The 60,948-nt window shown below is 46.9% G+C and overlaps 2 protein-coding genes and 1 non-coding gene across 3 annotated transcripts in view; 2 read left to right on the top strand and 1 right to left on the bottom strand.

Annotated features, from left to right (window-relative positions):
* The first annotated feature begins 14,114 nt into the window (after window positions 1–14,114).
* On the top strand, window positions 14,115–36,534 carry Gas41 (YEATS domain-containing protein 4 Gas41). Its single transcript, XM_075685529.1, has 8 exons — window positions 14,115–14,200; window positions 15,013–15,151; window positions 18,090–18,209; window positions 19,950–20,016; window positions 29,607–29,701; window positions 31,121–31,213; window positions 34,776–34,863; window positions 35,403–36,534. The coding sequence occupies exons 2-8, from the start codon at window positions 15,089–15,091 to the stop codon at window positions 35,597–35,599; spliced, it is 723 nt and encodes a 240-aa protein (XP_075541644.1). The 5' UTR covers window positions 14,115–14,200; window positions 15,013–15,088; the 3' UTR covers window positions 35,600–36,534.
* A 3,460-nt stretch (window positions 36,535–39,994) lies between these two features.
* TRNAD-GUC (transfer RNA aspartic acid (anticodon GUC)) lies at window positions 39,995–40,066 on the bottom strand. The gene has a single exon. It is a non-coding gene; the product is annotated as a tRNA-Asp (tRNA).
* A 7,212-nt stretch (window positions 40,067–47,278) lies between these two features.
* LOC142574554 (ATP-binding cassette sub-family A member 2-like) overlaps window positions 47,279–60,948 on the top strand; it is a 44,614-nt gene continuing 30,944 nt past the window's right edge. Inside the window, exons 1-7 of the mRNA XM_075683608.1 lie at window positions 47,279–47,404; window positions 48,228–48,263; window positions 48,995–49,302; window positions 54,720–54,840; window positions 56,607–56,800; window positions 58,050–58,129; window positions 60,905–60,948. The exon at window positions 60,905–60,948 is cut by the window's right edge and continues 106 nt beyond it. Of these exons, the coding sequence (XP_075539723.1) occupies window positions 48,253–48,263; window positions 48,995–49,302; window positions 54,720–54,840; window positions 56,607–56,800; window positions 58,050–58,129; window positions 60,905–60,948 (758 nt within the window). The 5' untranslated portion in view covers window positions 47,279–47,404; window positions 48,228–48,252. The remainder of the gene's footprint in view (window positions 47,405–48,227; window positions 48,264–48,994; window positions 49,303–54,719; window positions 54,841–56,606; window positions 56,801–58,049; window positions 58,130–60,904) is intronic.

Below are 60,948 nucleotides of genomic sequence, written 5' to 3'. Positions count from 1 at the left end.
CGCTTCCATGGTGTCACCTAGACCCTATCCTGATCGAATGCGGTTCTACTTCTGCATGCCCTGCCTAAGTTGTCCGCTTGACATATTTGCATGGTGTTTATTTTTTAATATAGCAGAAATGTGGCGTACCGTGCTTTAAACTTAAATTTATCCCGCTTCCCCGCAACCACTATCGTGTGTATAGAAGTAGCGCTTCTTTGCCTTCTCACGTCACCTTTTCCTATACCCCTCCCCCCCCTCCCACTTGTATGAGCACTGCGAGCGAAGAGTTTTGCCCGAAGAGTCTGTCCCCTCTCCCCCTCCTCTCTACCATTCTGTCTAGCTTCCCTCTGGACTTTCACATTGGTAGAAAGCTATGCGCTGCAATTTCTGCAATGCTTTTCCCGGGGGTCACGGATATTACAGCTGTCAAGAGGCTAATGAGGGGACGCCCAAGGAGCTCCAGAGGGAATTGTGCACATTCGGCGGCGTGCAAAAGTCCAAACGAGTTTCTCGCGTCTCCTTTGCTCTCTGCCACTCTCCTTCCATCTGTATACACGCTCAGAACCACCCCTAACTCGGCGTGCAAGACAGTCACAGCAGCAGCAGTGGGAAAGTCGAAGGAAAAGGCAAGGAAAGGTTCGCTTTAGAATATATGTTGTCCCCTCTGGCGTATTGCATAACATAACCGTCCTATAGAGTTGCGTTTGATACAACCCGTAAACACTTCGATATTTCACATCGTTATTTGCCAAACATTGACACAAACGCGCGCGCCAAGGTGTCTCTTCGTTATTTTTTGTTCATGTATCATTCTGTAGTGCCAATCTTTCAAAACTCGCGTTCCATGGATGCTTTCTTATTTTAACCAAGAACTGAAGCGCTTAGGCGACCCTGAGAGAAAGTGCAAGACGTGCTGGAAGGAAATATACGTGTTTACCGACTCAGCCCGCAGGCTTTCCCGGCGAAATGCGAGTAATACGTTCGGAAGAAAGACGTGTTTGCCGACTTTTTCTCGCGTTCGAGGACCGGACGAAAGCGTCCAGAAGCAAACGCGCACGAGCCTCGGGAAGCGATAAAGAAAGATCGAGGGCAAGGCTTCTCGTTTCGCTTACCAGGCAGCAGCATGCACTCCTCGTCGCAATAGTAGTTCATCGTCGCGTCCTCTATCCTCTCAGCAAATCTGTCGACGCCTGGCAAACATCACCGGAAACCCACCGCGGGGTCACCACTGCGATAGCACTCACTGCGCGTGGTTTCGGCGGGTCGCTCGATCCGACCGAGCAAGCGATGTGCCCCGCGCCTCTGGGTCATCCCATCCGCATCCCTTGTTTTCCCTGGCCGCCGTCCCGCAACGGGACGAACTCTTGGGTGAGAAAGGGGGCGGGGGGGGGGAGCGCCCACGGCCGTCGGCGGACACAAAAGTTGGCAAGAAAAGTTGCGGCTGCAGCGGCCGCGGCGGGATCGATGAGGCGAGGCGCCCCCGCGTCTCGGCGTCACAAACACACACACACACACACACACGAGCGCGCACCCGCCCGCCGCTCTCGGCGGATCCCCCTTCTTTTGCGCGACCCGCTGGGAATGGAGAGAGAGAGGGTGGAGACGACTAAATTGGGCGGGTGCCCGAGCGACGCCATTTTGGTTCCTTCTGCGAAGAATTGGGCTACGGCCAAACGATCGGACCCATTTTGGTTCCTTTCTGTGAAAAGAGCAGAGGGCCGTCGGTGCACCAGAATGCCTTCCTCATTATTCTGCTCGAGGTTGCCTTGAGGCAAGGGCAGCTAGAGGCAACGAGGACACCTGGCATTATGTTCCCAAAGAGCGGCGATATGAACCTGTCGGCTCCTAGTTATATCTCGGCTTTAATTGGAAATGTAAAGGTTCGTTCGATCTGTCCTGCACTTCCTGAAGTAGTTCACGGCAGGTTATTGCCACCTACGTGCTCTTGCAGGACGAACCTAAAAAGGATACGGCGCGAAGCTTGCAGTACTCCGCGAGCGCAGGGTCTTCGCCGTGTCAAACAGGTGGCGTCGCTAGATGTTGTGATCACTTGAAGTACGATCTTGAAAAATTTGTTCGCTTATAGGTTAACTGCTTATAGGTTAACTGAATTAAAAGACGCCCATTGAAAACAAAATTTGTATGAATACTTTCAACTCGAGCACTTTGTTTCATGAATTAAAGAAATATTTATGCAAAAGCAGTGCAATTTGCTAGAGAAAACTATGGCGTTTATGTTGGATGACATGCAAGTCAAACAGCGGCCGTCCATTAGCTATTTAGTACTTTTTTGCATCGAGGCCAGTGCACTCCGCTGCAGAGCGTGAGCGGTGATACTGTAATTCGGTCGTAAACTTTGATATGTGCTTTTTCTGCTAAGGGGCGTTCAACGCAGCTAAACAGTTGGTCTATAAATGTACCTATAATAACCGACAAACGTACTCAACATGTCAGTTTTTACAAAATTAGTAGGTCATAAGTGGTGCCCGAAGCCCGACATCTGCATGACGTGTTTCCGGCTCCCGAAATCACTTCTGCCGCATTCAACCAGCAAAAGCATAGTCTTTGAGACCCGAACGTTAAATCTAGAGGCCACGACCTATATATGAGCCGTGGATTTGGACACGACCTATTAACGTGATAGCGTTAGAAGCCCCGTGTCGCAGAAAATCCGGCGTGCAGCGTGGGACGTCGCTTCGCCAAAAATCATTCCGAAACCATGCAAACCGACCCACGCATACCAAACCGCGCAGACACTCCGTGTAGCGCAAGGAAGTTAGTGAAGTAACTGAATTTCTCAAATTAAAATGTATCAGAAAACTTGTAAAGTGCGACTTACACAGAGCCTAGAGACATGACATAGCGTCGGGTTGTAATTCGAATATACAAGAAAACATAATTCTGTTACGCTGAAACTCAAACAGAAACTCCTCTTAACGCGATAGCGTTTTCCAGCTGCCATTTGAAGTCTGCCTTAGCAGGAGCGGCGCGGCCCCCTCGGTTCCTTGCACACCATAAAAGAAGAAGAGCCACCACAAAGCTCGCCTTCCTGCATAGCTTTCGCCGCCAGCGTTTCCCGATAAACATTACGGTTACACAAGCTGTAGTTGCCAGGATGCGTGGGAAGCATTCAGGGATCTTTTAATGCTCTTGCGTTCCACTCCTAAAGGCAAAGCTTAAGCTTTCTCCAAATTTTACAGCGAAGCTGTGTATGGCTAGGGTTCCATGCATTTTTATTCTCCGTGAACAAAAACTATCATCATCAATGGCTCATACCCTCTTAAGCATTCACGCTCCCGTAAGCAAGCAAAAAATGCAATTGCTCATTGCCCCGTAAGGCAGAGGCTACAAGCACTCAGAAAAGTGAAGCGAACCGTGCTTAAATTTTTTCTAACCACGCATACAACATACATAACAGCATGGCGAAAACTGTCATCATCAATGGCTCATACTCCCGTAAGCAAGCAATGTAATGACTCAAAGTCCCGTAAGGTTCGTGGCTACTCACTTTGCGTGAATTAGCTGCAACGACACTACCCCTCTTGTGGGTGTCGGTGATTTCGATGTGGATGCGTCGCTACCGAAAATGGAGCGGTTCGCGCGTTCCGTGTTGCAGACATAAACCTGGCGATGCCACACCTATCCTGTCCAAACGACCAACCAGCGGCGTACGTGCATCGATTTGACATTATCAAAGAATGTGATTGCAGTTGCGAGTGAAATAATGACCACCTATCAAGACAATGAATGAGTGTGCGTACCTTTCGTCACGATGACGGCCCATCAAGACTATAAAATGAGTTCGTACCTCAGTGTCGTATAAACAGCTTCGCTGGTCAACCGCCTTCACAGAGTGGAATGGCTCATGATTTTGTTTCTATTGTACTTTTGTTAATAAAGTCTGCGATTATAACGTGAACAAACGTTATGACACTTCACTAGTGTGTTCTGTATGGTGCATAAGCAGCAGCCCATTGGTATCGATCGAACTCCGGGCAACTTATCGATTCAAATTGTACGCCGGTAATATTCGCGAACGGGGTGGTCGTTTCCTATGAGCAGCATCGCGCAGGTTTGTTTTACAGCGAAGCTGTGTATCTCTACCGTCTAAGGAAATTTTCGTGCCGTTGTTGGCGTGGTAAGCAAAAAGCTCCCCCTACGTGGGCCCATCCCGAAGATAGTACAATGCCGGGACGACCGGCGGCGAAGTAGAAGCAGGCGTTAAGCACTTCCCATACGCGGGTCTATCCCGAAGCTGGTGCAATGCCGGACCGACCCGCGGCGGAAGTAAAGCAGTCGTTAAGCACTCCCCATACGCGGGCCGATACCGAAGATAGCGCATTACCGGCCCGACCCGCGGTGGAGGTGAAGCAGGCTATAAGCACTCCCCACACGTGGACCAATCCCGAAGGTAGTGCAATACTGGCCAGACCCGCGGCGGAGGTGAAGCAGGCTTTAAGAGGAAGCTTTAGCTCGAGTGCTCCTATCTAAATACATGTAAAAGGAGAATTCGTTTTTCTCGGCAACCACTGCACCAAATTTGACGAGGTTTGTTGCATTTAAAAGACAAACTTAAAATCTAGTGACTGTTGGTTTCGAATTTTTGAGTTAGATTGTCAATTTTTTACTAAAAATTGGCAAAAATCGAAAATTTTCAAAAAACGAAACTATCAAGTTTACAACTCTGTAACTTAACCACTAAAAATGACAATACAATTCTGTGAATTGCATCTAATAGTACATCTAAAGCGGACAAAATTGATATGTTACACATGAATATAAAAAAATTTAATAATAGAGAAATACAACTTTTGCAAAACCGTTGTAACCAACGTAACAAATTCACGTAAGATGTAAAATGACATATTGAATTTGTCCGCTTTGAATGATCTAATGGATGCCGTTTACAGAACCGCGATATCGGTTCTTGATGCAGAGCTATGAATTTATAAACTTCGTGCTTCTATTTTTTTCAAACGGTCAAATATTTGAAAATCGTTTTAAGAAAATTCAAGCCCTAAATCGAAATTCCGCTTCCAACAGTCACTAGAATTTAACTTTCTCTTTCAAATGCGACAAATTTCATCAAAATCGGTCCAGGGGTTATCTCTAAAAAACGTTTTTGCGTTTTACATGTATTTGAATAGGCCGCGTCGGAGTTGGGCCCAAGCTTTAGCTCGGGCCCAACTCCGACGCGGCCTATTCAAATACATGTAAAAACGCAAAAACGTTTTTCTGAGATAACCCCTGGACCGATTTTGATGAAATTTGTTGCATTTGAGAGAGTAAGATAAATTCTAGTGACTGTTGGAAGCAGAATTTTGATTTAGGGCTTGAAGTTTGCTAACGAAAGATTTTGGAGGTCCCAAGCACATCGTTATAATATCGTTGGACTATGTTGAACGATCCCGACTAAAACACCATTTTTCTGCGAAATTTCAGCAATGACAAAGCAGCGGTAAGGACGAAATCGTTTCAACACGGAAAGTGTTTTATGCCGGCTCCACCGAAAATCTGCCTCGTTCTCATGTACGTACACTCGGCCACAAATTATTACGGCCCTGAAATCTGACAAAAAGCTGAATATCTGCGCAACCCTACAACGCAGCCTGGTACTTGCATTTCGGGCCTCGACTAGAATATGCTAACAACATCGTCGTGCATAGTTTTACTGGCTACTGCGACAGGCTGCTCGGGAACTGAACGTTCTCTGAGATTCCGTAGTCCGTAAATTTTTGTTGCCGAGAGTACGTCATGCGATCTTCATAAGGCGAATCCGCGGATGGCATTACCGCAGCCTGGACAGATGCTAGTGCTTGGAAGTGTCTTGTGGTCAAACTCAGTCGGAGCATACGGGCGACGACGTTTACTGAGCGTTCCCGAGGCTTTTTTTAAAGTCATCCTATGCATCTATGCTATCTATGCATAGTCATCAGATATGCATATGCGGGTGAGGAGAAAGAAGTGCCCAGAGCACACTGGTGCTCTGGGCCTCTCGCTGTTATGCATTTTTTTACGTTCTTGCCATTTTCGTGAGAATCATTGCATCAAGGATGAGTAAGAACATGTTCCCACGACCACCTGAACGAGGTCAGTCATCTACTTCATCGCTCATTTTTGGACGACGTGCCTTTGGAAGCTCGGACCAGCTCGATTCCTGGGAGAGCTCAACGCCAGAAGCCATGGACTCTGACAGCGAGTACACCGTAGTCATGGGCCGCCGTATGAAGAAGATGCGCCGTATGTCTACTGAGGCGACTTCATCGCATCAGAGTGAGCGAGAATCCTTCATGGTTTCTCACGTGCCGCTCTCGACGTCACACAGCATGAACTCCTTCAGCACGCAGTTTCTAACCGAATATATTGAAAGTGTGGCCCCTGGGCAAATTAACGAGATCAGGATCAACGCTCGCAAGAACATCCTGACAATAGATGTAAAAAATTCTGTAATACTTGAGAAGTTAAAGACCATTCCACAGTTAAGCGCAATCCCCGTCCGCTAGTTTATTGCTTACGGGAAGGAGACAACAACTGGAGTGATTTCCGACGTGGAGCTTGAAATCAAGCATGCCGACCTCAAGAGTCTTTTGAGGTCATCGGTGCGCATTCTTGAGATTCACCGCTTGGGACACTGCCGATGTATCACGTTAACGTTTGCTTCTTCGACATTACCAGTGTCTGTCAAAGTGGGCTACGTTATACACCGAGCACGACCATTCGTTCCGAGGCCTATTCAGTGCCGGAAATGTCACAAGATAGGACACGTGAGCGCTGTTTGTAGAAGCAAAGCCACCTGCTCGCGTTGCGGCGGAGAGCATGATACCACCGACTGTGAGGCGTCCTCATATAAATGTCCCAACTGTACTGGCTTACACGAAGTGACTTCGAAGGAATGCCCGAAGATGAAACAAGAGGTTCGTATTCTTCGAAAAATGGCCAGAGACCAATCTTCACGTAAAGAGGCTGCTCAATCTGTTCGCCAAAGTGACCAACGCTCGCGACAGAAGCATCACAAAACCATTTCAGGAGAACTACCTAGCGTGGCACAAGTACTACGACCACCTCTTCCTGAGCGTGCATCGAAGACGGTAACGGCGCCTACTGATAATTCAAGGTCCACGAGAGCACGCGGCAAACATTCATCTCCGCCGGCTGATACAGACACGGAATGGCCTTTGCTGCCCTCCAGGCCCACGGCCATGCCAGCGGGCACTAGCGGTCCTCTGCGCCATAAAGCCAAGAATTATAGGGCCAATGAAACCGGTGACACTACGAGCAAGCAAGGAGATGAACACAATGAGAAGGAGAATGTACAAAAAATGCTGAAGCACCTGTGGAATCAATGCGCGTGATTCTCGGCGGTCTCGAGACTCCGGCCGCTAAAAGTGCCCAACAAGTGCTCGCCGTGCTAGAGCCGCTTATTGCAGGTCTTTATATGCTATGAAGATTTTGTTTGGCGCTTGTGCTGTTCACGCAGGGGAGGCCCACACACCAGCTTCGTCCGGTGTGCCTCTATTTTTAAGTTCACTCGAATTGGTGACTACAGACTTGATGCGAAACCTGATTGTGGCTTCATGGATGACATTTGTGAATGTTTATCATCAGAGTGCTCAACTTGCTTTCACCTTTGCGCATCCTTCTTGCTATGTCATCATCATCCCTCATCACATCTTTATGTCCCCGTTCCCCCTCCCCCTGTGTAGAGTAGCAGGCTAGAGCACCTTAGCTCAGGCCGACCTCTCTGCCTTCTTTCAATTAAATTATCTCTCTCTCTATATCCTCTACAACCGTAACCGCTCTGTGGCGCCACCGCGGCTCACTTCTTTCCAGCTGATCAGCAGTCGAGATAAGTTTAGCGTACTGATGGAGAGAAAGAAAAACAAGGAAGAGATTGATAGAAGCGGAGCCATTGCAAGCGTAGGTAATTGGTGTAACGTGACAGAGGTTTTAAAAACGAAGGTTAAACGAAGGCTGGACGGTGATAAATGTAGTAAAACCTCATTAAACAAAACAGGCTAGGTGACCATTTGTCGCCACCCCGTTTCACAGGGGATGCCAAATAGGCAACATCATCATTTGAACGTACCTGTGTGGGCGCTCGCGCGCGGTGCCGCCGGAGCTCCAAGGACACAGTGTCGCCACAAAAAAGGCACTGACAGCCTCCGTGGTCCTGTTTACGCTGCGCAGCAGCGCACATGCCTCGCGTGCTTGCTATTGCTGTCCTTGCTTCGCCCTTCGAAAGAAACATTAATAAAAGACTATGTACATTTTATTTGTGAATGTGCAACGAAGCTGCCATTGCTTCTCAGACGCCAGTGCAAGCACTTTGTCCGTAGGACGTCTAAATCATGTGCCAATGTACGCGCACCTTTTCAGAAACAGATAGGACATCCGCCTGGACGCCAATCGTTGGATATCCCGCGACGGGCGTCCCAAGTATATTGCACATTAACTTTTTTTAGGATATCCCGGCCACCACGGACGTCCCAAGGATGTTGCACATGGACCTTTCTCGGCTTAGAGATGAATCATTGTCTTTGAGTTTCTTCGTAAAGTAATGATCTTTTATAGTCAATTCGAATTACAATACGAAGTTATCAGGTCTGCAGCTCATGGTGTACGCCGTAATTGACAAATAAATTCAGCTAGTTCAATACACTACTTGTGCTTGGCGGACGTCAAGAATTAGGAGTATATAATGGCACTTCTGCACGCGCGCGTGCGCGCGTAGCGTGTGTACGCAATGTATCTGTTATGCAAATGCAACGGGCAGAGCCCCCATGCATCAATAATAGTCTATGTAATAACTAAGAACGTAATAGACATAGTCCAGTAAACCACAAATGTACCTGTGAGCGAATGTCCAAGTTCAAGATCGACATGTGCTAGACGTAACAGGCAGGTGCCTACCTAGCCATAGAAATCCAGGACGTCTAAAATATGTTGTTTGACTTATAAAAAAACGACCTTTATATTTATCACGTGACCTCTAATGTACGTTGTAGCAACATGGCAAATGGACTTCTACAGGACCGCACATGGATAGCTGGCCTTTCGTAGGCCTTCTATTTTTCAGTTTCCCTATGACAGAATTTTGTTTTCTCATTTATTCAATTACACTTCAAAACTATCGCTGCATTTCATATGTGTACATCCACTCTGCCTATTTTCTTATACAACTTACCTTTAAAACTTTTGTTGATTCAGTATGCTACTTGCGCTAGGCGGAAGGTCCAGAAGAATGTGCACTGCACTTCCACGCCGCTGGCATGTGCAAACTCGTGCGCCCCTGATGTGTCTGATCTTGTTGTGTGGCCCTTCTGCCCGTTGCACCTGACACACAGCGACCGCTGCGAACGTGTTCGATAATGTCTGCAAAACGATCTTATATGTCAGGCAGTCATATGCAAGATTTGATTTGAAATACCTGCCGTGGTTGCTTAGTGGCTATGGTGGAGAGCTGCTAAGCACGAGGTCGCCGGATCGAATCCCCGCCCTGGCGGACGCATGTCGATGGGGGCGAAATGCGAAAACACCCGTGTGCGTAGATTTAGGTGCCCATTAAATAATCCCAGATGGTCCAAATTATTCCGGAATCCTCCACTGCGGCGTGGCTTATAATCAGAAAATTACTGAAATTAATTTTTTTATGTTTAATGTACGTTCTGCCAACTTCAAGGGACACTAAACTACTTTTGCAAATTAAAGAAAACGTAAAAGAAAATTATCCTGGTATACAGCATATTTTACTAAATGACAATATATATTTATTGCTAATATATGTCGACACACTTTCCTTATGTAAAGTACCTGCAGCCTAACACAGAGGAGCTACTTGTAGTTATCATCATCATCATCATCAGCAGCAGCAGCAGCCTATTTATGTCCACTGCTGGACCAAAGCCTCTCCCTGCTATTTCCAATTACCCCTGTCCTGCGGCAACCGATTCCAACTTGCGCCTGCAAATTTCCTAATTTCATCACCCCACCTAGTTTCCTGCCGTCCTCGACTGCGCTTCCCTTCTCTTGGCACCCATTCTGTAGCTCTAATGGCCCACCGCTTATCCTGCCTAGGCCTTACATGGCCTGCCCAACTTATCGGCTATCCCCGTTTGCTCTCTGATCCACACCGCTCTCTTCCCGTCTCTAAACGTTGCTCCTAACATTCTTCGTTCCATCGCTCTTAGCGGGGTCCTTCACTTGCTCTCGAGTGTCTTTGTCAACCTCCAAGTTTCTGTCCGATATGTCTGTACCTGTAGAATGCAGCGATTGTACACCTTTATTTTCAATGATAGTGACAAGCTCCCAAGTCAGGATCTGGCAATGCCTGCCATATCTTTTCCAACCGATTATTCTTGTGTAAGTTTCCTCCTCATGATCAGAGTCCCGTGTGAGTAACTGACTTAGAAAAACGTTCTCCTTCACACACTCGTAGAGGCTGATTGGCGATCCTGGATTCTTGTTCCCTTGCCAGGCTTTTGAACATTATAATTATAATGTTCAATAGCCTGGCAAGGGAACAAGAATCAAGAGTCGCCAATCAGCCTATCTTCGTCTTCTGCATATTAATCTCTAACCCCACTCTTACACTTTCTCTGTCATGGTCCCTAATCATTTGCTGTAATTCGTCCCCGGTGATGCTGAACAGGACAATGTCATCTGCAAACCGGAGGTTGCTGAGGTATTCGCCGTTGATCCTCACTCCTATGCCTTGCCAGTTTAATAGGTTGAATGCTTCTTCCAAGCATGCAGTGACTAGCATCAGCGAGATCTTGTCTCCTTGCCTGACCCCTTTCTTGAAAGGCAACTTTCTACTTTTCTTGTGGGGAACCAAGGTAGCTGTGGAATCTTTGTAGATATTTCCGAAGATATTCACGTGTGCCTCATGTACTCCTTGATTACGTCATGCATCTGTGACTGCTGGTATCTCTACTGAACCAAATACATTTTCATAATCTATGAAAGCCACATAGAGAGGTTGTTTGTACTCTGCAGATTTCCCGATTACCCGATTGATGACATGGATGTGATGCACTGTAGAGTATTCCTTCCTGTAATTATGGGTGCCACTATTATTGATAATCTGGACATATGGATATCTTATGGATATTCACTATGTCCAAAAGAAGCGTGCCATGTATGTGCAAGCAATACTTGTGGTTTGCTGGGAAATGGCGAACCTTGCGTAAAAAGCACTGTCATATCCATAAAATGTAAGCAGTATGTCTCCATGATGTCACTCGCGGAAATGCAAGGGATGTCCGCAAGATATGGACAATGCTACCAAAAGATCGTAGAGGGACATCCGCAGGCCGTATTCGACACACCCCTAGCATATACCATGTCCTGGCAGTGGATCATAGGATAGGATCATATCATAGGATATCCACTAGGCGTCATTGCAGTCACTGGGAATACACGTTCCACTTCCATGATATGACCAATTGCTCTGAAAGAGGGATCAACCAATTTTTGGAACAACCAAGGTTCAACTAAGGTTCATTGAAGAGAGACAGAGAGAATAAACATGTTTATTACACAAATGAAACTTTGGAGAGGCGTCCTCATTCCAGAATGGTTTGACTTCGAGCCACGTCCTGGGCCCTTGCAATCAGCCGTTGCTTATCTTTGAGGTCGGAGCTGGCCAAGACTCTCTCCCAAAGCCCGTCGGTTTGAAAAAAGGTTCGGAGGATTGTAATGGTGCCGGTCTACACCACAACCCCTACTGTGTGTCTGAGGGACCCGGGTTCAGCGCAGAAACGGCACTGCGGAGAGAATTGTGTAAGGGCTGTAAGGTGATTTCTGGTTGTGTGGGAGAATATATGAACTTGCAGAGCTCGGAGGAATCGCTCTTGCTTTCTAGGTAGTGACTTGTGTGTGGGTATGTCCTGCGGGTTAGCTTGTAATGTGTGATGTCTTCATACAAGACTAGAGGGTGCATGCGCTCGGGTTCGGATTCCTCGGCGTCAGCTCGGTGGGTCAAATCTCGAGCCACGTGATTGGCAACCTCTTTGTCAGGAATGCCGTGATGAGCTGGCGCGCAGATGACCATGACTGATCTCGTTGGTGGCTTTTGAGATTTGATTGATGATTTTGAGCGTATTGGCATGAATTCTGCCGCTAGCGAAGCTGCGACACGCCTGTTGAGAGTCGGTCGCTATTAATATGACTTCAGCCTCTGTTTGGGGGAGCGCGAGGGCTATGGCCGCTTCCTCGGCTTGAAGAGGATTGGTTCGGGGGAGAGAATTCAATGCTGCTCTGATGCTTTTTGGTGTCGATTACGGTGGCTGTTCTGGTTGCACGCCTGGGGTAAGTCCCTGCATCCATGTGATCTGTAGAGGGTTGACTCCCGCATTGCTTGTGTATGGCCTGGGCCAGGGCCTCCCTCAGCTTTGCGTGATCCACTGGGTACATGTTGCGTGGTATAGGGAGGTACGGCGATGTTGCTCTGGATGGCATGGGGTAAGTTCACAGTCTGAAGCGGCGGATGGCTGAGCGGGTGCAAAAGGATGGACCTCCCCACTTCGGTGACCGCCAACCTTGTTCGCTGGCTGAATAAATGTGCCTCGATCAGCTCCTCAGCCGTGTTAATTGTGCGCACTGTTAGGATCGGCCTGCAGCTATTTCAGCCCGCTGCACGTGTTCCGATCCAACCGGGACGGTGGCGCACTTAGGAGAACTGCGGATGACCGGCAGCCACGTGGCGAGGGGTGAGCTCAGGGGAGTTCTCGAGGGGAGGTAATTGGCGGAACCTCCCCATGCGCTTTTCGAGACACCAGACAATGTGCTACTCGGGCGCGCCACCCGGGACGGCACCGAGTTCGACCAAGCAGGCTTTGTGCGCAACACGACAACGCCGCCCTGTTCTGCTATGAGTGGGGGAGTTGCCGCGGGAACGCCGACGAAGGCTCCTTCCCACGCGCCGCGCAAGACGCAAGGCAATGTGCTACCCGGTCGCGCTACTCGGACCGGCTCAGAGTTCTGCGAAACCCCTCTGACGTCGGCTCCGGACCATTATACTTGTGTGTGTGTGTGCGGCACGTGTATGTGAACCCTCCTCCTTCAAAAGGGCGGGTCATCTTCAATGACGTCGAACTATGACGTCGAGTAGAGCGCTTATAAGCAGTGATTGTCGGCTGCTAGAGTGTGCTCGTTGTCGTGCTCGAAATGAACTCGTGAGCTGTGTGCTCGTAAGCTGTTTGCTGTATGCTCGTCTTGCGTGCTCCATTTGGGAGTCACGCTAGACTGTCGATGTATCTCATGTTCAACTGTAAATAACATGTAAATAAATCCTGCTCTCCTAAGTCCCGACGAAGAGTCAAGCTCCTTCCTACAGCTACGCCTGCCAAATCTTACACCTGAATGGCAGCGGTGAGATCGGCCTACAGCTCGTAGATCGTCCGACAACTAACAAATGGCGGCAGCGGCGAGATCGTCCGACGAATCTTACAACACCTAGTCGTAGTAGGCGTTCTGTGGAATTATACTGATCGGCAGGCCCATCGCCTGCTTATATGCATTTCTAATCATTGCGCTGATCTTGATTTCCGTCACGCTGAGTAGTGCGTTTGGAATGGCGTAAGTTATTCGAGACACGACGAAGGCTTGGACAACCCGAAGCGTATCCGCTTCCCGCATACCTCTTGTCTTGGTTGTTATTCGCTGGATCATGCGCCTAACTTGGGCTGTTGTATTGTTAAGCTTGTTTAATATTGCGTTGGTGCGATCCGACTGGAAAACCATTCCCAGTGTCTTTACGCTCTGAGATAGAACGATGATATGTCCCTCCAGTTGTATGTTGATAGTGGGCGAGTCGGATGCGGGCTTCTTTCGCGGTGAGAGCAGGAGCAGCTCCGACTTTTGGGGGACGCAGATGAGGTCGCATGACTTAGCATAACCGCCCACCACGTCATTGAAGAGCGACACCGAGTGCTACGTCACTGTGCATTATCTCCAAGGCGCGAGCTGCGCATGCTGCACGAACAGCGCACTTAAGCGCTTAATACGAACAGTCTGCGAGTACTACCAGAATCCTTAAAAAATATCGAAGCACTCTGGTGCTCCGGTGTTAATCTCACCATTTTTGTGCTTCTAACGAACATCTTGCTTCGTTTTCGGTCATGTATAATATTTGCCAAAACTAGCGACGATCGACAATACACAACTGGTAACCTTGAGCAAAATGGCGCCGAACACGGATTATTGTGTGGTCCCGCTCGTAAGTTGCTTCTGTTTGTTCCATGATAGTACGCATTAATAGCAAGCTTGAGCGTTCATTTAGTTGCACTAAAGAGTATAAATGTACACTAAGAACAACGTACATTAGTGCTTAGAGGTCTTCTTCTAATGCTGCATGGTTTGCAACAAGCGTTTGACGTTGCCTAAATGTTGTGGCGCGGTGCCCTTCATGTAAACACTCGCTCTGGTTCAGTTCGATACCTTACGATATCTCTTGCGTTACAAGAACCGTGTTTAATTTTTCTCACAGCACACTGTACATATCTGTGAGGACATCAGTATGAATGTCAGCAGCACTGGTGTTTCATAGTGATGTAGCAGAAAGCTAAACCCGAACGTCTACTGCCTTGAAAAATTACTCATTCAGCTAAATTCATTCAGCTGATGTTTAATAGAGGGGTATTTCGCTGTATCCCAAACATCACAACAGTCACTTGAAGCAGCAACGAGCTGTGCTCTCGCATCTGGGCTCAATTCATAAATTCTCATCATAGTTTTCCGTCGCCGTCTGCTATCAACTAATACATTCGGCATTTATGTCCTTAGGAACGTCTTGCCCAGTAAGAGATCTGGGATCGACAATGGTAAACGTGTAATCTTACATTCAATCAGTAGATGGACTGTGTTAGATAACACCGTTCCCTTGTTCAGCTCGCATCACTGCAACTACTCTTATGGGTCTTTTTTTTTTTCTTTTTTTCTTTTTTGGGAGATGAGCACACTGCGTCATTGTCATTCTAACGCCGAGGATGGCACTACAACTTTCTGTATGTTGCGTCTCTTTTCGAGCAGGTATGACTCCCGGGACACTGCTCTGTGACTGGTTGGCACGGGCAACTCTTTCTTCTCGACGGTCGGGTACCGTGTGATGGCCGTCGCCATGCCAGGCATAGTTCCAGAAATAGTTCAAGAGCCAGGTGGAAGAGTGAAGGTGCGCGACACGCCATGTTCATCTTTTGTCTGGATCGGTGTATGCCCCGCCCGCAGATCATCATTGGACAGTGTGGGGCATCTAAACTTGTTCAGTTGTTTGCTCGGTTTGCACTCCCCAAAATGTTGATTGTATTACACTTTTTCGTTCCAGATTTTATCACTAGGTACCTTTTTTTTTCTTTGCATATATTGCTGTGATTTACAAGACGAAACAGATACAGGTACAGAATGAACAAACAGGTACAGGAATAAATAACGCTGACCTTCAAAAACACACAAATACATAATCAGAAATATGGCTAGATAGGTCATTAGCGAATGCTTCAAGTGTTATAAGCTGTGCAGTGCACTGTCAAGGTTGTTCCTCAATTCTATGGTGTGAGGAAAAAAGAATTTAAAAAGGAATGCAGGTGGCATTTTAACAGCTGGACGTCTTAAGAGGTCGGTGTATCATATTTCTCGGACAAAGTCATCGATCAGCTTGCTGGTTGCATCAATCAGGGGTGATCCATATATGTAGTGTAATAATGCACCCATGTGTACACATATGATCCAAGCATCCAAGTTACAAATAATGGCAAGCTTATGGGAAATGTTGTGGTCATTAGCTGATAAATGAACGAGGTGGCTTTTTTGGGATAGATTTGAGCTTGTCAGTATTACAACCAGCGGGAGTATTACCATCATCCTTTTCCATTTTCCATTCGTTGCCCTAGAGAGCACTAAATTTCTGCATATGGTTGTGGGTCAAGTGGCACGCTTTGAAAAGGATCAACTGATGCATGTGAGATCCATTCTAGAGAAAGGGATCAAAAAGGATAGGACATCAGATGAGTGTGTCGTTCAGCTGAGAGCGTTGTGCCAGAACAAGCTTGTTTGACGTTGCATTTTGGTGGCAGCAGTGAGCCGTGTTCACATGAACCAAGGCTACCGTGATAACAGCAACAGCGGACGGCTTACAGACAAACGCTGTAGGAGGTGATACATCGCCGACAGTTCTGGAGCCTCCCGTCCCTGTAACAGCGGAATCCATAGCAGAACCTATCGCAACTCCGGCATCGACACCCACGCCACACGTGCCTCATGACATACCTCAACTGCATCCTTCTGTCGAGCACGCGCCCACTTCACCTCGATACTCAAGCACTAGTGAGTCAATGCTGCTGACTGACTCCCTCCAGGTACTTGCTTCGCTAGCTGCTGCTGACTGCAGAGTGCTTATGCAAGAATTTGACTCTTGCTTTGCAACCCACCTGGTCTCCCTCAAGACCGCATTCTCTCAGTGTACTTCGGCTGCTGATGATGTCATCGCAGACCTCGCTGCACGAATCTTTGTCATTGAGACACAATCAGGCCATCAGCTTCATGTGTTGCCTTCAGCCAACTAAGGCATTTCCACTTTAACTCAGCCTCACTTTCTTGGTGCGCAACTTAATCCACCTACCTTTGATGGCACCTCATTGTGGGCAGCATTTCGTGTGCAATTCAAGTCCCTTGCTGCTATCAATGCCTGGATGTTGCTTTTCAGTTGGAGACAAGGCTCAGGTACTCGTGGCAGAATACCTCGAATACGACCCGCCAATCACCTGTTTCAACTATGAAGCTTTGGTCTCGCCGCTCAAAACCATGTTTGGCAACGACCATCCTCATCAGCTCTACCTCACACAGTTGAAACATGTCTGACAAGGTCAACGCGACTTTCAAGGGCTCACTGCTTACATCGACAGCCTTTCGCGAAGGCCCTGTCAGGGTGCCCTACCACCACCATGGACCTTATTACTGCTAACACCTTTGTTCGCGCCATCGGTGATAGCCACATGCAGCGATTTGTCCGTCTTGCTCACCCGAAAGATATGTCATCAGCTCTTGCCATTGCCCTTGAGGTGGAGACAGTAGAGCGCTAGCGATCAGCTGACCGCGCATACAGACAAGCCTTCATGGAACCAGCGTCAATGGCCCGACATACTGCTCCTCCTGGACAGCTCCGTCAGGTTTTGCCAGTTGTCAGGTGCTACTAATGCGGTGACATCGGACATTTTGCTTGGGACTGCCCACAAACATTTGGGCCTTCGACGAACTTGGCTACTGCTCCAGAAACCACAACGTTGCCGGAAGTTTTTGCCCTAGTTCGCCAGCCCATTTCACGTAGTAAAGACTCTAGGCCCATTACCTTCCATCTGGTGGCTATTTCCGAGACTAAGGTGTTTATTAGTCACCAGCATTTGGAACAGACTGTTAGCGCAGGGCAGGGACTCTCAGCATGAGTGGCATTCACAAGCAAAAGCGCTGAAGAGGACGACCCACTAGAAAGCGCTTAAGAGGAAGACCCACTATATCATTCCAATCCTTCTCTACACCGATCTTGGTGCCAAAAGATGAAACCATGTTTTCCCCGCCCATGCTAGCCAACTGAGACTCTACATCCCTCGTGGTTTTGACATTGACTTCTCTTTGCCTCAAACCGCAGACTCTGAAGGAGTGGGGGTTGATGAATGTAGTGGGTCAAGTGGTGTGCTTTGAAAAGGATGAACTGACTGGCACATGAGATACAGTCTAGAAAAAGGGGATGAAAAAAGATAGAATGCGAGATGATTGTCGTTCGACTGAGGGCATCATGCCGGAACGTGCTGTTCGATGTTACAATATTAGTACACAGAGATGGGAAAAAAAGTCGCTGGGCAGTGATTATTGACATTGGTATCAAGCTTTATCTTTTGGTATTAAACAAGTGCTTTTGTTCGTGGCTCCAGAGCTCTAAAGTGCAGTCACAGAACTTGATACATTGATATAGTATGGCCAAGTAATGTTGAAACAAGACCAGTCATTTGGTGCAGTTTATAGAGATTTGATTGCAGTTTGTGGATGACTTGCTTAGGTTACTTGTGTGTCTTTTCATTTGTTTAATTTGCTTTGTTTCATTTTTTCTTAATTTTCAGGGATTGACGATCGTCAAGCCCATTGTGTATGGTAATGTTGCCCGTTACTTTGGGAAGAAAAGAGAGGAAGATGGCCACACACATCAATGGACTGTTTACCTGAAGCCATACAAAAATGAGGTAAGGCACCATCATCATTTATATAGACACCTGAGAGTTAAAATAATGTAGTTGGTTCTGCACTGTGCCTAGACACATTGATATGTGTCTCAGTGAGCCATCTTACCTGTTTGCAGCAAGAAAAATCAGGGCTCGAAATGCTTAATTTTGTTGGTTACAACAGGAAGTTGAAGAAAACAGACAATGAAGACAGAGAAAGCAATAGGAAAAATTATGTCTGTTTCTAATCGAAAATATAGAAATCATAATGAGAAAGTCAACAAAAGTGGGCAGAAAGACAGCTTGCCTCAGGCAGGAACCAAAGCCGCAGCTTCTGCATTGTGTGGACAATGCTTTACTCGTTAAACTACCACAGCAGCCATCCTCCTGTCCACTTTCTTGTGTATTCGTGTGGGCATACAATATTAGTCCTGGGAGTGTTCCCTTCAGAAACATGGCAGCAGATGTGGAACATCCTTTAAAGTGTCACTTAGTATGTGAACTTGGGAGTGGGCAGCTGGCCATACCTCATAGCATCAAGGTGACTGCCAAAGTCAAGGCCCTTCCTAAGCATTGATTGAGAATAATGAATGGCTCATCAGTGGCTATGATGCTGCATGGTTGAGCACAAGGTTGCGGGTTTTGCTCCCATCTGCAGAGGCTGCATTTCCGCAATGCAAAAGCACTTTTGTTTCACGCTTTGGGTGCAAGAAACTAAGCAATTCAAAATTAACCCAATCTGTGCCAACCTTTCTTTATATTCTTTTTTTTTTCACTCTCTCTTTTCTTTATTTTTCAGAAAGCCTCCAGAATTTCATGAATTTTGTTATGACTTATTCATTTTAAACAGCTCTCACAAATGCACTATTGCTATATAAGCACTTCATTCGTTTTTTTTTTTTTTTGGTCTTTTACTATTGATTATTTTTTCATGTTCTTCAGTTGTGGACAGGCAACACCACAGAAGTAGTCTATATGAAGCACAAGATTTGGAACAAAAGTCAAGTGTGCTTTTGTTATTTTCAGTGTGATGCATTACAGCTGGCACAGTGTGATAAATAAATTGTAGAGGTGCTGGCGGCAAAGCGATTTTGTCGAGCTGTGTCTATGCGAGAGAAGCTGCCAAGGACACGAATATTCCTCACAATTGTTAGTACAGAATTGAAGCTCCAAACATGACTTGATAGAACATTGCAGGTGTAATTGTTTACGTAGGTGAAGAAACATCCAAAAGCAACATGATTCCGACAGGGGAAAGGTAGCTGTTGTAGCTGCAGCTGCTTCACTTTATGCTTCCATTTTTAATACCTGTGGGAATCAGACTTCCACTTCACTTCTGCCAACTGCACTCTCGAAAAACTTGTTTTGTGGGAATTTGGTGCAATATAATAGTGTAGCATTCATATTAAAATGAGGAAATTACTGCCACTCGTCTATGACACTCAGTAAGCAAAAAGAAATCCCTAGTTGAGTGAGACTCATGATTCCCATGTTTTGAAGGAAACACCTAGAGTAGTGAGACCCATTGTTGGCATGAAAAGGGTTAATCTGGCGCCGCCCATGACAGCATCCCTTATATAACACCCTGTGCACATTTAGTATGTTAAGCCCCACAAATGAGCGTAATTGGGACCATTAGCAAGGTTACAAGAAGTTTCTTCTGTGTCTGGTAGCGGATAGCTTATGCTAGTTTTATGTGTTGCAACAAAAAAAGTCATAAATTTGATGTATTTTACAAGTTGCACGTATTTGTTCCCACAGGACATGTCCACTTATGTAAAGAAGGTACACTTCAAGCTCCATGAAAGCTATCCAAATCAGAACAGGGGTAAGTGGTCCTTCATAGTTTTGTATACTGCTCTCGAGGAATACTGTGGGCTAATGAAGTCTGAGAAAATATAGTATTGGTACTATCTAGTGGACAACCATGCAGTTCTTGATTGGAGATTCCTTGTGGTAGCTAGTTGCATGACTTGCATGCCTATGCTATCATTTTAAGAATATTTTGTGCTTACTTCTAATTAGCGCTAACTAAAGTGCTCAGCAGGAAAGTGCTAGTAAGATTGCAATATCCAAGACCGCGTAAGTTTCATTTTCATTTTTCTAATCAACATATACTGTGGTGTCACTGCTTAAAAGAAATGGAAAGCTTACTTACAGGTTGCCACGTTTTTCAAACCGAAAACTATTTGCTTAGGTTATTGGCAAAAAGGTTGGAAATATAGAAAAAGTTGCTTGCTAGACATTTTTCTGTTTGTCAGGTCTCTTAAAACCTCAGCGTAAGGGCAGCCAATACATTGCTGAGTCATGTTTGGCACGGCCTAGTAATGTGCACTAGTGGAGTAGGCAAGTCAGAGTCCTTGCAGGCAAGCGTATCAGCCACCTCGAAGAATGCCTAATAAGCAGTGTAGCCTAGACAACAGAAAAAATAAAGTGTATATACAGGGTCTCCCACGTAACCTGAGCCAAGATATTAAAAATGAGAGGTGTGTCGGAAGTGAATCGAACTAAACGCATACTATTCGCACTGGCCTATAGTAACTCGGGCAATTTTTGTTTTCCCCGTAACTCACTAATTAATTATGTTTAATAACCCAACTTTTTATTATTGGTTGAGGACCCCAAGTATGACGTAATAGTTCTGCGGAAACCCGCGAGGTGGAGAGAAGTAATTATTAAAGGGAAAAATGAGACATCCACCCGTTCGTAGCAATTGCTACAAAGGAAACCCATACGGGTTCCTCTAAAGGAAAAGCCTCGTAGTTGAAGAAAAGTTCGTCCTCGTCCGAGACTCGAACCCGGGACCAGTGCCTTTCCGGGGCAGCCGCTCTACCATCTGAGCTAACTTCACCCTGCCATCTGCTAGCCGCCTGGTTAGCTCAGATGGTAGAGGGGCCGCCCCGGAAAGGCAGTGGTCCCGGGTTCGAGTCCCGGACCAGGACAAATTTTTCTTCAACTACGAGGCCTTTTCTTTCGAAGAACCCGTATGGATTCGGATTCCTCGGGTGGATGTCTCATTTTCCCTTTAATAACCCCAAGTATGATATGCAGATTTGTAAAACACCTTCAGAAACCACCGATCGGGTTAGTTCCTGTACGATACGTCTCACATTGTCCTTTTTTTCAGGTTGCAAGAGCCCGTGAAAGCCTGTAAAATGCGGGGAAAGAAAAGAGCCCCATGACGGAGCGGTTGTGCAGTGGTATCGTGTTGCTCACAAGCATGCGTTCGTTGAACAAGGTCGGCTGTATCGTGCCTGGCGATGGGGAAGTGGCAAGGCGTGCTTTATCTCCTCGGCAGCTCTTGGCCAGCAGCACGCATTGGCGCCTTCATCTGACGAGAGCCAACCTTGTTCACCGAACGCACGCTTGAGAGCATCACGATACAACTACCCGACCACTCCGTCACGTGGCTTTTCTTCATATTTAGTGGACTTTCTTTGCAACCAGGAAAAAAGGGCTATGGGAGACGTATCGTACAGGAAATAACTCGATCGATAGTTTCTGAAGATGCTCTACAAATCTGCGTCTCATACATGGGGTCCTCAGCCAATAATTCAAAAGTTGGGTTAATTAACTTAATTAATTAGTGAGTTACGGGGAAAACAAAAAATTACCTGAGTTACTGTAGGCCAGTACGAACAGTATGCATTCAGTTCAATTCGCTTCCGACACACCTTTCATTCTTAATATCTTGGCTCAAGTTATGTAGGACACCCTGTATATATATATATATATATATATATGCACGTATTTGAACCCACTTATATTAACACTGGTTTTAACAATATATCAGTTATAATGATGAAGTCTGGCTACTGTGTGTCTGTGCCGAAAAGTTATGGAATGCGAAATCTTTGAAAAGAAAAATGAAAAAGAGAAATTCGAGCCATTGCACCCAGCCACACGCTGTTTTCCATCCTTCTCCGCATGGCCAACCTCGCGTGACTCTCCCGTCGCCCTTCCACCCCTCCGAACACGAATGGGCTGCTCTGATAGCTCTATGCTGTGCCACCCTTTGAAGTGCAAGTGGATCACGCCAACTGCACTGGGTGCTGCTCGCAGATTGCTTGCTGGCCCCTCCATGGCCCCTCATTCTGCGCAGTTCTGCCAGTGGATTAAGTCGCTCGTACTCGTCTTTGTTGGTTGTGTCAAAGTTCTTCTTGGCCATGTGGTTTCTCAGCCTCATTTGACTCGCCGCCGAGATTGTAGATGGCTGATCTGGCCACTGATCATCGGCGATGCACAGCGTTGCCAGTGAAAAGAAAGTGCACTGCTGTGGATTTGGTAAGCAAGTGCTTCTAATCAACGAGGCGTTCGTCACGAACATGCTTGCATCGAATAGCAACGGCGATGATGCCAGCGATGACGCAGTAAAGCAGGCTGCCTCAACATCTGCAGGAGGCCCTGCAGATGATTAAGTCCCTCTGGGGCCTCGTTTTTGCTAGGGACCTTTGGCAGCACTATATGGAACACCTGGATGCCGTGGAGAAGGATGTTGGCAAGTTTTGCATAAAGCAAGCAAGGCTGAAGAACATTGGGTTTTCTTGTGCAAACCAGTGAGAAGACTTGGCGAGACGTGGCGAGAGGCTCGGTGACGATCTCGCCCTAGCGTTTCTTCTGAATTTCTCAAGTTGAGAGGCTGCCGCAGCAGCCTTCTTGCATTTTTTTTAAAAGGCCCCTTTTGAGGCTACCAAAGCGATGCCTTGGCGGAGCTTGTATGTCACTTGCCACCCGTGACCCTGCTTTGCAGTTGTCATAGCAGTGCCATTCTTGAATGCTGACAGCCGTAGCTTGTTACGTGCAATTGGAGCCCGCAGGAAACAGAGTTATACAGTTGAGCGAGTTAACACAATCAGAAGCCGAATAGAAGAAAGTGGTGGGGAGGGGCGCTGGCCTCCCCACCATTATAGTTTTCTCGCAACAGCTCTGCCATCCCCCTACCTGGATTTTTTTCATGCAACTTGGTTATAAGAGTTATCGGTTATAACAACGGAATTTTTGTGGCTCTTAAATATTGTTATAAGTGGGTTCGATTGTATATCTTAAGATGCCTCCCTCACCAGATTGGGCTTTGCAAGAGACAGCACCTGCCATGTCACAAGCTTTGCCTCCAGCGCACATGTCTCTAGCAGCAACACAAGTAACGCGGGGATTCCCATGAAGTGCAAAACACGCAAAGCCACATGTGGAAATCCGCTAGGCTCATGACAGGAAATAAGCTCAGGGCTTCTATACAAGAGAATGCAAAGGATATAAATGTCACTTGTAGACTTTGAGGAAATGGGAGAGTGCCTCTGCCGAAGGAAGTTTAGCTGGCTTCCCTGCATTATTGCCTTGCAACATTTGATTTTATCTCTCCCCAATGTTACTAATGCCTTTTAAAAAATTCTTCCTGTAGCACACTGGTCTTTGCAGTGCAAGGTAACTTTGGTACAAGATGCTACCGTTCAATGGGTGCCGTGCTGTTTATGAGTGAACAATAAGGAAGAGACTGATGAACTGAGGGGAACTGAGTCACAAAGTGGCACTGACTCACCACCAAGCGGTCGAGCGGCGACATTGTTTCCATAAAGACAATTCACTTCTTTGCTAACAGTTGCCAATTGAGAGTTTATAAACAGTGTTTTTGAATATGCATACAGAACATGCAACGTACCTGCCACAGTGGCTCTGTGGCTATGGCATTCTGTCGTACAGCATAAGGTCATGGGTTCAATTCCCAGCAACAGCAGAATATTCCTGTGGGAGCAGAATTCAAAGACAGTGATTCACTGAGCTATGGGTGCACCTGAAAAAAGCCCCATGTGATAAAAAATAACAGAACATTCCACTGCACCCTCTCTCATAACCATAACTCCTAACTCTTCTGACTTTTCTGAAAAGTTTACTAACAGTAAATCTTGTTCTTGAAGAAATAAAATTTGAGGTGTTGAAAGTGGCATGGTTCAAGATCGTAAAAAGTGCTTGCAAAAAAAGAAAATGTGATAGTACCTGTGCCGCCCTCTTGTGGCAGGCACAAGGCAGGCACCTTATATTCCACATGCAGAGTCTTCTAGTTGTTTTCAGTGCCTGCACAATGGTCCCAAGCAGCTGCACAACATCCTTTATTCTTCTGCCCTCCCGCTGCCTCAACGCTCCACTGTAGACATCAGTGCATATCATTGGTAGTAAAGCACGTATGTATCCAATAACACCCTCTACGAGCCCTCTTGTCATGTCTATGGGATTCTTACAAATTTTGATGTTTGTGGCTTGGCAGGTATGCGTAGCCTCCTGTGTAAATTCAAGACACTACACCTCTTAAATTGATCAATCTGCTAATTAAATCAAGCTCATACAGTAGAATTTGGTTCAGGTCAAACATGTCGAAGGTGGCAGGTAAGCACATCATACTGCTGCTAGAAGACATCAGGAAGAGTAGCCTCCACTTTGAGGCACTTGAAATGCTGCAGTGCTGTGTGATTATAGTTGACGCTCATACTGCGTAGGTTCAGCAGGCACATTCATCCATCCTAGCTAATTCTGATAATGATGCAGACATTTCTTCACTGTGCTACGAGAAGCAACTAGTGTAGCCCGTCTGGCAGATTAAAAATTAGGAAAAGTGCTATGGATGACAGGCTATCATCATCATCAGCCTATTTATGTACACTGCAGGATGAAGGCCTCTGCAAGTGATCTCCACTTACCTCTGTCTTGCACCAGTTGACCCCATCTTGCACCTGCAAATTTATTGGTTTCATCACACCACCTAGTTCTCCATCTGATGTGTAGGGCAGATAACTGGTAGCCTGGTAGACCTACAGAATGAGTGCCAGGAGAAGGGAACTGTAATCGAGGAGGGCAGAGAACGGGCTATCACTGGCCCCGTATTTCTGGCTATTGCAGCACATCCCAAAGGCCTTTTTTGCAGTATTTTCTATGTAGTGGCATCATATGCTTCTTGTGTTTCATGCTCTTTTGTGTTGCATGGGTGTGTCTTGTGCTTTTTTTTTTACAGCGTAAGCTGTTATCGGCTCCATACAATAGCCATTTTGGTTGGTGAAGTTGTCTGTTGCAGCTATCACCAGTAATAAGAGAAAGATACCCAGTTCCCGTCAGGATCAAATCTGGGACCTGTGCGCAAGAATTAGCTTCTATACTACTGCACCATGCCTGCGGAAACATGCCCTGTAATGGCGTCCCAGCGTGTGAGGGGTCGTGCGCACCATGTAGTGTTGATACGTGCACACTTTGCATTGCAGTTGCATGATATTTCACCAGGTGGCATATCGTGTAGCAGTTGTATCTAATTATCGTATTGTGCCATTTGTCACATGGTGTGACACATGCAAACTTTTCATTGCAGTTGCATAATATTGTTGCAGTATAGCATGTGCCAGCAGCATAAGAACAGAGAAAGATGAGGTTGATTGCTTTCTGATACTGTGGTTCAGAGCCCTCGCTGTTGTGTTTAATTAAACACCAGTGTAGATCTCCTACACCATCACATTTGATGAACTCATGCAGCCAATTTTATGACTGCTCCAATCCTCCAAGCAGTGACATTCCTGTTCCGTCGTATAATCATAGCCATTCGCCCTCACCTCATGCTCGGCAGTCTTGCTCACTGCCGCACCGACGTTTGCCGTCTCCGTCGTACCCACGTCGCAACTCGGAAACCTAAATAATGCAGTGCCTAGAGGAGACGCTCTATTGACATCCCGGACCGAAAATCCTCTTTTGACCTCTGCTCCTCGGCGCAGCCGTACCAAAGTTCTACTTGATGGTCTGTCCATAACCGTTCTAATAGACACAGGTGCCCAGATATCCGTAATGAGCTCTGCCCTCCACCATTTTTGCTGTTTTCCAAAAAGCCATTCTACAGCTCAACTCTGCTAAATGGCATTTCGGGCACCATCTCATCAAAGCCCTTAGCCACGTCGTTGACACTGCTGGCATACACCCTGATCCCGACAAGGTCCGTGCTGTAAAAGAATTCCCACTTCCACGCTCGTCAAATAATGTCCGTAGCGTTATAGGACTATGTTCCTACTTTCGATGCTTCATTAAGAACCTCGTGGACATCGCCTGCCCCTTGACTGGTCTTCCCAAGAAGGGTGTTTCTTTTTTGTGGGGACCTGATCAGGCCGCCGCCTTTTCTGAACTTATTACTAGACTCGCGAATCCGCCCATTTTGGCTCATTTTGACCCGTCCATTGAAACCGAAGTGCATACAGATGCAGTGGTCATGGCATCGGCGCTATTCTTGCCCAACGACAGAATGCGTTATTGCCTACGCTAGCTGACTCCTTTCTCATTCTGTGCAGAATTACTGCATAACCGAATGTTGAATGCCTCGCTCTCACAAAATTTCGGCCCTACCTTCACGGGCAAAACTTCTCTGTTGTTAGGGATCACCATGCCCTCTGTTGCCTATCTTCGCTGAAAGACCCTACGGGGCGCCTCAGCCACTGGGCATTACAGTTACAGGAATACTCCTTTCTGTGACATAAATCAGGTCGACTGCACTAGGATGCTGACTGCCTGTCTCGACATCCGGCTTGCCCACCTGATCTCACTGACGATGACACTGATGCTTGTGTTCTATCTATTACGGACTTTCTTAACATCACCATCGAGCAGCGTCATCACCCCTCCTCACAATCTATCATCGATTGCTTCACCGCAGAACCCTAGAACCCCCCCCCCTCCCTGGCTCTTCGTTTTAAAAGACAGTGTGTTGTGCAGGCGTAACTTTGCTCCCAACGTCGCCGAGCTTCTTGTTGCCATTCCGGAACACTTACACTTGGATGTGCTTGCGCAGCTTTATGATGCCCCCACCACTCACCACATGAAGGGACTCTAAAGCGAAACAATAAATCAGTTTAGACTAATGAAGCATTGTTTGAGAACCCTGCAGGCAGTCATTTCAAAAAGATTTTTTGCTTATTAGATGAGAAAATGAAGGTCCAAGTATCAGTATTAGAATTTCGCGCCGAAACCCCAGCGCCGGTATGTCAGCGTGACGTTGGGGATTCCAAAGTATGTTTTCGCATTTGGGCCGCGTTGGCTGAATAAAGGTTCCCGAAACTTGCCATGTTTAATATTTGGTTCCTTTAGAACACAATGTAGTCAATCTGTACTGCTATATATAATTAGTCGGCCCTAGAAGATCCCATCAAAATCCAAGACGTCACAGCCCCTAGGTGCGGGAACTTAAGTAGGCGTCGCCACCCGTATTTTGTCCTTGCGCTTTTTCTGGCTTACCAAACATCTTATCATTGTAAGAGTGGTGTTTTTGGTGTTGTAGAACGATATTAACTGATGTAGAAGAAATCATTTTTCACTTTAGTGTCCCTTTAAGCATTGCTTGCACTTATGACTGCATCCGTTGGCGCTTCTTCTGGCCTGCCCTTCACCTTTGCATTCGATGATACGTTGCACCCTGCGAGAGTTTTCAACACTGCAAGAGACCTTCCTCGCGTCCAGCTGGCATGCTCCAGCCAATCGACATTCCCGCCGAGCCGTTTTTCCATGTTGGCTTGGACCTACTTGGACCTTTCCCTGTGTCAGCACTTGGCAACCGATGGATTACGGTCATCGCGGATTACGCAACTCGCTTTGCTATCACGCGAGCTTTCCCCATGAGTTGTGGCACCAATGTCGTCAATTTTCTATTTCGAGATGTTCTTCTGCAACACGGTGCTCCTCTTCAGCTGCTAACGGATCGTGGCCATTGCTTCCTCACCAAAGTCATTGGTGATCCTCTACAATCCTGCTCCGCTCATCATGAGTTCATGACAGCTTACCATCTCCAAACAAATGGATTGACTGAGTTCCTCAACCGCACACTTACTGACATGCTTGCTATGTATGTGTCAGAAGATCATCAGGATGGGGACTTTGCATTGCCCTTTGTCACCTTCCCTTATATCTCTTTGTGCCATGACACTGCGGGTTATTCACTTTTCTATCTTTTGTGTGGCTGCAATGCGCTTTTGCCATTTGATTCCTTACTTCCCACAGATTCATCTGCGACTTGCTCCTACGACCTGGATGCCATTGCCTGCACCGAAACTGCCCACTGCATTGCCCATGACCGTCTTGTAGCATCTCTGACTGTTCATAAAACGCTTTATGATCGGCACCGACGAGATGTCCACTTCGATCCTGGCTCACTGGTCCTCCTCTGGCGGCCTTCTCGTCGCGTGGGCCTCTGTGAAAAGCTTCTGCCCTGTTACGTTGTACCCTATCACATGGTGTGCCAAGTGACTGACTTGACACACGAGGTCTCCCCTGTGGTTGCCCCCACTGTGTCTGCAGCTCCAGCTATAGAATTTGTGCACATATCGAGGCTCGAGCCCTACTACTTGGACTAGCACCATACACCTCAGGCGGCACCGGGACAGCACTCTTGACCCCGGGGATTTATGTGACAGTATAGCATGCGCCGGCAGCGTGAGAACAGAGGAAGATGAGGTTCACTTTTTTTGGATATTGTGGTTCGGAGCTCTAGTTGTTGCATTTAATTAAACACCAGTGCAGATCTTCTACACCATCACAATATTGCACCATGTGCCATGCCATGTAGTAGTTGCATCGTATCGTGCCACGTGTCAACGGATGTGACACGCACGTCACATAGTCTCAATACCTGGGTTTACTCTTTGGTGCACGTTTCGGCCTCTCCTTGCAAGATACGAACCACTGCTTAGGAAGCTAATCATAAGCTGCGCGCGCAGCTGCAACCAGGGCACGTTGGGATCAGCAGACCACTGTTCAAAGAACAGCACGAGCTGCAACTCGCTGTCGACGGCATGCGGATGGTTAAGTTCGTTCCCGTGAAAACAACACAAAGAGGCATCATCGTGATGGCCCTTTAGTGCGTGCTGCCCAAAATCGGACATGACAGCTTCTTCCTAAACAACCTCACGTGTATGCTTCTGAAAATCGGGCATGACAGCTTCGTAGTGAAGACCCTTGTGTGCATGCAGCAGAAAATGAGGCCTGGGAGCTTCGCTGCCATGTGAGCAGTTTATGACAGTTTCCTATGGATCCGTTCCTCCAGCTTACGCTGTGACTGTGCTGCATGGGCCATTCAAGCCTGTGACATTTTGTAATTGTTCAGTTGTTAGCATGATTACAGCAACTAAGCAAAAAAAAAAAAGAAAAACAATAAAGAGAGGTAAAGGAACAGCAACACTGCTGTATAGACATAGTAGGGTATCACACTAAGCAAGCCACATTTCTATGTTTAGCACCAGTTATGTGTGCACTTTTCTTGCATTTGCCTTTTCCTGCAGTGATCTTGTCCCTTCAGTGGCTAATGACAACTGATACATAAATAGTGTGTACTATAATCACACAAAAATGTGTATAGAATTGATGTTTCAGAAGACAGTGTTCAGCCTCACCTTTTTTTTTTTTTCAATGCAGTGGTGACGAAACCACCATATGAGGTGACAGAAACTGGCTGGGGTGAATTCGAAATTGTCATAAAGATTTACTTCATGGATACCACAGAAAGACCGGTGAGTACAAAACTTTCTGCAGTATTTAGAGCACATATCAGTGTGTTGCTAGAGGTGTAACTTGGCTGTGCTTCTTGGCTTAAAGTTTATGCTGTCGGAAGATGCGTGAATGTCATCAAACATGCAGTATACAGATTGTGCGTACTGTGAAAGGTGCAATATTCAATTGGTCATTTGAAAGTATGGCAGATTTGCCTTTGACAATCAAGCACATAGCTTTTGCTAGCTTTATAAGTCTGCTTTCTTAAGTTCACACTTTTGCTGTAGAATTTTGCCCTGAGAATGTGAAAAGAATTGTGAATTTATGAATGAAATGTAACATGCTAGAGTACAAAGGTGCATCCGTACAGATCTTTTTTCAGTAGTAATGTCTTGTTTCAACCATTTCCATGTCATTGGAGTTCCTGTAGCTTCAGCAGAAGATAGTTGCACATTTCTATATGTACATAAAATTGTCATAATGTGGCAAAATGTACTGCTGTTTTCGTGAACGGCCACCGTTGTCAAAAGCTAATGCTTCGCCATGCTGTCACTAGTGCTGTCAGCTGCTTATATACATGTCTCATCTTGCTCTAGACACCTCTACACCTTTTCGTAGCTAGAGCATGCAAACATCAAAGTAAGGGAGAAATTGACCACTTGATTTAAGCTAGACACATTAGCTAGGAAATATTTCACATTCTCTGTGTTCTTGCATTTCAGAAACTTTTCTGGCAAGGTGTGCGAGGGTAGGAAATAGGTTTGTTCAATTCAGAAAAGGTGCATCGCACCACTAACGAAAAGGTGCAAGTTTTGCCTGTTGTAGTGTGCCTGGCTGCACCCCCTCACTGCAAGGTTAAAGGGTGCACTACACTGCGGCGGCGCCTTGCTTTGCACCACGTACGTTCGAGTACAGGGGTGCAGGGTGCACCGCTCTACCTCGGGCAATCGAGGGCCTAGGTGCAGCACACCATGAATATGTGCAGAGATGCAACTGAACTTGGTTGAATCGAATGGTCTTAGAGTATATAAAATGCAGCATCAAGTTGGTTTTACACCATGTGAGTGCTGCTGCAGACTTATTGGACTTGTGCTTGTTATGCAATTGCCAAATATACACCTTTTCACAACCTTGGTAATCTGCCCAGACTTCCACTTGCTGCCTTGCATAGATCATGGATAGCTTTTTAACTTTATGATGGCAGTCAATAACTAGGACTAGTTATTTGTCAGTTTAATATTGATGAACTTACACTTATATGGTAAGAAGGAAAGCAAAACAGAAAGCAATTTTCTGGTATGGGGCTTGAGATTTTTCAGTGTGTGCATCTGTGTGTGTGTTCAATCCTAGTCCTCTCCTTGTGTTCTTTGTGCATATTTCATTGTAGCTTTGTCTTGCCAATTTCATTGACGAATTTGCCCATCTTGTACATAAATTAGGTGACCGTCTACCACATCTTGAAGCTCTTTCAAAGTGAAACCAACATTATGCTTGGGAAGAAGCAACTTGTGTCAGAATCATACGATGAGCTGGTGAGTGGCGAAAATTGCAGGTGTGCGCCTTAATCCACTCAGTACTGTGTACATTGTGTCGCAGTCAAGCCCGAGTGCAATGAAAACCTTCTCCACTGTGCAAAATATGTTTGCTGTATAAGAAGTTTGTTATGTAATTGGAGTTCCACTCAAAACTAGCAATGAAGAACTGAACTACGTGCAGGAAATAAATCTTTGTTTCCAAAAATGAGGCGCGCAGCATTTACTCACAGAAACTTCCAATGGAGGTCTGTTTTTACGTGCCGAATCAATAATGGCGCCCTACAAGTTTTTCAAGCTGTTGATGGGGCTATAGGTCAAGGCCGTCGCATGTATAAGATGCTTGAGTGAGGCTATAAAGTTTAAGGCACTTGGTGTTGAGGCAACTGGTGTTGCAGTTGGTGGTCCACTAATCTCCCGGTCATCCTAATTGACACTAGAGCCTCTAGTCTAATGTGTCACAGATCCTGGACTATTGCTTTATCAAAGATGCCCTCTGAGACATCTCCAAGACTGGCAAGTTCATGAAGCATAGCCTCTTTATTACTGATGTCAATCACCTCTCGCTTTCATGTACCGATAGTGAAATTCCCTATTCAAATCGAATATGCACACTGTTCGAGCAAATGGCCTTTCAAGATTCCATATTTTCTTGTTTCTGAACAAAGTGAAATATATAAATTTAGTGTGCAGTCCGTCTAATAAAAAAAAAGGGAGACTCATTTACATAATTCAATATGGGACGTTTGGTCAACTGAGGAGTGTGCAAATGAGAAACGACTGCTTTCAGTTATCTCGTGCAACATGACAGTGACATAATTGAACAAGGGAACAGCGCGTCATCGCATGCACGTGGAGTGTTGTGTTTGTTGAGGGAGAGAACGCGATGCAGTCGACTTCCGTTAATTAGACCCAAACGGGACGAACGAAATAGATCAAGTTATCCGGCGGCTCGAATTAACAATAAGCATAAGAATATGTCAAAACGCCACCTATTCACTTGGCAGTACTTGCCAGAGTTCAACATGCCCTCGAATCAAACGCGCGCCCACTTTCTATGTGTTCAATGTACAAAAATAACGTAGAAATTATAATAAATGGTCTAAACAAAGTATAAATGTAACGCGCACCCGATTTTTTTTCTTTTTTTGGCAAGAAAGATACGTGTTACACAATGGCGGCCGCTTTTCTAAAGTCAGCTTTGCCGCAATACAGATGTGTTATGCGGTAAAGCATACGAACGTCGCAAAGGCGGTTTTGCTTCCTTATCCGATTGGCTCCGCGCAGGCAATTTCTGGCCCAATTTTCTTGGAAAAAGAAATAGATTGCGTTTGGATGGGCTAAATATCTTAATCACAAATTGTTAGCCACGATTGCTGCTTGAAGACCTTCCTACAGCAGGCCGAAAATAAGGAGTTTTCAACCGGAGATTTTTTATTGGCATGTGTTCAATGCATTCACTGTCTCTTAATCTCCGCGGAGACAGATAGTGTCACTAAATGAGTCGCTAATGGGGTCATAATAGGGGTCAGGTATGTGCATGCTGACTTGGCAAGTTCGAATTATCCGGTCAAGGCCAATTCTAGAATTAAAATAAGGTAACTTTGGGCCCATATAAATGCATGGGTGCCAGCATTGAGTTGGGATTACTATACTACTATACTATACTACTATACTACAGCACCATGCACTGTATTAAAAGGATGCAATGTATTTGCATATAGGCCACTTAAAAGCGAGCAATCTGTTTGAATGGCTTGATGTTATTGAGCACAAGTTATCTGCCCCATGCGTTCGCTCAGGAACTCGTGCCTCAGTGCTACAACTGCAGCTCTCGAGCAGCAGAATCAGTCGATGGCGATGATGGCAAACTTAAACTAGATATATTACCCTCTGACTGAAACGTACAGCTTGCAGCACATTTGTGATTTTTGTCTGGGCATACGATTGCATTGATTCAGACAACAACAAAAGTTTGTCGCAACTTTTTTTTTTCTTGATGTTGCAGTATGACAGGGTCTGTCTATCATGTCACTTGTCCTTGACTATCCTGTGCATGTAGTTGCCTCTTCACTATAAGCTTTGCAAGCCAGGAAAATAAGTGCAGCACGACACAGTACAAAAACTACCAGAACTTTGAAGCACGAGCAGTGCAGAGTCGAGCGAAAACAACCTTTTGACCACTTCTGGCCACGCACTGCGTCAAAGCTGTCCAGCCATGTGCCGTCCACTATAAGGTGTCTGCAACAAGAAATTGTCACATCATAACATCGTAGAATCGGTAAACTATATAAACAGATGAAAAAAAAGAAAGGGCGCCACAACTGATATTGAAGTTGGGACCTTCTGCTCTGGAAATTGGTGCCTTTGCCAGCTGTACACTGTAAGAAACACAAGGGCTAAAAGCAGCAATGGCTTGTGGGGTACATATGATAGTTTGCACCATAGTGTATGGGGCTGTCTTAACCAGCAGCTAGTCGATAGGAGAGAAGCAAAACAGCAAAATGTGCTAGCCATGGTCACTGCAGCACAATTTATGCAGTGAAGCATTGACCTCAGAAACTCTGCCTGCAGTGTCTTGGTCATAGTAGTACAAATATGTGATGTTGTTGCAGGCCTAGAACATGTTGATGTTTATACAGTGAGCAATGTGTCACCACTGCCGTCTGCAGCATTACAGCTACTCGCCCTCTATGATAAGTAGCTGGCAGACATTGTGCAGACACCTCTGAAACTTTTTTTGCATGGGGGTGGATGCACTTGTCAAAAGTTCTTGTGCGACTATAGCCAAGAGACACTGATTTCACCACACTCAGAGCACATTTGCAGCGGCCCTGTTGGCGCCATGATGACGGTATTCCTCAGTGCTTTTGTGCTGTAACAGTTTTCTTTAGAGCAACACAAAGGGGAATGCCAAAGACGCTGCCATTGTGTATTTTCCTAGTGAATATTATGGGGAAGTTGGAGGTACGTCTGCTGAACTCCACCCCTGTTTACTATCTTTTTCATTCGTTTTTCCTCTACTTTTGATCTCGAGGGGTAAGCGGGTTTGTCATGGTACAAACAACACTTGGGTTCCGAAACGTTGGGCTAATAAAATTCACTTATTTGGTTGGAGTCAGTCTGAAAGTCCTAATCAATTTCCCAACCAGACAGGGAATTCTGTCGAAATGTTTAGCTTCAAACAGAACATGCATCTTACAATAGTTTCCCTTTAGACTGCTAAAGACTACTACTACTATTGGCTGGCATGCGTTGCATCGGTGGTGGCATAGGGAAGCTCATTGTGAAATTGATCAATTCAGGGCCGTATGATAGAGTTTGTGATAGTGCTAGAAAACTGTGCATGGTATGAACTGGTGTGCTTGGGACAGACAGAAATACCGTGAACATACTGGTGATGATTATGCTGATGATTGTGATGCATTGGTCAAGAAACATTTAAGAGCGACTTGCCTGAGCACAGTGGCTTGTAATGTTTCTTTAGAGTTTCCTTAGTGCCCAGCCTCTGTTCAGAGTTCTTCCTGCTACATAAGTGACGAAAACTTTATTTGGCGTGCAGATATTTTCTGAGCCCACAATGATGATGCAGCAGCTGCTAACAAGCACGAGGCCACTTACGGTGGGCCCATACAAGCATGAATTTGACTGTGAGTACGCACCTCTATTTCTTGGGGATGACAGGTGTGAGGGGAAAGGTGAGTGCAGGAAGTGTTGTGGAATCAGGTGGCGCCTGGTCATTGGTAAAGCCAACCAAGGTGTTGCACTTATAATATTGGTGGTGTAGCAGAGTCTAGATTGCATGACCTCGCAGCCTAAATCGGCTGTGTTAATGCATGTAAGCAGGAAATCCTTATCGGCTCATCAGTACTTGCTAAAATTTTCCGACAAGAGTCTGTGAGAGACAGCATGTTTAAATTGCATGTTGCTTTTAACCTTGCATGCAGTAGTTCCACTGCTAACAGGTCCTTTTAATAAATGGTAAATGATGTATATACTTAGTCGATGTTAGCATTATGTAAGCATAAACCTTCCTTCTTTACCATCAGTCCTTTCATTTTTGCTTTTAGAAATTGAAATATATTCTGATATTTATAGCTCCTCTTTTTCGGATGCTCTGTATTTGAGTTCTGTATAGCATGTCATGATTCCAAGACTGTTTCATAAGAGTCCTTGCACCGTGTTTCAGTCGAAGAGAAGAAGGAGAAGACGCTGCACGCCATCCTCCAGGCAAAGAACAAGATTCGGCTTGAAGTGGCAGACCTGAAGGAACGCCTCAAAGTGGCTAGGGAGACCATCGACAAGTACAAGTCCGAGATCAGCAAGCTGGAGTCACAAGCTGACGTAGATCCTGGTGGAACAACTGCCCCTGGTGCTGCATCCTGACAGGCCTTCGTCATATAAGAGTCTGATTTTGTTTCTTGTGAGTGCCAGCGCATGCTATGGACAGGGTGTGTTGGTTGGCTGGACCCACACAAGTTGCATTGCATGGAGAGCGTCAACATTGCAACGCTGTCACATGCTCACGTGACAGTCTCCCTTCCAAGAGGTTCATAAGCAAAAAAGCATTTGTGCACCCTCCTTTCATCACTTGAATGCTTCCATCCTTTTCACCATCTTTTACACCATGAAAGTCTTGCTTCAGGCATTCATGTGGTTGTAGTTTTGCAGTTGGCTACATTTGATGCCAGTAACCTTGCTTTATAAGGAATATGCAATTAATTTGGCCAAACATTATTCCAGAGGAAGTGAGCCTTGCACCTTAGGCTTTGTGTAAATCAGTTGTGGGTATATTGCTGGTACAGTTGCCCATTTTTATGGTGATGCCTTAACCAGGTATCCTAAGGTAGCCACCCGGAGTCCAGTGCTTTTCTCTAGCTGCATGAGGTACAGTATGCCATCAGATATAAGATGTATGCTAAAGTTCCAATAAATTGTCAGGTAAGGTCTGTGCCTGAAACTAGAGTTCACTGTAGACAGTCAGGTGAATACTATGCTACATAGGTAATGCTGAAGCTACAGTATGTTGTAAGGTAATGCTGAGCATGGCAGTATTTCGTCAGATGCATGCTGATGGTACGGTAGGTCGGATTATTCTGAAAGCACAGTATGTTGTCAGATGCGGGCTGCAGCAATGTCTTCGTCAGAATTGATATCTGCGAAGTCTCTCGATTAAAACTGTTTTCGGAGTGGGCTCATGCAACTATCTTTTGAATGCACGATTCTCAGCAAGAGAGAGGCTCAACCCTGCATGTAAAGCTTTCATCTGCTGACATTTCAGAGCTACAGAAATAAATATGGAACTGTGATTTCCTGTCACATTTATTGTTTTGTTGCTTTTCACTCGTGCCTCGAGGCAAAATCCATAGAAACTTCCACAAACTTGACACTAAAGTAGCTGTGATTTGTTTTTTAAGAAACATAAGACATTACTTTTTGAAGTCAACAGCAAATCGCAAATTTTTGTGCTTTTGGCACCATGGGCATCATTGTTTTTGCCTGATGGGTATGTTGAGGTAAGGACAATGCACAGAGGGGGTCCCGACTACGTTTTGATTTCAATGACCAAGCTAGCCAGTGTGAGTGCCAAAACACACAATATTCTGCTCCCGCATGACCACCTTTTTCGTAATCATTGTCGTGACATGTACACCTTCTTAATAAAGAATACTGAAACTTGTTTGTAGAAAAGCTGTTACAATAAATTATTTAGGGCACTTGAAGGCTTGCCAGTATTTTTTTCAGAGTTCAGAGGTCGAGGACCTCCATATTACATTTGCCGGCTCGAGATGCATGCCGTCTGTCAAGGTCATCAGGTGACGTGGTCTGATGCTCAATAAAAATTGTCCCAAAGTGTGTTCATTTTTATTCCTGTAGTGTTTTGTCTGAATTTACAACGCCAAAAAAAAGCAGACATCCCTAATACCCTCAAGATTTTGGTTTTAAGAATTCCAGCTTCAGTGCTGTGATATAATGTGCATTTATTTCTGCCTCCGGAAACAGCAAGGCAGCATCTGCAGCCTTTTAATGAAATGCACCACCATGCATAAATTGCCACTACAGGCTACTGCGGCCATTCAGAGCGCTATCGGATTCATAGACATTCCGGCAGACCAAAAAGCCTGCTTATTCTTGTGTGTTGCCTCCGAATGTTGTCACAAAACAGTGAGAAAGTGAAAAAGGATGGTGTCGGGATTGACAATTGCAGACAACAGAACTGATCTCTCGGAAGACAAATGAGATGTGAAGTACAGCGTTTATGTGGCGCGCACGTGAGAAAAGATGTGACAGCACGAGTCGCGAAAAGTTGGACAGGCTTTGGAATGCGAGGAGATTGGCGTCCATGCTCTGTCCAGCAACTTAACAAGGCCTTGGCATGTTGGTCTGGGTCATGCCCCAGCACCTGGTGTCGCCCAAGTCATCCCATCCCGGCCGAGGTCATGACTTGGTGAAGCGCTGCCATCAGCAGCCAGGACCAGTGCTCGGATTCTCGTCTGACCACATGTCCACGTCACACCAACACCAAGTGGCAGGAGTCTGCAGGTCACGTCAGCAAACGTGCCAGTTCGAACATTGCAAACTTACCACTGGTGGCTATGTTCTATTTAGTTTGGTAAGACATTCGGGACCTAATCAAATTCAGGGAAAGCATTTTCTGGTCATGCATATAGTTTTTGGAAGCTTCATGTAAGAGTGAATCTCCTGCAAGCGTTCGTAATGTAGGATTGCAAGTGATCTGCTGTGTTAATTGACCTTCTCTTCTGTCACGGTGTTTGTATCCTCTATTCATGTGTTTTACAGTTAAAACGAAGTTTGTTTTGCTACGTTCTCCACGTCCAGTAGTTCAATCCGCCGAGTGGGGCAACGGACCGAGTTTTGTGTGACAGATGGCAACAGATTAAGGTGCCAGAAATTAAGTTTCTTCCCATGGGGCTGCAAGTCAAATCAAATAGGCTCTGTGAATGTGCCGGAAACTTTTAATTTACTTTCAATGTAATGCCAAAAATTACTTGCACACATTACAATGGTGGTTTGGCACTTTAACAGTGCTGAGTGGCGAGACATGTTATCAGTAACAGCCTGTAGCTCACCTACAGTGCCTTGAACTTGCAAGAGCTCTAAGAAATCGGCATTTTTCGATGTTGTAATTTCAATTTAGGGTGCTCTGAGGAATGCTAGTATTTTTTCTATGGTTTTAAGGTCTAGGAGCGTCACTTAACTAAAGTATGAGAAGGAAAAATTGTCACGTCAGTGCTCCGCAAAAGGGACAATGTAAATAATGTAAAATTAATCTCGACTGGTAAATCAAGTTTCTGGTATTCCAGAAATGGTGTTCTTGCAGGGAACAGAGTTCTGGAGAGGCAATAAAACACAAAGACTGATGTTCCCTTAAGCTAGTTTCTTGATTATGATCCTTAATAACAAGGATTACACTGTATTCCAAAGACACAAAAGTCTCAACCTAATCATTTTGCAGAACCATTCTATGAATAAAAACGAGCCAGACATTGATAAGATGGCTTGAAATTTGCGACCTCATACTAACGTGCTGTCGTTGCGGTAGTGCGGTAAATACAAAAAAGTTAATTTCTCCCTTGAGTTTCATTGCTGATAAATAGCCAAAATTTTTCCCACGGATCGATGCAAAACGACTTTTGAAGAAAAATGCTTTACCAGTCTAAATGGTTATCCAGCTGTGCTATAATCATTTAGAATTTCGAGATTTAAAACCTCAATGCCTTGGGGCTCTTCTGCCACAGAGACAATTGACACATTCTTTTTCTATTGGGTCAACGAACCGCCAAAATTTTTAGGGGCGGTCTTCTTGTTTTCGCTTTCATTTTTTTAAATGGAATACAACGCCCTACGGCTTGGCCAACAAAACATTGAAGGTGCTCTGCATACGCTTGTCATGAAGGAAGGTTTTTTTCTTCCTCCGTGACTCTTGCATAGACCACTTCTAGCATGAGAGGATCCTTGCTGTGCGCGGTGTCGGGGATGCTTTTTACAGCGAAGCTGTATATGCCTGGGATGCTGGGATTGCTTCGTGGCGTAACGTCGACACAAAACTCGTCTATGGCTCATTGGCTCAAATACAATGGCTCATACCCCTGTAACCGTAAAGCAAAGTGAAGCAAAGAGTGGATACATTCTTCGGAATCACGCATACAACATACAAAGCAGCATACGTTTCAGTAAAGAACAAGCTCAGAACAAGCATCCGAACCATCCGAACCACATAATTGATGATAAGGTATGTAGCCACCATAGATAAGGCGCTCCTGCGTCTACGTGCAATGCGAAGCACGTAGCGCTCCCCGTAGACGTTTCTCGGTAAAGATTACTGCCGTTGCGCAAACTGCCGCGTCGATGGCCGTTTGAGTGCAGCATACGAAGCAGGGAGTGGTGGAACTACACTTTCGTACGTAAAAGAACCTTCCTAGCATATTTTGTGTTGTGGCTGTGCTATGGGAAGGCCACGTATACTCGGGGCTCCTGAAGAGCAGCCTGCATACGAGGCGCGGCGAATTTCTCTTCTCTCTAGTCCGCTCCTTGTAGGTGGACGAAGTAGCGGCGCAAGCCAAGTCACAGGCCGTCGAAATTTCTGATTAGATAACGTGCATGTGAATGCCGCCACGTGAATAATTTCTACCTACGTCGCAATGGGTAATCGTTCTTGGTGTCATTTACAGCTGCGATGTGCGACCACCTTCACAGCGTGCATTGAACACCATTCTTCAAAAAAAAAAAAAAAAAAAAACGTATTTAAAAAAAAACTAGCTCCCCGTCGGGGAATCGAACCCCGGTCTCCCGCGTGACAGGCGGGGATACTGACCACTATACTAACGAGGAGATTGGAGAACTCGACTTATGAATTGTACCAATCAAAGCGCTAGTGCGGACGTGCGGGCGCGGTTGGACTTCATTACAAATTTTGTTCACATTATGTCTGTTACTTCTCTCAAGGTTTCGGACACATAGCGCAAATACTCATAGCTTTTACATAGAGCCATCAACTGTCAAAATAGTGAAACTAGTTTATATAATACGCCTTTTAACCATATCAAGCCAGTCTGTATATCAGTCTGACTGTAGATCTGTATGCCGGTTAACATCCGATGGTAACTGGAAACTGACCCAGCGGTGATACTCGTGACTATTGCGTGACGTAACCTCCAGCGCGCGTACCATTGCAGCAATGGGCGTATGCCGTCCGATGGCTTTCAGTACGCATTCTGAATAATGAATGCATACTAAATGCGATAAAAGCGATAACGGAGAGTACGGCTCCAATTATGGTACCTTACCTTAATTACCTTATGCCTTAACCACATACCAGCGGTAGTAGAACAAGGAATGTCGCTGAAGCCACTGCAGTGTTTCGACAAAGAGGATTGTCCTCGTCAAGGTAGCAACAATTTTTCCTGATTAATAGCCGAGCAGACAATAACGGATTTTCGAAACATAGATTTGTTTATAAGCATTGCGAGTGCCGCTTCATGAAACCTAATAATTATAATTAAAAGGGAGCAGACCCGTTTCTACCTTAATTTATATAATTCTTCCAAAAGATTCATGAGGTTTCGGTAGAATAATTGTTTACCGCACAAATCCCAGACAGGCCTACTGTGTTCAACAACAATAATTAACATGCCTACTGAGTCACTGTGAACATTTTTAACTCACCACGTGTCTGACATACCCGCACCCGTCCGTTATATAATCGGGATACGCTCCACTTCCTTTGATTTATAGGCTGCATTAACGCAACACAAAACCTCTTTTTTGACCATTTCGTTCTGGTAATTTTGACTTCTCGGCCCTGTACACAAATGGATCGATTGAAGCGGTCTCAAATTCACTTAAATATAGCGAGCAAGCGCACCCTGCTGCAGTTTACATTTCATATTACTAAGGTTAGCCCTCTAGCTATATTGAATTCGGCTTGACATATACCACCTACAGATATTTCGCATACGTGGAACACCCTTTTTGTGAACATGTGCCTATATATATATGAGACAGCTATGGAAGCGGAGCTGTTTAAATCATTTATGTAAAAAATTTTGTACCTTTCTCCACTACATCTAGATAACACATTTATTATAAAGGAAGGCACTAAACACATTCTTTAACCATTTAACCGCATTTACCGTAGCATGAGGCGTAGGCGGAAGGTTTTCATTTCTGGGGGGGGGGGGGAGGGGAGGTTGCGACCAGCTTTGCGAATCCCACCCATACATATATATAACCTTTAGTAACAGCTAGTTGCACTTAAAGAAACAAAGTGTGACCTCGAAGGGTTGTTCACTTGGAACAACTGTCTTATACTTCGCTACTACTAATACTGTTTTCCCTTTCCAGCGAAACTGCAGCCTCTATTTACGGTAAGTCCGAGCATAAGCGCGGCTGCACATGGCTGCTATTGATTCTGATTTCGAACGACTCCGGCTTGGTCTCATTTCGTTTACTGAGCGAATGTATATATCTATGACCTCTGCACGCAAGTAACGACGTTTCCATTACTAATAAATGTTGTAAATTATTAGAATAGCTTTTTCTTCATAAGTCGTTAGCATTGCCTACTGGAAAGAGAAACAATACCGAGACAAACATCCTCCACGTGCATTTCACACACCGTTGATTCAAGACTCTGCCACTGAAATGTGCAGGCCGGCAGGCAGGCAGGCAGGCAGGCAGTGGACTTTATTCAGGTCCTGAGGAGCGACTCCGAAACCCCCTTACGAGGGAGGAGCCGTCGCGGGCCGCTCCCACGTCGGGACGGGCAGGCCGTGCCCGTGGCCGTGCCTGACCGCCGCGGGGCCCTCTGGACGGCCTGTAGCTGAGCGGCGAGGTTGGAGCTCTCGAGCGCCTCCTCCCACTCTTCTTCCGTGGTGAGATGATCGTGGTCCCGTAACGAGGGACACCGCCAGAGCATGTGTTCTAAAGTGCAGAAGGGATCTCCACAATCCGGACAATCGGACTCGAACGAGTCCGCGTACCTGCAGACCCTGGCTAGGCTGGGATAGGACCCGGTCTGCAGCATGCGAAGGGTGGGAGACTGAGGCCTGGAGAGCTTGGCGTGAGGCGTGGGATATACACTCCTGCCGAGTAAGTGTATTATTTTTTTTTCGGGGTCAAAAACTGACGCAGTTTCGCCAGAAATGAAGCATTGATTGCGATAGCAAATTAATAGATAACTGTACGAATTGTAAGGATAGTAGTTTTATCGGCCGTATAAGCTTGCAAACATTCGCTTAAACCAAATTAACGAGCATGGTATCACGCGCCCCCAGGCAAAGATGAACACATCACACTCGATGACCGCACACACTCGCTGTCACAACGCTGGCGTCGGGAAGCGTGGCAGCAGCACCGATCGAAGTGACTTTCGTGCTGCTTATCGTTTGAACGCAAACTGAGCGGTGAGAACAACGCACACGAAGCTATATGAGCCGTTGGTGCATGTAGACACTGTCTCCATCGCAGATTGCTTACAATATAGAGCCCGCCCGGCTGCACCGTAGGCAGTTCCCGCCGGTGCAGAACGCGGCCGCACACTGCCTCCCCTCCCCCCCACCCCCGGCGCCTTGCCCGCGACGAAAACGGCGCGCTTCGTCCCCGCTTTCCTCTCTTGCACGCGCAAGATTAAGCCAACATCGTTGGCTCACCCTGGCACGCTTTCACTCGCTCACAAAGCATACTGCGCGCGGAGACGATGTAATTGCCCTTGGAATCTATACGGAACATCACGGCGACGGCGGCGACGGCGTCAGAAATGCATCTAGTGTCCATATAATTGATGTCGCAATAAAGGCCCGCAAAGCAATTTGAAACGAGAGGAGCATACGCGTACAGCAGCATATTCAATTTCCAGGCATATGCTATCCATACCATTAGAAATAATTGTTAGTTGTCTACCTCCTTATTAAAAAAACATAAACTTTGTCGTGTGTGTATATATTTAAATACATTATATCTGTGCATGGCGTTCACAGAAATTAAATGAAGTCGCAGTTTCGCCCGAAAGGCGACTTAGCAGAGAAATTAGTAGACAGCTATACGAAATAAGCATAGTACTTTTATCAGCTGTATAAACTTGTAAACATTCGCTTGCTAACTAAATTAACAAGCACGGTGTCACGCGCGCACAGGTAAACATATCTCGCTCGATGACCGCGGAAACTCGCTGTCAAAACGCTGGAGTGAGAAATCGCGGCAGCAGCCGCGAGCGAATTGACCTTCGCGTTGCCTCTCGGTTCAACGCGAACGAAACGTCGAAAGCACAGCGCACACGAAGCTACCGGCGCCACGTACACTATATCAACGTCGCAGATCGCTTTCAATATACGGCGGCCGCGCGGCCGCGCCATAAACAGCAGCCCCGAATTACAATGGCCCTCGCTCCCTCGCCTCAACCCCATGCCTCGCGCACGACAAAAGAGGGCGCGCTTCCGCCCCACCTTCTTCCCTCGCGCGCGCGAGATTGAGCCGCGAACATGGGCTGACCCTGGCAAGCTTTCACTCGCACATAAGAGGTACGGCGCGAAGCGCCGATGTTATCGCGTTTGGATTTCGTACGGCGACATCGGAAATGCGCTTGAGGTGTCCGTATAGTTGCTATCGCAATAAAAATGTTGAAGAAAAAATACGGATGGGGTAGGCGCCGCTGGTGCTTGTAATGCGCGTGTACTCCTATTGTCAGGATTTGCAGAAATAAAGCGAAAGTATGAATTGAGAGCCGTGCACGTCCGCGCTACCAATGATGCAGTAAGCTCCTAGCCGCAGTATGATTTCAACTGAAAAGGTAGAGGCAGCTCAAAAGAAACCTCAGATGATGTGGGTAACAGAACTCTGGTAATGGCACTTCGGAGAAGGCTCGGGCCCCGGATTCCCCCCGTAGTCGACGCCTCTGGCATGAGGTAATTACCATGCATCATTCTGATAGCTAAGTTAACTTCCTAGAACCGACAGTTTACCTTCAACTGGGAAAACAGAAAACGACGCTCTGTAGAGAGAGCCTAGAGGTAGCCAACAATACGTAGACTTTATATAGTCATCTCCCAGGGCACACCGAACGAGGAATCTTGTAGGGTAGGCGTAATGCATAAGAAAGATCTGTGGCCATAGGCGTATATACTGGGGGGACAGGGGGGGTCACTTGCCCCCCTTCCCCACTGACAGAACTGGGGCGGGGGGGGGGGGACAAAGTAGGCCATTTGCCCCTCCACTTTTGAAAGCCGGGAATAGGTCGCCTGGAGTCCCAGCCAAGATCACTCGAGTTTACAGAAAGCCGCTTGAAGCCCTGATAATGGTTTCTGGCCTCTCCACCAGCTGCACACGGAGTCTAGGGCACATTGGTTTTGCAGGGCGTTCATCACCGATATGTATATAGCGCACAAGGTTTACTCGGTTCCAGCTGGTAACTTTCCCCACGTATACAAATCTGCCGTTGTCTTTCAAGACTTGATCTAGGCATTGATGCCGCCTACTTGGTCTGTAATACTAGAAACCTCAACAGCACAATTGAGGTTCCCAGTACTGGTAAGACTGCTTTCATTTATTTAGCCGCGAAAGCTAGGTGTCGTCGCGGTGAAACTAGAGGCAGCAAGAAGCGTTCGCTTCTCGTTATTAGCACTCTTCATCAAGCTAGCGTTGTCAGTGCTCGTGGTCATCGAGTACGTGGGATGTGTTTGTATTTGCCTTTGCGGGCGTGGCACCAGCCTTGTCATAGGCTTATCTGCCGTTGTGCGTATAACGCGGGGTGAAATGTCAAGCTAAAGTCAAAAAGTCAAGCTAAAGTGATAGGTTAGTCCTCGCGAATCACTAAGGCGGCAATATTATGGCGATCAGAGCCTTACTGACCAAGAAATTGAGGTAAATGCCGGACAAGACTGGGGACTCCCTGGGGACATTCAAGCATTTGCCCGGTGATGTAGGTACTTCTTATTTAAATTCTGTCACTAGCACTCAACCACTTGTTATAAAAACATCATTGTATTGCATTATAAGAAGAAAGAGAATGCTACTTGTCCAGTTGTATTTCATTCTTAGAAAACAAGAACTCATTGTCATTACCGGTGACAACGACGCAGGTGGTCGAAAGATTTTGTTTTCGCTCGACTCAGCACCGCCGCACTTTCGCGTTTCAGTATAGTTTCCTTATCGTGAAGTGCTGCGGTGGTTTTGCCGGTTCGTGAAACTCTTACAAACTGCAAGCAGCAGAGAATTCCACTTCCATGTGATGTTTTCGAGATGCTCGAATGGTCCACGCCACTTGACCAACAGCAGCTGCAGCGGTGAATCCACCGTTTGTCCATTGCCGCGCGTTTGCGTTTTGCGCAAAAAAAGAAAAAACCGTACCGCCGTCTGTCGGGCACCATTTTAATCATCGACGGCAGCAAAGGGCAGTGTTGGCGTATGCAACGTCACCACTTCCCGGTTGAGTGGCGGGAGATTTGAATTGCGATAAAGGTATTTACACCCTTCAGATGCCATTTTCTCGTGTAAAGTTTTTTCTTGACACGAGACAAGCGCTGCGAGGTTTCTGGAATGGTAGTTAAACAATCCACGTCGACTTAGTATTTGTCCTTAGTATGGTATGGCGAAACTTTATTCTGGTCCTTCGGAACGCGCGTAAGCACGCAGCGGGCCGCTCCCACGTCGGTACAGAAAGGCCGAGCCTCTCTGCTGCACTGCGGGCCCGATGGACAGACCATAGCTGTGCTTCAGTATCGGGGCTGCTTAGGACAGCCTCCCATTTGGACTGCGTGACGCTATCGCCGTAGCGTAACGCGGGGCACCGCCAGAGCGTATGTAAGTTAGCTACGTCTGAGCACAGCTCGCAAATATTGGTCGGTTGTACTCTGGATAGATTAGTGTCCCTTTAAAATTATCGTTCAGCGCAAAACGCGCCTGCTTGGTTCGGAACTTACTTGAATTTCGTCGTTGATTCTATCTGTTGTGTATGTTCTCGCCGAACTTTTTTCAGGTTGTATGCGCGACACGAATTGTGTAGTAGTTCCTGGAAGGCACGCGGGCACCGGCGATCACCCTGCAACTTTCCACGAGTCATGTATAAAAGCCGACGCGCTTGACCCGCAAATCAGATTTTCGGCGATCACCGACTGTGCTCTACGCTATCGTTGTGCTTGACTGTTACATCCTTTTCTGGACACTGGTTCGCCTAATAAAAAAGTTAGTTTCGGGTTTCACAGTTTTGCTACTGTGTTAATTCTTCGGCACTACAACGTGGCAATATACTGTCACGTTGTATACAGCATGTAGCAGGAAGCAGTAGCAGCGGTGGCGGCGGAAAAGCGCAAGGAAGAGGCAAAGAAAGCTTCGCTGTAGTCTACGCTCTATAGCTTCGCTTTAAAACCAAGAGGAACAACAACATCGAATATCCACTACAAGGACTTTCGACAGTGGCCTCAATACCGGTCGTGGTATTCCATCCTCGTCACCAGTTGTTGTGTCTGCACAGCCAGTGGTGGCTGCCGACGATTTGTTAACCACAAGGAATAAGAATAATGTCAGCATGCGGTAGCGCAGGCATTGGAACTACACCTCCTTGCTTGGAAGAAGCACTGGCTAGTGTTCGCCGCGTGAAGCGCGTTCGTACCCAAGCGCCTGTGCAACCAACGCGTGCACTTCATCGTTATCGTCATCTGAGACAATTACACATCAGTAGCTTAGATTGCAGAGCCGTAGTCTCCTCTAGCAATGTTTTGCTGGAAACATACGCTCTACCATAAGGTTTTGGAGCGCAACGGTGTCACGGAAGTGCCAGCGATTAGGGCGCCATCTTAAGAGGAGGGGGAAGACCACCGGCGCTGACGCGGAGAGCCAGCGGCGACTGGTGGGCCTAGCAAAGCCGACAGATGAGGGCCATTTCATCCCGGACTAATGAAGTCGCCGACTTCAGGGCGACGTACACAAGATCGCCGACTCTATCTTTTTAGTAAAGTTTATTTCATCATCATCCGCGTTCCCGAGCTCAGTAGCGGCACGCGTCAAGCGAAGAAGAAGCGTCGCGTGTCACGCTGCACGCGTTTCATTCGAATCCGCCTCGTGCAGGTCTTTAGCCTCGTTTGGTCAGCGACGGCTTCGGAACCTGTAACGAAACGGTCTGGTCCGGATTGTCCAACATTCGCCCTGCCCCGGAAATTATTCTTCGACAACCTTTCGGTAAGTCTCGCGAAAGCATCCTGATACGAGATCATGCAGCGGTTCAGAGCACCAGCCTGGTATCGACAGCGAATGTTCTTATTCGTAGTGTGCAGAGTACGCTTTTTAGTGCCTGTAGGCTTCAGGCCATAGCATCATAACAGACAGCCTTGGAACGTTAGCGTTACTTTCAACTGTCGAGTGTCAAGTGTCAAGTGCCAATGTTACATTTGTATTGTCCTTTTTTTATAGCGCAGCGCTTAGGCGCCCGTTGCTGCGTTTAGCGTCGGGGTCCCTTGGCGTAAACGAGCGAACGAGCACATCGAAGAATGAAAGAGCGAACGCGAAGCGAAGTGGAGGATGAAAGACGCCTGTAGCGAAGTGGAGCGCGGTGAGGAAAGCGGAGGAGTAGGGTGTACTGGAACATCGAGGTGGAATGGGGACGAGGAAGGTATGGCGAAAGCGTGAGAAGAAAGGCGTAATGCCACGCAAGACAAGCTCTGCGGGGAGGACAGCTACGAGATGGGGCGGTAGCGCGCCGTCGTCTGTTCGCCGGTGGCACGCGGAGAGTTCGCCCACCGATGTATTAAACAAAGCGCTGCATGAGCGGAGGTCTGCCTGCGGCGGCTGCTGTGAATTGCGCCCACGCGTCACCCACGCGCTGCCACTCGCGATCTCCCACTTAGCGAGGCAGTCGCGCCACGCTTCGCCTCGTTTACAATGTGCCGCACGAGACAGATCGTTCGCGGCAGCCACTATACCTCGCGAAATGAAAAAAATGTATGAGCTGCGCTCAAATTTCGCATGAGGGAGTATCGTAATAGTCGGTAATTTTTTTTTACAGGTGTCCAGGGAAGCAACCACAGTGGATGGGGGTCATGTGAGTGTCACTATATTATTATTATTATTATTATTATTATTATTATCTTGGCCTTTTCATTCGTATGCGCGCCACATCTCCGTCCAACATATATATATATATATATATATATATATATATATATATATATATATATATATATATATATATATATATATATATATATATAGTTACAGTGTGTGAGGCGTTTATTCGAAATGCTCGGCACGAAGGCACTGGATGGAACGAGGCCGCCAGACCCAAAAACAAAGTCCTTCTCTTCCACTGCTACTTCCCTTCTGCTTCGAATAGGTACCAACGCGCCGTTACACTGAGAGTCACGCTGGCTCATGGTTTGAGCCTGCCGACACGCGTTACTTGAGTGCGGGCAGAACCTCGGCCGTTGGCGGTGAGGCGCGCTGTGGTATTGTTCACCTCGTTGAGGCGGTCGACTATCCCAAAAGGACCATCATAATGTGCCAAAAGTTTTGTGCACAGAGCGCAGTTTCGTACTGGGCAACACAACCAGACCAAGTCGCCAACGGCATAGGTAACGAGGCAGTGGCGGCTGTCGTATCTTGCCTTTGATGTATCCTGCGAAGCTAGCGTACGTGGATGAGCAAGCCTCGTCGGGACGACAGTGCCTCAGATATAGAATTGTCGTCAGTACATATATACCGAAGAATATATAGCAAAAGCGTTGCAGCAAAGCATATAGTACGTTTCAGCGTAACGTATGTACACCGCCGCAGACGCGAGAAGACGTGGGAGGCGCTCTTCTGGTCGAGCAAAGTGTTGGCGCTCGTGTGGCGCAACGTGTGGATACGGCGGATGCGGCGGCAGCTGACGGCCACGGTGCTCGAGCTGGCGCTGGCCGCGTTCGCCCTGGCCCACCTCCCGCCCGGCAGCAAGGCCGGTAGCGCCAACGCGAACGCGTACCACGAGCGCGAACAGCGGCCGCCCGAGCTGCTCGACGCGTTCCACTTGCCCGACAAGCTGGTGCTCGACGCGCCCCCCGATGTGCTCGACATGTTCGTCAAGGGCGTCAAGCTCAGTGGACGTGAGTCGATCGCGAGCCATATTGTATTTGTCTCGAATATACCATGGCCCCTCGGTATTGGCAGCCTTAGTTGATGGCTTATAAATGTATGTTGACCCGTTACGTGCTTCGATATGTGATCACATGACGACAGTGGTTGAAGTATGTTATCCGCCGCCATATGGCCGTTGGTGGCGCTGGCTAACACTCTGGGGGCTAATCTTGTACATTTGCAAAAATGCCCCATAATAAGCGAACTGGAAGCTACGATGGTCGTCGCGGTAGTCGAATTGGTAGAGCACCGCACGTGTACAGCGCTGCACGTGTTATGAGGAAGGTGGGGATGGAGAGAGGGGTTAAAATTTTCCATTTTCCTTATTATTGTATTTTACATTTCAAGTCAGTACAATAGATATTCCACTATGCTTTTCCTGGCCTCATCGTCTGCTTTATTCATATGGTTGCAACTAACAAAAAGTCGCAGTTTCGCCTGAAAGGCGAAGTATCGATTGCAATAGCAAATTAGTCGACAGCTGTACGAAGTATGGATAGTAGTTTTATTGGCCGTATAAACTTGTAAACATTCGATTACTAACTGAATGAACAAGCATGGTGTCACGTACGCGCGCAAACATGAAAGCATCTCACTCAATGACCGCGCACACTTGCGCTTAAAACGCTGGAGTGAGAAAGAGAAGCAGCAGCAGCGAGCGAATTGACCTTAGTGCTGCGCCTCTCGCATCAGCGCGAACTAAGCTCCGAGAACACAGCGCACAGGAAGCAGTCGGCACTCTGTTCCCATCGCAGATCGCTTTCAAAATAAGGTCCGCACGGCGGCTCCACAAAGCAGCCACCGCCGGAGTAGAAAGCCCGCCCCCTCCCACCCTCGCCCTGCGCGTGACGGAAGACTGCGCGCTTTGCTCCCTTTCGCGCGCGAGATTGAGCCGCCATCGTCGACTCAGCCTGACACGCTTTCACTCGCACATACAGCATACGGCGCGCGGCGACTATGCAATCGCCGTTGGACTTTGCGCAGAACATAACGGCGACGCCGACGGCAGAAATGCGCATGAAGTATCCATAGAATTGCTGTCGCAATGACAAACATTCACCAACGATTACAATACTACCTAATTCGAAATTTGAGTGCAGCTCTACACGTGTTTTCATTTAGTCAGATAATGGCTATAGCGGCGGACAATCTGTGTCGTGCGGCATGTTCCAAAGGAAGCGAAGTGTGGCGGGACTGCCTCGCTAATAATCTGGAGATCGCGAGGCAACGCGTAGGGGATGCGTGGGCGTGATTCACAGCAGCCGCCGCCGCAGACGGACCTCCCAGACGACGCGCGCTACTCTGGCGCCATCTCCTTAGCCATCGTCGCCGCATTGCCTGTTTTTCGCTTTTCTCCTCGCGCTTTCAGCATATCCTCCTCCTACGCTTTCCTCCTCGCGTCTTTCATGCCCCGCTGCGTGGGAGCTGTGCTTGTTCTCTCGCTTACGCCGATGCCTACGCAGGAACGGGTGCCCTACAAGAGCTACGCACTAAAAATCAAGCCCCGTGGATCACCTTTCGCGGCATCTAATGGCGTTTTTCACTGGTCGATTCGTAGCAGTATTTCTTGCTCCGCGGCAACGAATCCGAATTTTACTGGTCGATCTGGAGCGGGTTCGCGCGTTCCACTGGTCGTTTCGGATCAACTCGCTCCGCGCCGGATCGCTCTCACTTGCTCCGCCGCCGAGGCGCGGATTCGGGCGGAAATAGCTCGCGTCACTTCCGTCTTCAAGCGAAATCGGTACCCGCTTCGTACGCACAACATTGGGCTTCTTCGATTTTCCACTTCTGGCTACCCGCGGGCTGCCAGAGCCAGCCAGAGCGTCTTCGTTTTTCTCGGGTTGCTCCGCCCACCGCGCTACGCACTTCCGCCGGGCGTTCGTTTTGCTCGCGCTGGACGGTTCTGGCTACCCGCGGGCTGCCAGAACCTGCCAGGACGATTTTGGTCTGGCTGCTCTCTGGAAGTTCTCTGGCTAGCAGACGACTAAAACAGGCGATGGGCGCTCGCCGCCATCTTTGCTGGGACTTCACGGATTGCAACGCGGGCGCTTGAGGACTTACATTTACCTCGCTCAGCCAACTGTATACGGTCATCTTCGGATTTCCTTACTTCTAGCGTTATCTCTTTAGGTGCTAACGCTCCGTTCCGCATCGCGAAGCGGTGTGATACGAGCCGTGGTGAACCGTTTGAAGCTTTTGTGTGTGTGTATATGTGTGTGGGGGGTTGTCCCCTGATTGCTTCTTCGCGGAGGTAAACAGAGCGCAGCGCTCTCATGCGTGCATGTTAACTGCATCGTGTTCCACGCAAGTTGTTGGCGCTCAATCACACATTGCGGTACATTTTGGGTTCGTCTTTCACTGGTGGTGTTCCTTTTCACATATCTCGCGTATGTATGCGGAGGTATCTCCTTTTTCTGCAGTTAGCGAAGGCTTTGCAGCTAGCCCGTGTTCGCTCCGTCTCTCCGTCGTATGCTTGGGTGGCAGCTTGAAACCGATATGTGTTCGAATTGCAGGCCGTTTATATAAGAATACACTGATTGCACTCGGTACATTAGACACGTACACGTACATTGGCTTATTGCTCTCATGATTGCGACCAATGTTATTTTTTGTGTGAAACGTTTCGCTGGTCACAGGCGAAGTGCATTTTCGCGCGCCAGCCGCGTCCTCAGCTCCATAAATGAGAAGCACCATCAACGACAACAAACTTTCTGAAATCGAAGCCCAAGCAGGTCGGCGCGAAATTTTATGCGTGTGAGACGTACCCGATAACCTGCTTTCTCATGTCTTGTGATGACACAACGCCAACTCATCAATGTCGCCGGTGGTCGACGTGATCGCTGCGAGCAGGGATCCTCCAGCTATCGCTTTCGAGTATACGATCACGATTTCGCGTCTTGTCATCCGCCTCGTCGGAGGCCATCTGTTGCGCTGCGCAAGGCGAGGTTGGCCGAGTACGCGTCCTGCGCCGAGTCGCGCGAAATCGCGCGAAAGTGATCGTATTCCTGAATGCAACAATATATCTTCAAGCTGGCAACGCAGAAATGGGCCGACTACGCCGAGCGCGCGTCGGCCTCGACGGGCGCTGCCATGCTGGTAGCATGTTTACATTTGGCCAGCTGTACCGGCGTTCGATTTTGCAAACTTCGGGCAGGTTCGGGTTGTCTTGGGATCCCAGCCCACGTGACTTCCTGTCAGAACCGGAACTAGCTGGCTGCCGTCTGGCTCCCAGCGGGCTGCCAGAACTCTGAAAATCGAAGAGGCCCATTGTGTTGCTTCGCAAAATGGCTGCGTTCGGTGCTGCTGAGAGCCCGGACGATGAGAGCCCGGACGACAGCGATTACGAAGTGACGCAGGTGCTTTACGAAGCCTTATATGCACGTTGTGCATGCACAATCCTTGCAGGCGCGACATGAAAATGACGGACTATGCAACTGCCACGGTCAAATTACACACGGGGAACGGCGAGTTTGGTTGCCGTGGAAACGTACAGAACGGAAGCAGGGCATGGTTTTCGGAACCGGTTCGTGCGACGTGTACGCAGACTTCCTGTGTGATCCGCCGCGGAGCGTTCTTGCGCTCCACTGGCCGATTCGGATTTGTGAAACCCGAGCGCTCGCTCGAGGATTTCGGCGGCCGCTCCAGATCGACCAGTGAAAAACGCCATAAGAGTGCGCCGCTTCGAAGGCTTCTCCGAATGTATACATGCATTGTACCTGCACGTTTCAATGCAAAGGCACAAGGAACACGCAGGGTACACCGAGACGCAAAAAAAACTTTATATGCACGTTTCTAAACGTTGAGCAGTCAGAGCTAACCTTCAAGGTTCGTGTTTGAAACAAAGGAAAAAGGTAAAGCAGAAAACGTTCTTACGCTATAGCTCTTCGTAAGAGCAGATAGCAGATGTCAGCCGACCGTGACGTTGGACGTGTTGGCGAAAGCAGTCGGCCAATAGCAAGACAGCAGCTTACGAACTAGAAACTTCGTGACTTCATCCCTAGAGCTCCCTCTGCCCGTTTTTGTGCTGACACCATGATGCATTCTGCAAAGCGCGCCAATAACGCTTCAGAGGTCGTGTTAAGACGGTGCCTATAATTTTTTTTGTCATTTAACAAGCCGACGCGAGTACAAACTACGTCCTGATTATAGCTGCATGCCTACTTATCCAATTAACATGTACCTTGAATATGCATGATCTTTCACTACTTCCCAGCGGTGCCGGAGAAAGTCTGAAATGTTGAGAATAGGGTGTTTTTAGTGATCTGAGAAGTTTGCTGTACGGCTGAAATACCTTTGGGGGCTGTGCATGGTGACCTTTCACGTGCGTGGAATTTCGTGATATATCTTATTTTACTCGCCTCGTTGAATCTCGACATAACACGAAATCAGCGCGCGTCTCTGGCCGAAAGTGGGACTGAAGGAAGCGCCATCGAGAGTATCGCGCAAGCAAACTTTTAGGAAGGTCATTACGTCACGCAGCCAGCCTCTGCGAACCAACACTCCGCGCAGCCATTCCTCGCGCTTTTCCTCTCTGAAAAGGTCGGCCCAACACGCGAGCCGGCGTTCGGTAGACTGGGCCCAGGGCGTTTGGTTCCCGGTGTTCGGACGTGCTTTGCTGACCGTTTGGTGCCCATTTTCTCCATATAAAACGTTTGCAACTTCCCTCGCCTTTATGTAACGTGCACGCTTGTACTATTATTTGTTGTAGCGTGTGACGTCATCGAGTTGATGTCGCATCTGTTGCCTTTAAGGAAGAGCGTGCGCTGAGGAGAGTGGTGGGAGACATCGAAACGTAACGCGACACGATCACTTGTTGGGCCGACTTTTTCTTCCCCCAATAACATACCTCAAATAGATGCCTGTAAAGTACTTAAAATAAAATAAAATAAATAAATAAATAAATAATCTTGTTAAGCACCCTCTTAGTTCTTCTTTCCTCCATGTGTATATAGCAGTGCTCCGATTTAGTATAGCGGAAACGTACACGTATGCCGAAATTTGTAAAAGCGTGCCATCTTAGCCCTAGAGAGCAGGTGGAGACATCTTGCGACGTCAAGCATGATAAAGCTACGAAAGTCGTGACCTGCAATCTCGGAGGTCACACGCAAGCCTGCTGCTTCTGCTCTTCAGAAGCAAACCATCACCTCTGCCATAAAGCTGATGGCGATATAAAAACACATTGAAATGACGGATGACGTGAACAAGGCTCCCCTGTGGGGTCTCAAACGTCAGTTTAAAAAAAAAAGATACCTTGGTCAGAGTCTGTCCCGTTTTCGCTATAAGTAGCCTTAGACGACTTTATCTACAGAAGCTGTAAGCTATTATCGGCCGGTATATATATGAGTCGGGTTTTTCAGGTGCTAAAATGAAACACACTTGCGTGCAGGTTTCTCGAGCAAGCGGCACCGGCAAACTCGCTTGTTCATAAACGGCCGTGAAGTGGACGAACCCGCGACAGACTTCGGGAAGATACCGAAAAACAGGATGCGGAGGATTCTGGTAACACTGTAAGCTTCGTGATGTTTGGTCGCACAAGGATGTGCGTGTACCCCGTCCAAAGCTTTCTTGTGTCGATGTTTGTGCGCAACACTTTTTTCAGCGCGGTAGACCAACACTGCAAAGCCTGTCCTGGCTTGGAAATGACCAGAGCATAAAAGATGGTTCGACGGCGAAATAGGAAAATCTTGTGTAGACTATACTGTGGAAATAATTCAACAGTTACGAAAAGAATGAGCCGCTTGAGGAATCGACATTGACATTGACTTCCTTTTAATCGTGCTCGTTTTATCACTGTTTTCAGCATAGGGCTGCATAATCTACAGCTTTGGGAACCCAACCCAACCCAACTTCACCCAACCTAAGTGCGCGTCTCGTCAGTTTGCCGCGCAGGCACTTAGGCGTGCCGCAAAACACATTGCAGGAAATGAAAAGTGTTATAGTATTTAAGTAATCGCTTTACGCAAGCTTCGCTTCACATAGGTTTCAACAAGTGCGTTGGATGTGCACATTCTTTTTCCCTCAGCCTATACGACGAAGGTGAAACAGGATAAGTTGACCTGGCGACGACGGTCGTCTGCATAACAGAAAGAACGGACGGATACACAAATCAGTTTCGACCTTTAACGTGCCGTCGTAGTGAAAAAGGAAAAGAGTGTGCAGGTACCTTAAATTGTCACAGTCGCACTGCGCCGAGACCATTAGACGCCAGTCGCCTGAGCTGGCATTCGTGGTCCTCGTCATTCCCCTGTTGGTTGGAGCGCTGCTTCGAAGACCCCCTTTTAGATAATAGCGGCGAGTTTCCCTCTTCATAACTTTTCATGCGGCTCCGAGCGAGAATTGCGCACTGCCTACCGATGACTGTCGTTGGACCGCTGACACGAAAATTCCGAGTCCAATCTTTTTTTGTTTTGTTTTGTTTTAGGTAGCTGTCGGCTTTACGATTAATGTACGAAACCTCACCTTTTCGAGAGCTACAGGCACAATTAATTACGGCATCGTTTAATGCAACCAGTTCAAAACGCGCGTAAATTTGCAACGTGGCTTGGGTCTTGAAAGAGGAGACTATTTTCACGTCACCGAAAGCGAAGGTGGAGGTCACAAAAGGCTCAAGGTCGTGCTGCAGTCGCCAGAAAGCTGCAGATTGGCTCAAGTGCCGAGTAACTCTTCTTTGGCAGCACTGTCATAGTGTGTGTGAAGGCGTCAGTGGTGTCTGGTACCACGAGACCCCAGCATCGGGTATCGTGGTGTACATTACTCTATATTATAGTCACCTTCTTCACACCCGAAGCCGCGTGGTGCAATTGGCGCACGTTTCGAACTGGCTGTTTAGAAAGGTAATGGTAATTATTTGTTACGCTCTCGGTAAACAATTGAGGCTCTATGACGTAGTCGCTGGGTCGACTTACATCCAATAACGAAATAAAAAAAAAACGATACAGAACTTGTATGTCAGCACGCCTTTAGAGTATTTCTTTCCATTTGTTTTGCGTCACACCGGATTAATTTGTAATACCTGAGCTTCTTTAACGTGCACCCAAATCTAAGCATACATGATCGTTTTTTGCATCCCCCCCTCGCCCAATCAAAATATGGTCGCCGCGACCGGTATAGGACTCGCGACCTCGAAGCTCCGCAGCGCAATGAGCTACCGCTCAAAGTTAATCTAGCTACAGGAAAAAAAAAGGAAGAAAACTTCGTATTTCATTCTTCAGGTATACGTTTAGTCCCCCTCTACGATTCTGGTTTACACCACTGCGCGCCTGGCGCGCTGCAGGGTCACCAACGAGGGGGCGCTGCTGGAGGCGTGCGCGGACAAGAATTTCAGGGGCGTCTGCGCTGTCGTGCGCACCCACAGAACGGGCTCCGACAAGAGCGTCAACTACACCTGCTACGTGAACGGACACCTCTCGCCGCCCGTGTTACGCACTCGGAGGGCCGGCTACGCGTTGCGCGCTGCACCCATCGAAGGTGACCGAGTGCGCCCACCGGCGCAAAGACGCCGTCGCACAAATTCGCCCGTGTGTATATATAGGGAATCGTGTCAGCTTCGGTGTTTCCCAAGGCTGTGGCTAATGGCGACCGCCGATGGCGAAGCTCCCGCTTCGCGCTGCTGGCCACTACAGTCGAATCATCGCGCGCGCTGCCGCAAGTCTTTCTTTACGTCATCATCATCGTCATCATCATCATCAGCGTCGTCGCGGTCGTCGTCATCATGATCATCATCATCATCATCATCATCAACAACCTGTTTTATGTCCACTACAGGACGAAGGCCTCTCCCTGCGATCTCCAATTACCCCTGCCCTGCGCCAACCGATTCCAACTAGCGCCTTTCTAGGGCTGCTGATATCACAGGGGCGGTCGCCGGACACACGAATGTGGCAGTGGTTTGAGTCCCCGCCTGGAAGAGGAAAGTTATTATGTGAAGGGAGAAGAATTTCAGTCACTGTCACTCAATTAATGGTCGGACACCTCGGCCGCAGCCGGACGAAAGACGCTGTTCTTTTTTTTTTTCCGACGTCTTCGTTCTCCCTTCCAGGGACGCTTACCGAAAAAATGGAAATCGCCTACATGAGACATTGGAATGTCTTGATAGTTGATTTTAAAAAGAAATCGCTAATTAACTTTTCTTTTATTGTTCACTGAGGTCACATCTTGCGATGGCAAAATCAAAGCCGAACGCTATACCGATGTGTTCTTTGACGTCCGAGCTAACAGTTGCACAACGCGTGCCTCAGGCAGTGCGGCGTGATCTTAACTGTCACACCGACGCATTTTTTTAGCAGAATTTGGGGACATGCATCGCGAAAGTGTCACTAGACTTTTGGATTTCTGCTACATAGGTATGATTTAACTTTACGCGGCTTCACTTTTGCAAGTGAAACACGTGCCCTAAGTGATATAATGTGGAAAACCCGTTCTTAAAAAAAGAAAAAATATTGCGTCATCCGCAAAGTTGATTCTAACTGTATATTTCTCGCCAACTCGGCAGCTCCAATTCGTGAATTGTAATATGGGCCCTACAGCGTTAGTTTAAAACGTAATTAGCGAAATTGTGTCATTTGGTCACTTGTACATTTTCACGCATACTCAATTTTCTTCTATGTTCAAAAAAAAAAAAAAAGGCTAACCTTTAAAAGAAACTCCCCAGATACGCCCGCATGCTCTAGATGTGAATAAGAATGACGTCATGGTTTTACTGTTGCAACTTTTGCAGCGGAGATCACGGAATGTCAAACCCTAATAGAATCGCTCTTGCTTGGAAAACACACCTCGAGATCCTCGCCAACTATCCATGTGAGTGAAATCTTTTATTGGCGAAGCTCTGTTTTCGGTGCTGAATTCCGCAGATAAAACGCGGTGCTTTAGCAAAACATCGGTAGAGTCCTGACAACTTATACAAATTGATCCCTTATAACACCTGAGCAATCTTTGAACACACTCTTAACGATATAAGGACAAGCACACTGTATTCCAACGACTTAATATTGCGGGTGTTCGAAAGGCGGAATTTACAAACCAATTATTCTAGAAAAAAAAAAAAAGACCTTCGAGTATTCATTCATATACCGAATATTGTCCCATATTTGAGCAAAATAAAAGAAATCAAAGTTGGGGCATGTCTGTTTGGCAAAAAAAAAAAAAAAGAAAAGGAGGAGGGCTTATTTTGATTGCTTGAGACATGTATCCATTAACAACTGAACTTATGGTCAACTGAGGAGCTCCGGAATGAGAAAGGAAGAAAAGAAAAAGCTTCAATTCCAACTGCAACGGTATCTTGTAGCTCGTAAAGCGCCTATACCTTGAGATTGTGCAGATTTGGACAAGGCCTCCGCACAAAATTCGACGTTTTAAATACGAGGGAAAGCGTCACAAAGATCGCGAAAAGCTAGCCACTTTTGATACCGAAACTGAAAAAAAAAAAAGTAACGCTGTCATGTCCGCTCGCCCAAAAGTGACGCATGACCTAAAAACGCGCGGCTCCTTGGCACGACCTCAGAGACGCGGCGATGTCATGGCTGCCCGTGGTGCGCTGGGTCTCGGAGGCAATGTGCTGGGACATAAGTCATAGCGATAACCAGGAGGTGCGCACCTCGTCTGCTTATTTGCTGTTTAAAGGTTGCTAACAAGAAAACTATATACAATTACCAGCCCTGCGGCTTTGGCAAGATTGACGCAGTGGTGTATAGAATATTCACTTTATAACAAATTTAGCCAAAGAGAAATTTTGATGCCTTTGGCCTTTTAAGCTGGTCAGTGTACTGTATACCTGGACGCACCATGACAATGACCTATGAAACATGGCGAGATTGTCCAAATAAATTGCTTTTGCATGCGGTATAGCAGAACAAATGTCGTAGCTGCTTAAAGGCGAGTATTTTTTTTTATTGGATGATGTGGAAGGTATTCAACAGAAATTAGCTACTCAAAGTGCGTATGGCACGTGCTGGCATTTGCCTGCAGCAAGCGCGCGGCCTTGCTGCTACAGAATCATTTTATTGAAGTATATACTGCGGACTAGGCGTCCGTGCAGAGAGTGCATAAAGGTAACATAAATACACAGCTCGCATACGCAATAATCGACCGAATACCGAACGGAATGAAAAAGAAGTTCAAGTGTTCATTCGTAGATGACGTCTCCACCGCCTATTATTGTGCGCGGGAAGACGTAAAATTTAAGTAGGTCGGTTCTTGCGAAATATGCAGCTAAGGCATGGCTTTGATGGTGTGAGGTTTGTTTGGTTCTTAATGGAGATTTGAAGTATCGAGTGTAACTTTGTTAAGGGTAAATGGAGAAATTCGACCTCAGACTTTCTTCTCCGTACGTCAAGTGCCTGAATTTGAGAACATTCTATTAACTCGCCAGGAAGCAGGCGAGGGAAAATTTACTTTAAAGCTAACTGATTTTCTTTGTGGAGCAGCCACTTCATGTACCTTGATGTACCTTCATGTACCTGCAAACTCCAATAGGTGCTGTTATTCCTCATGTTCAGACAGAACCGAATATTGGACAACTTAGAATAGGGGATTTTCGAATCGAATCTGAATCGATAAGAAATGAACACTCGATTCGTCTTCGAAAATTTAAATATTTGCACATTTCCTATAGTTAATGCTTTCTGAACCTTGGGAGGTAGATCGGTTTCGAGAGAGGGAGAGGGAAGGAGCCATTAATGATAGTTGGATATACTGTCATCTATACCGAAATGTCTGATATACTGAACTAGATATAGGTGTCTTTATTGCATCGCAAAATAAGCATATTTCACGTCGTTTGAGAATATTTAGGCCTCTGAGCTGAAGAGAATTTATGACACGGACTACACGCCACTTCGCAAGAACAATAATAATAATAAAAAAGAAAGCATCTTCAACTGCTCCGAGTTCTCTGGCACCTACAAAATAATACCGGGTAACACTTCACGCATAGCAGAGTACCGAACATTATCTCCGACTATTTTATGGTAATGCCGTTCTGTCTTCCAAGTATTCATCCTGAGGCAGCATAAAATTACCGAGATTTTAACTGTGCGCTGCTCCCTTCCGCCTAAAGCAAGTGGTATATCACAAATGCCATCCAAGGGACGACCAAGAAGCTTTGCTAACAGCTTCGTTTTCTGGGTCCCGAAACTCGCCATTACACGTCAGGGCGCCACGCTGCTGCTCGTTTTAGGGGGCCGATGTAGCGGAACGGCAGGCGTCCGATGCGCCGAAACGCTACGATATTCTCGGCTCCCACGTGACCACCTTCTGCGTCATGACGTCGTGACGCGTGTACCTACTAAGAAACGACGTACTATCATAGTAATTTATTTAAGGGCACTTTGAGCCTTTCCGGTATGTTATCCAGGGTTTAGAGGTCTATAGGGTCCAGGACTTGTATTGTCCTGGACCCTATAGTCCAGGACGATACATATTGTCCAGGACTTGTAGGAAAATTCGAAAATGCCACTTCAGTCTTTCAGAGCGCCTTCAGAGTGCCTCACTTGGTAGTCGAGGAGCTCGTTCTTTTTTTTTTTTTTGTCCACCCTGCTAAGATTGCTCGACAAAATCTTTCGATTCTGGCCGCAGCCTGTGTCGCAAGTATTTCCCGTGCCCCGCTACCCGAAGCCGCC

This window comes from Dermacentor variabilis, chromosome 3, assembly GCF_050947875.1.
Source record: "Dermacentor variabilis isolate Ectoservices chromosome 3, ASM5094787v1, whole genome shotgun sequence".
NCBI classification, from domain to species: Eukaryota; Metazoa; Arthropoda; class Arachnida; order Ixodida; family Ixodidae; genus Dermacentor; species Dermacentor variabilis.
Note: the sequence above shows the minus strand (reverse complement) of the source record. Positions and strands in the feature narration are given on the sequence as shown.

Excerpts from the sequence above, each read along its gene's own strand:
- Gas41 (XM_075685529.1), top strand. The coding sequence starts at position 15,089 with ATGGCCGTCGCCATGCCAGGCATAGTTCCAGAAATAGTTCAAGAGCCA. Across the intron at positions 18,210-19,949 it reads TGAAGCCATACAAAAATGAG|GACATGTCCACTTATGTAAA; the intron begins GTAAGGCACCAT and ends TTGTTCCCACAG. Across the intron at positions 34,864-35,402 it reads ATACAAGCATGAATTTGACT|TCGAAGAGAAGAAGGAGAAG; the intron begins GTGAGTACGCAC and ends ACCGTGTTTCAG.